The 53,694-nt window shown below is 50.3% G+C and overlaps 1 protein-coding gene across 2 annotated transcripts; it reads right to left on the bottom strand.

Moving 5' to 3' along the window:
* Positions 1-21,134: 21,134 nt before the first annotated feature.
* TGFBI (transforming growth factor beta induced) lies at positions 21,135-53,265 on the bottom strand. Of its 2 annotated transcripts, XM_081035407.1 has the most exons (17): positions 52,952-53,153; positions 47,760-47,858; positions 38,148-38,212; positions 36,999-37,159; positions 36,511-36,675; positions 36,099-36,245; positions 34,012-34,153; positions 31,241-31,453; positions 30,280-30,417; positions 29,540-29,685; positions 28,585-28,721; positions 27,669-27,799; positions 25,210-25,334; positions 23,872-23,974; positions 23,246-23,325; positions 22,258-22,282; positions 21,135-21,782 (listed from the first exon to the last, which is right to left on the bottom strand). In XM_081035407.1, the coding sequence occupies exons 1-17, from the start codon at positions 53,083-53,085 to the stop codon at positions 21,742-21,744; spliced, it is 2,052 nt and encodes a 683-aa protein (XP_080891533.1). In that variant the 5' UTR covers positions 53,086-53,153; the 3' UTR covers positions 21,135-21,741. The 2 variants fall into 2 exon arrangements, with proteins under 2 accessions (XP_080891533.1, XP_080891534.1); XM_081035408.1 differs by lacking the exon at positions 22,258-22,282 and having other exon boundaries at positions 52,952-53,265.
* Positions 53,266-53,694: the final 429 nt, after the last annotated feature.

The following is a 53,694-nucleotide window of genomic DNA, read 5'->3' as shown; positions in this document are numbered from 1 at the left end:
AACTATGTTGATTTTCAAATGTGACACCTGCTTTCCTGGCTGAAACCCCACTTGGTCAGGTTGTATTATCCTCTTATACATTGTAAGATTCTATTTACTAAAATTTCGTTCAGAATGTTTGCATCTATGATCATGAGGGATATTGGTCTGTGGTATTCTTGTAATGAATTTTTCTGGTGTGGTATTAAAGCAATGCTAACCTCTTAAGATGAGTTGACTTCTGCTTGGGTGCAGTCTGTTCTTGCCCTGAGAAAAAGGCCCCCTGGAGGAGCCTCAGGGCCATTCTGTCAGGTGACATAAGTGTTCCAGTTACCTGGAGTATGATCCAGAAGAATTCTGGGTATGCATTTTCCCTTGGCTCCTCGACAATTCCTATTGCACTGTGGAGAGCACTGCAGGGCAGGGCTCCTTAAAACACTAAGCATAGGGCAGGGGTCCCTTTCGCCCAGGACTAAAGCACACCACCTCCAGAAAGCTTTCTGGAATTCTGACTAGCCGTCATCTGGAATCTCTGCCCTCTCTGAATCTAACCTCTCCCCCTCCCAGAAACCTTCTTATGTGATTCAGCCTGGTGAAAACACTCTCTAGTGAGTTTTCAATTTCCGTTTGCCACTGCCTCCTTCCCAACAGCATTTAGGCCCTTATCGTAAAGACCAACAACAAAACAAAGCCTTCCCCAGTCCTGACCACCCTTACACCCTTGCTCCTTCTCTCCTTTCACAGCCCAACTTCCAGAAAGGGCTGGGCACCCTCACTCTGTTTCCACATCTCATTCACCCTTCAACAAACAGGAATCTCGCATGCTCACCACTCCTGCCAAAGTCACCAACCGACTTCTGTTGCCGTCCCTTGGGAGCCCTTCTCTCCTTGACGATTCACAGCCCTTTTGGTGCTGCTGGCTGCCCCTCCATCCTGTTTTCTCTTCTGTTGATTTCTCTAACACCTTGTCCTCCTCCTGCCTGTCTGGCTTTTGCTTCTTCCACAGATGCCAACATATCGGGGCTCCCCTGGAATCTATTCTCTCTTCTCCCTCCTGAGACAGATCACCTTATTCCAGGTGACTCACCGCAGCCCCACCAGCAGCCACACGTACTTGCTCAGGTTGTGCACAGCACGACTCCAGAGGGCACCGTCCACACGGTGAGCGTTCTGAGGGCAATGCCCAGATTGGAATGAGGCACGACCTGGCCATACGTGGCTTCCATGTTTGTACTCCAAACATTCCGTCTGACTCCTACAAAGCAATGGTCTGTTACATCTCCTCGCTGAAAGGCTTTTGAGGGCTGAATTCACCCCTCAAGCATCTTTGGAGGGCCTGGCACACAGCGGATGATCTTTAAAGGTATGCTGAATGGATGGAGCCATGACCCAATCCCAGCCAGTGTCGATTTCTCCCCTGAGAAGGGCCACGAAGCCCTAAGCACGGGGTTGTACATCCTCGGGACTATGTATCCTTTTGGACTAAAGGAAGGACTGTTTGCTAACCCTCCCCTCACCAGACACTCCCATTCTTTGAGCCTGATGCTCGCTGTGCGTTCTACTCTGCCGCTTTCAGGCTCAGTTTGCTTGTCCAGCAAATGGGGTCTACAATGCAGATGGTGGAAAGGATTACCTAAGAAAAGGTATGAAAACCTCCTCTACTTTCTGTCACCTTCCCCCCATCCCCACCCCAGGGCATCAGGATAATACCTCTGGCTAAAGGCTACCCCAGGAAAAAATTTTCTAGAAGGGAGAGAAAATCCTGGAGGGTGTGTCCTGCTTTACCACCGGCTAGCTCTCCATGTGAAGTCTACTCCTGCTTATTCGTGTCATTTGTTTATTCATTCGTCTATTCATAAAACAAATGCTGAATACTTGCTACTGCCAGGTGCTGTGGCAGGCCTTGGGAGACAAGGATTGTACCTAAGACAGGCATGTTCCTGTCCTCGTGACACTGCACTCCGCCAAGCTTGGAAATGTCTGGGCTTATTTAGGTGTATACTTGCTAACGGAGGAAAACCACAGGCTGATGTGACAAAGAGTAAGGTTGGGGGGGGGGCGTTGTGGAAAGGAGAGAAGTGGCCCTTTAGACCATGTTGAAGGCAAGGCCCTCTAAGGGTGGCGTATGAGCTAAGTGTTAAAAAATGAGATGGAAAAATCGGAGATATCTGAGAACTAGTTAGGGAGCTGGAAAGATCATGCTCTAGGAACCAGAGAAGACAACGTGGTTGAACAAAACAGGGGAAGAGGAGAGGATCGCCATGTACCATCAGAAAGGGAGGCAGCCACCAGATCACCTAGCAAATGGAGTCGAGGTGGATTCTGAGAATGAGAGGACTTTTAGGGTTCTGAGCAGGAATGGATGTGATCTGCTTTAGGGTTACAAAGATGGGGGTTTTCTTCACTGTCCAGGGACATTTGCCCACCAGGGGGAGCGCCTGGGACATACCCACTGTGTTCTGGCCTTCCTGTGTTCTGGCCAGTTCTTGCTTCTAAAACCAGACTCCAGGCCCCAAGTCAGGGCTTGATAAGATGAGGGGCTGAGAATGGACAGGCAAGAAATAATTACTTTGATGATTGCTTACTGAGCCTACTATGTGCCTTGCCTGAATGAGGTGCATTATCACAGCATGACTTCCCAAGCATCCAATAGACGCACTTTTGGATGACAACTTGGCAATTCTAATTTTAAGTGTGTATGCTGTGCAGCCCAGCTAGTCCACTTCTGGAAATTTATCCTCAAGAAATACTTGTCCGTTTTCATGAAGAGGCTTGTGCAAAGACGTTCATTGGAGCACTATTTGTAAACTAGTGAAAAAACCAGAAATAACTTTAATGTCCAGTTCTACCAGGGGAATGGCAAAATAAATCATGGTTCATGTACTCTTGGGGAGCTATTATAAATAATGAAGAGACCCCAGACGCCGCTGTGGGAACATCTCCCAGACACACAGCAGAATTTCCCACAATGCTGACGCAGTGCAGTCCCTTCCTATCAAACAAAACACAGCCATCACCAAAATAAAGCTATATGCTCATTGTTTTATTTACTTTCATATGCATGTTTATAGAAAGAAGACTAGAAGGAGGCACAGCAAACTTTTTAAAAATAGCCATTACCTCTGGGAAAGGGTCTGGATTGGTAACTGGGATTAGGTCAAGGGTGGCTTTCATTACCTGCACGGGTTTTAATTTTTACGTGGTTTTTGTTTCATACAAAATGAATATGGAAAAAAAAAACGATTAATGAGAAGCTTTAGGTTGAAGTCACACAGATAAGAAGTGCGGGAGCTCAGATTCAACCCCGGTTAGGAACTATAAAGCACAATTTCTAGTAGGATGCTGTCCTATTCTCCCCAGTCAGTCATGTAGCAAATGTTAATTGAATGCCCACTGTGGCCCAGGCACTGTGCTGGGTACAAGGAAACAGCAAAGAACAAAATGGAAGATCTCTGTCTAGTGTTGACTAGTTGTTTGAAATACTTTAAAGCAAGATAGGCAGGCAGACAGACCCTATGAGTAGCCCTTCCCCTTTCCTGAGAGTTCAAACTTTCGTTCAATCCCTGAATAATCATGTCACTTTTTATAATTCCGAATACCTCTGTTACTTAAAAGGTGAGTCTCAGTTTATCCATCTGCAAAATGGGGCAGCAGCACCAACCTCACAGAATTGTTCTGGCCATTAAATGAGGCAATTACTTGATCGAGAGGTTGGCACTGCTCTGTGAGGTCCCAGCCTCTTTATTAGCAATTGTGTGGGTAAGGTCTCCATGTAGCTCCTGAATCCTCCCAAAGGAACGGGGTATAGACAAGGAGGTGGGGGTGGGGAAAGCAGGAATGATTCACCCTACTTTATCTGTCAGGGAGTTTCTCATAAGTTATGAGACTTTAAAGACTTCTGGCTGCAGGATCCATCCTGGGCCCTGGTGCCCTGATAATCAATCATTCCCTAATTCACTCACCACCCCACCTAAAAGTCATTTGCTGACTGTGTCCCCAGGACGCAGCTCAGGGCCTGACACAGAGGTGAGAAGAGCTGGCCTCAGCCCTGGGCAAGCTCACTGGCTGCTCCTGGGGATGTTATGGAAGGCCTGGGGCTACCCGCATCTGCTCAGGGACGCCCTGAAAAGTTTCTAGGAGGAGCAGCCTCCGCCTCCTGGCTGCCTGACCCTGGCAGGCAATTGATCCGCGATGGGCTCACCTACACTCTCGGCCCTCCCCTCGCTCGGCGTATTCAGGTTCTTTTCTGCTATCAGGGAAACTGGGCTGTCTTCCCTGAAGCCTGGGACAAGCTCTTTGGACACGGAGCAGAGAGTAGGCAGGACCCAGTGACGCAAAAGGCTCGGAGGCGTGGAACAAACGCAGCCCAGCCCCTCCACGTCACTCCACTAGAGTTTAGAGGCTAAGATCGCTCTCAGCTCCCCGGGTCGGCTTTAGCTCAAGCGGTTACTTCGTCATGCAGACTACTAATCCCTCTCCTGGGGTTCGAGACCCGCGGGTGCTTTCTGACCCTTTTGTTCCAAATTCTGCTGTGAGTTCTGTATATCAATTCCCTTGCTTCGAAGGTTTTAAATGTGTCTTCTGTCGCTCTTTTTTTTTTGGCCCAGTTACTTAATTCATTGGGGTTGAGGTCGAATATGTGACAGCAAAAAAAAGAAAGAAGGAAGAAAGAAAAGGCCCGCGGCAGGAGACTCACGGTCAAGGCCACAGCTGCAGGGGTGTGGATTATGAATTTCATTACTAGTGCTGGGACAGAGCCTTCTGAACTTTAGAAACAGTCACTGTCATTTACTATTTTTGCCTTAGAGACTATTTTCTTTGCGTGTACCATGGTCCACAGAACCAACTCAATAGACCACCACTGGTAACACCTCCCCCTCCTTACTCTCCAGCCAGCCCGGATTTTTCTTTCAAGTCCTTGAAAGCCCACCAAGTTCCTCTCCCCTGGCCTGTGGCTACACTTACTCGTGCGGAACATTCCTTAGCATACCTACCTGCCAATCAAAAGGAGATCCCTTTTACCCTCCTTTCCACCTCTTGTTTCCTTCTCAGCGCTTGCATATTTCCACACATTTTATGTGATTTTGTTTAATGTGGGGCTCCACCAGGGCAGGGACCTTCACCCCTCACTGTATCCATGGCATCTAGCATGATATAGGCTAGAGGAGTGCTGTTGGCTGATTTAATGTACACAGACACACACACACAGATTTTTCACATTAAATTCCTGTGAGTGGAGTTTCAGAGTGGAGAACTCGCACTGCCCTAATTCCTTCTTAAAGGGTCGGGCTGGTACGTGGAGGGGGCCTTGGCTGGGAAATCCTGTGGCCCCATATGAGGAGGGGGTGCCTATGCAGTCAGGGGTTGGGGCGCGATCCTGGGGGCGCTCTGGGGCTACACTTCTGACCCTTCCTCTTGGACCTCAAGCGGGTCTGGGACCATGGACCAGCTGTCCAACCTTGCAGTCCACCCGCTTTGGCTCGGGACAAGACACACCGCCTTTGATGACACCATGTTGTCTCGTGCTTCCCGAGTCTTTGCGTGGGCATTGCCCCCACCGCCTGGCTGCACACTGCCCAGCCCATGAACCTCTGCTTAGGCCTGTCCCCCCCACCCCCAACTCCCCCCACCTCCCCCGCAGTCCCTGAGCATACCCTCCCACCCCCACCCTTACCCCACCCCTCCCCTGCCCCTCCCCACCCTGTCAGACATAGTCCCGGTGACCAGAGCCCCGGGGGCACTGGGGGTCCTGGCCTCTCTGGAAGGTGCTCCCCTTAATGAGCAGCTGCAGGCCCCCCGCTGGGAGGCTGGGAGCAACAAACAACCTGCTAGCAAGCGCCTCCGTCTAGGGGAAAACAGTCCTGTCATAGAAAGAAGAGACCCTGACTACCACCCAGACCTTGAACCTTGGCAGGGAGAGAAACTGTGCTCAACAAGAGGGGAACTTGAGTAGACCTAGCTTTGAAGCTGAGATATTAGCAACGATGGGAGTGTGGGGGTGGGGTTAAACTTGACATTTTGGTCAACATTTGGTCATTTTTTAATTTTCCATAAAAAAACACAGATTACTTAATGTAAAACAAAACAAATAATAAACCCTTCCTGCTGCAGTTCGGAGGAGCACTCCCCCACAGGCAGCACCCAGGATCTTGTGAAAACTTCAGATTCCCTGGCTCATCCTCAGACAGCTGGGTCAGGGTCTGGGGGTGGTGCCCCGGAATGTGCATTAGTAAAGAACTCTAGAGTTATTACATACCTTCTCTCCTCAAACTCCTCCCCAGCTGATGGCGCTGCCTTACATTTCATAAAAGGAGTTCATGTAAGCCCAGGAGAAATGTCATCACCGTGCCACCACCAAAGCCAGTGTATGGATCCTAAAGCTCTCTGCTGGCCTTCTCTCCATTTCTCGTGGAGAAGGTGTCCAGCATCCATCACAGCTGGTTCCTGCCCCGACACTGGGTCCTGGATCACTAGCCTCTCCCTCTATTGAATTATTCCCAATCGGCCTACAAACTTGCCTTGATATGATCCATCTGGGAGAAATAAGTGTGAGCTCCCCCTCCAAAAACAAACAAACCAAAACATGCACAAACAAGACCCCCAATACATCTTCCCTCCGGACAACATCCATGTCTTAGCTTTCCATTCTCATCTCAACCCACTCAAAAAGGGGTTTGTCTCTCCACCAGTCACTAGCTTTTACAGAGGTGACCTCAGGCCAAATCCCACGGTCACTTCTCTTTCTTTACCTTATTTCATTGCAGCAACTTTAGCCATACTGTCTTCTCTAAGCGCCCCCCACCCTCACCCCACCCTCTCCTCCTTTCCCTCTCACTCACTGGCCAGTCTTGACTAACCTCCTTGCTGGCTCCTCCTCTCTCAGACCTCCAAGGGTTGGTATGATGATCCCACCGCTATTTTCCCTCTGTGACCAAGACATGAAACTGTCTGTAGGCTGATGATTTCCAAGTGTGTATCTCAAGCCAGATCTTTTCTGACCTTCAATGTCTAATATCTAATTGCCTACCTGAAATTTCTCAGAGCCACTTCAAACTTGATTCAGGAGAACTCTTGGTCCCCTTTGTCATGCAGGGTGTTATGTGGCGTCTCTAATCCCCCTCCCCACATAAGAACACAGGATATGGTGAGGCTAAAAAGGAACACCCACGGAGCCATAGATAGGGGAGTCATACCACTATCCTCTCGCTGGCGGCTGGATTGGAGACACAGGAACCAGGAGCCACATAATCCGCAACCCACCGTCTACTTCTCTCTGTCAACCAACCTCACTTGCTAACTGCAATCCGCTCTTGCTAGCTCAGCCACCATCTTCTTGCTAGGCTCCATTTTCTGCTAGCGTAGCCATGGCAGTTATATTAGTGGCCAATGGCTCACTGGTTACAGCTGACGGCCAACTAGTCACAGCTGATGGTCATCTACTACCGGAGCCAGCACCTTTCCACCTGAGGCCGAGAGCCTGGAAACTGCACTCCTGGCTCCGTCCCCACACCCTTCCATGCACCCAAACCAGTTCCTCCGTTCTCTTTTCCATCAGAAAACGGCAGCACCAGTCACTTAGTTGCTTAAATCAGAAATTTGGATGGTACCTTAGAGTTTCCTCTTTTCCTCACTCCCCCAAATTCAATCTACTAGCAAGTCCTTTGGTTTTACAATAAAGTAAATCCTTAATTTAGTCATTTATCATTGCCACTGCACCATTCACCTTGACAGCACCAGCTGGGCTCCCTGCCCTCTTTTAGAATGAACCCTCCAGTTCATTCTTTACACAGCATGTGATCGTCCTTTTCAATTTTCTATTATAAAAAAGCAAGGAAATGCTTGAAGTTACTGCGGTCGTATTAGGGTACAGGAACTAGCTGGTCCTGAGGGTCATAGGGAGATGACCTGAGTTCAGTTAAACCCCTAAATCTGAATCTCAGGAGGATGGCTGGAGACACACCATCTTTAATGCAAGAGCTTCAGACAGGAAACCGCTGGACAGTGGAAAAGGCATATATTTGGCAGAGGATGAAGTGGAGACAGCGCCCTCCTCTGCTCTGCTTTCCATGGCTATCTGTATGTCTTTTGATTCTGCTTTTGTTTCCCTGAAACACAGTGTCAGCTTCTCTTCTGTGAAAAGCTCATCCCTTAGTTATCAAGAGACCTCCCAGTGGGGTGGGGCTGCAGCCTGAGGCATGTTTGGCTCCTCTTATTGGTGTCCTGGTTTTTATAAGCTTCCATGCAGGGCCAGGCAGTTGGACTTTGACTGTGAGCCTCATGTGACCTCCCTGGAGCCCTGGGGTGGGGAGCTGGAGGGCCTGGCCTGTTCTCCAGGAAAGGCCAAGGGGCCACTTCTGTCCCCTACTGGCCCAGGGCTCCTTGCTCTCTCGTGCTTCTTTAGCCTTCAGCTATAACTGAGGATACCACCATTCCCTAACCCCCTACCCCCATTCCCTTTACAAGGGCCCAGGGGGCTCCAGCTCAAATAGGCACAGCCATTCTGGGCTGTGTCTAGAAGGAGACCATTCAGAAGCCCCTAAAGATCCCTGTTGGGAAACCAGTAGTTCCCAAGGTGCAGGAAAGAATGTGTCTTTGAAAAGGGTACCTGGTGACCTGTGGGGAAGGGGACCCTGGCACCTGTCCTCTAGGGTGGGCATGGGGTTGGTAGAATTGGGGTCTTTTCAGGGTACAGAAGAGGATCCCACCAATCTGAGAGCTGGACCAGTGAGTCCAAGCTTTCCCCTCCATCCTTGTTTTCCTCATCCCCTTTGTGTCTCTGGTGACAAGCACATGGAGTAGGGGCGAATGATGAGATGGTGAATACATGAAAAAGTATAGATGAGGAGAAAGACATTCAGAAGAACCAAAGGGCTCTTCTTTTTCTTCCGCTCTCCTGGGGCTGGCGTGGATGGGTGGTGTGGGGTGGAGGCAGGTGGAGTCAGTGTAGGCTCACCTAGCAGACACATGCTGGCAAATTCTTTGCATCACAAGTGGACATCCCTTTAGGATTTTTAACCAAGTGCCACCAACCACAGTTTTGCAGGAACACAGGCAATAGTAAAACAGCCCTGTTCCCCACATTCATCCCCACCCACAGCCCCACAACTGACTGTGTGACCTGGGGCATGTGATGCTTTTCCTGAGCCTCAGTTTATTCATCTGCAAAATGGGGCTTTATAGATACTATTACCTACCTTATAGGTGAGAAAATATTAATTGTAAAGATACCATTAACTACATCCATTAATTAACCATGCAAATGACATGAAAAAAATTCTGAGATGTTTTAAATTAAAATTACAGCAGCCAGAGAGTAAGAGAAAGAACAGCCTGTTACTCCGTGTTGGCCAGCTGTGACAAAACACTGCTCACACTCCTGTATACCTGTTAGAAGTTAGGATTAATTTCCAGGGGGCTGTTTCTGCGATTATCCAAAAGAGAGAACATCCAGGCGCCATCGAACCCCAGGAGCCTCCGCTTCTGGTTTGCACATGAACTTCCCAGTCAGCAGTCCACAGCTAATCCACAGGGCGACACTTCTGTGCCTAACCAGGCACTTCCCGCTTCTCCTTCTCCCTTCCCCTGTATCTCTAGCTTCTGTAAATCCTTTCAGAATGCCCTACATCTTTCTCCCCCTACTTGATTATAAAAATGCTTGCAAAACTCCGAGATGACAAGTTGTCTTTCCTACCTAGTCATTCTGCTGCTGGTGGTTTAGACTCCAGGCCCCAAGACCATCTTCTTTTTTTTTTGCTTGCAATAGCCTAATAAACCCTTTCTTTTAAAAAGACTTGCAGTCCTGGAAGTTAAAATTTTTTGTTTACCACATACATATGGTAATGAACATACCATTAACTAACACAATGAATGGTATTACCGTTTCTCCCCCCCAGTTCTTAGCAGAGTGTTGGGCCTACAAAAGGCATTCAATACATATTTATTGAAAAAATGAATGAATGATAAGAATGAATGTTCAGAAGGATAATCCCACCCCCTCCTTTCAGGGAGGTGTTAATTTTCCCTGTTGCCCCAGGCCAGGGAAATCCTCACTGCTTTCTAGAAATGGATGTTTAGGCTCCAGAAACAGATGCATTAAACTGAGAAAAAACCCCAACCCAACAAACTTTGTATTGCATCTCCCTGGCAGCTGTTGGTGAACCAATAAATAGACATCTGGAGAGAGAGAGCTGAGCCAGATCTCATTAAAATCACCAAGTCAATGGCTTTCCTTCAAGAATGTTACTTTTTGCATATTTGCATAATGATACCAAGGTGGCTGCCCCTGCCTCAGTCAGGAAACTGGAGGATTCATGCTGGGTTCCAGATGTGGCTGGCAGGACCCTGTCTGCTTCCTGCTCAGCCGACTTCATCTCCTTGGTCTGGAGCCCACAGCAGAGACTGAGAGCCAGACACCCCGTCCCTGCTGGCTCTGTCCAGCGGATGTGGCCCATTCCTCTAAGAGCGGTTCACAAACTGTCCTCCTGTGTGAGAGTCACCTGAGAGGCTTGTGAAAACTGCTGGCTCCATCCCCACCCCGGAGTTTCTAATCCAGTAGGTCTCGGGTGGGGGGCAAATTTTCATTTCTAACAAGTGATGCTGTTGGACCTGGCTGGGACGACACTTTGGGAAACATTAGTCCAGGGCAGTTCTTCCAAATCTGCTGGGACACCTGCCTCTCAAAGTGTGGCCGCAAGATCAGAAGCATTAGTGTCACCTGGAAACTTGTGTGAAATACAGAATCTGAGGCGCCATCTCAGAAGCTTCATTTTAACAAGTTTGAAACTCGCGCGCGCGCGCGCGCGCGCGCGCGCGCGCGCGCGCGCGTGTGTGTGTGTGTGTGTGTGTGTGTGTGTGTGTTGAGGGGGGTAGATAAATATGAGAATCCCTGGGCTTCCCCCTGGCCCAACTGAAACAACTGCACGGGGTAGGGCCTAGAAATCTGCATATGTAACAAGGTCCCTAGGGGGTTCTTAGGCCTGGCAGTGTTAGAGAACCTTTGTTAATATCGTCTGGGGAGGTTTTGAAACTACTGAGGTCTAATTCCATTAAGACCAATTCAAATCAGAATCTCTGGCCCTGAGGTCTATGCTGCGGGAATTTAAAAAGCCCCAGAGGATTGCAACATGCAGGAGAGAACCACTGACCACCGTGTGTGCTGTCGCTGAGGGCGTCAGAGATGGGTCAGAATCCTGGCTCCATCAATTGTTTAACCATGTCTCCTTGCGTCAACTACATGACCTCTCTGAGCCTCAGTTTCCCCCTCTGGAAACCAGAACAATGATAATAAATGAGAATGTGAGTGAAGAACACCTAGCATGAGACTTTCAATAAGGGGCTTTGATTATTGTGACTGGCACCAGAAAATGGGATTGGAAGACCTCCAGGGCCCCCGGGGACCTAATCTCTCTCACCAGTCAGGCCTCTGGCCACCCTTGGCTGCTATAGGACAACAGACGGGCAGACTTTTAAATGCGTTAAAATGCAGAGGTGCAAAGGCCCAGTGAGCCTCACAGGCTCACTTTTTGGGGATCATCCTCTGCCAATCAAATGTAGTCCCAGTGTGTGCTGCAGATGCCAGGGGCAACAGCTAGCCCACCAGGGAGAATGGGCACGTACCCCTGTGGGGGATGGGTGCCTCCACTCCATGGAGTTCCACACCCCCAGCTCTCTGCAGGTCTCCTGTGGGTCTGGGACAGTTTTAGGGGTGGGAATCTCCCCATTTCCTAAAGGGCCTTGACCTACACAGCGGGGACCCACAGGGTCTGGCCTTGAAGCCCAGCCCCAGAGACTCCATCTTGGCCCAAAACTCAGGCTTTCTACGGAGCGAGGGCTATTCAGAGGCCTCTGCAGAAGCTGAGTGAAGGAAATAAACTCATAGGATTATTCCCAAAAATGATTTGTCTAATGTTGAACATAACATTAGAAAAATAACACAAGGACTTTGAAAATTGTTCACTGGTTTAAATGCCTGTACTAGTGTTCCATCTCTGTGTGAAACATTATCACAAACTTAGTGGTTTAGAACAATATCCATTAATCATTTTACAGTTCTGCGAGAACTCTGGGTGGACTCGACTGGGTTCTCTGCTCAGGGTCTCACAGGCTAAACTCACGGCGTCGGGGGCTCCTTCCTGGAGGATCTGGAGAAGAAAGCATTTCCAGGCTCAGTAGGCAGGTGGTTAAATCCACTTCCCTTTGCGTGTAGCGCTGAGGTCCCCATGTCCTTACTGGCTGTTAGGGTGGCTATTCTCTGCTTCTGGAGGCGTCCTCCATTTTCAAACCAGCCATTTTGCATCCAGTTCTTCTCATTATGCAGATCTCTCTGACTTCCTCTTCTACCACCAGCTGGAAAAAAATCTGCTTTCAAAGGGCTGTGTGATTAGATTGGACTCACAGGGATAATCTCCCTTTCGCTATCAAGGGAATAAATTAGGGGGCGAAGGTCATGGAGGCCATGTTAAAATTCAGGCTACCACGGCACCAGCTTTGTTTTTATTTTGAAGCTTATTAATAATTTATTTTAGCACAATCAAGGATGATTACAATATGTTGCGTATGCTCACATTTCCCTCAAAAGCATCTGGGAGGATCTCTAATAATTTGACAATGGTTGTCACCGGTTGTTAGAATATAGGTAACCTTTATTTTTCCTTTCTGCTTCTCTGTATTCTCCAAAGTTTTCGCAAGGAGAAAGTGTTGATTTTGTAAAAAGCAAAATGTTATCTTCAAAGCAAAAGAATCTGACTCGATGAGATGTTGAAAGATACCAAATTAACACCAATTTCAGTGTTGTGGTTCAGGTGGAGCACAGAATGTAGATCAAAGAAACAGAACATGTGGCCTCAAAACACAAGCTGATGTGAATAGGAATAAAACACATCTCCAAGGAGACAGAACAATGTAATGGGGAAGGAAATAATTGTTGAATTCCTGGTGATGGGAGAAAAAGCTGGAGGTGCAATTATGCATTAAGACCCCAAATTCCCATTTTAGAGTAAATCAAATTCAAATTGGATTTAAAAGGTAACAAGAAAATGATAGACACATCAGGAAATAAAACTAAATTCACAATATGATTTTTCTAAAGCTAAAACTACTGTTAGAAAGATGACAAAATTATTTTTAATTATTCACTGGTACACATTTCCTGATTTCCAAAAAAGGAGGAGGCTATTGATAAATACCTTCAAAGATTTACTTTATTTATGGGTTATTTCTCCTGGTTGAATTCTCCCAAGTATGTAAACTATAAACCACAAATAAAAGTGCTTCCACATTATCCAAGCGCCCAGGGGTTTCCACCGGTGTGGATTCTGCCATGTTGAAAATGTTTTGTGTTCTGTGCAAAGGGGGGACCCACACTCCCGATGGCCACTGGGAATCACACCAGGGTACCTTCGCTGAGGTAGACGGCTTGAGCACTGTGTGAAGGCCCTTCCACATCACGCCTGGTTGTGACTTCTCTCTCTCTCTCTTGCTGTCAGGCTGCCACTGTGCCACCAAGAAGCAGCCTCTATGCACTGTTGCAGGCTCTTAGAAACTGCACTGCAGTTTGGTGGCCTACTCATTCTATATTTATTGACGACATATTGTGTGTCTAAGCTAGATGCTTTGGGGGCAGAGGACTTGCTTGCTGCACCCAAGAAGTAGGGCGGTGCTGCCGATTTCAGGTGTGTGAAATATATTTAGAGTAGGACTCAAGGGGAATGGTCAGTTATCATAACCATGTGTTGTAGACGTCTGCGCATTTTCCTGGGGACAGCGTCCCCGGCTTTTATCAGGAGTCCCCGCTTTTCTTAAGAATCCCTGCTCTAGCCTGGAAGTCAATAGGATCTGAAGGAAGTTGTTGCCTCTCAAAGGAGGGCTGGGTTTTAAGGCTGCCTCTGGGCACTGCAGAGTCTCTTCCTCCTTCATTCTCAGGCATGTTCTGAGGAGCTGCCCCTGCATGCTGATGCAGGATGATGGAGGACAGAGGGTTGCTTACACTCTAGCCCCGTTTTCACTCCCCTCCCTCCACCACGGTGTGACTAAGACTTCTCCACCAGGCTGTTACCCTCACCCTCCACTTCTGGGAGCCCAACTGAGAGCTGTCATCAGGGAAAGGTCCCTGCATGTGGATGGTTTCTTTGAACTGAATTATTTAGGAGCTGTTGCCAAGAAGCCATAGGGACTCATTGGCCCCACTGACAGGGCAGAGTGGTTTTCCATCTGTTCACTCAAAAACTCATTTCCACCCAAATGAAGATATTTAATCGGACGGCTTTCCCCTCTATCTCGGCTGTTCCCAAATCTCAGACCATCTTCTTTCTAGTAAAACTGGAGGAAGAGGATCCTGAAAATGGGGGAAAACTCTCTAATCTTGTAACTTCCTCCCCAAAAGCAATAGAGGGTCGAGTCACTTGCTCAAGATGAAGTGACCCCTCTGTGGTGTAATTAAGCAGACCTTTGTTTGTTCTCTGGACCCAGATGTTCTCCTTGACCTGCTGACCCATGGGTGCCCTGTCTCAGTTAGGGCGTCTACTTAGCCAAAGTGGTCAGAAGCAGAACTGGGCAGGCAAGCTTCCCCGGCGATGGTGATACCCGCAGGGCCACCCTCTGCTTTCCTGTAAGAGACCTAAGGGGAGTGCTGGATGCAGGCTTCCCCCAACCCCACATGCATGAGAGCCCCAAGGAGGACACCCCAAGTATCCGGTAAGCCTTTTCTTCCTTTTCACAGGGCAACAGGGGCTTGAGCCCCCCTTCTTGAATAAAGGAACCATTTGTTCTCTGGAAACCAGACTCTGGGGTAATACTTTTTAAATACTTACTGTGTGCCAGTCCCTGTGCAAAGGTGCTGGGACACAGGAGTGAGACTGAACTCCTACCACACAGCAGCTCACCCCTGAGCAGGGGAAGCCGAAAAGGAAGTGGGAAATGACTGCACATAAGTTATTAGGGCTGTGATGATGGACGCACACGGGATGGAGGGAGGGGCTGCTAATCAAGGCATGAAGTGTGAGACCGAACGAGCAGATGATTTCCAGGGTTTACCTACAGGGTTCTCAGTCCTGGAAAACGGCATCCATTCAAACACTCAAACCAGAAAATGTATCCTTCTCACCCCTCTTTCCCTTACTCTCCAGAGGCAGTCCTCTTGCCTCCCCTGAGAATCTCTTGTCAAGGTTACTTGATGACATTCATGTGACCACATCCAATGGGCACACCGATAATTAAACACAGTTGGCGCTTCCTCCTTCCTGAAAGTTTTTCCTATCTTGGATTCCAGGAGTCCACACACTTCTCAGGCCCTGTTGCAGCTTTCTCTTCCTCGGTCTCTAAATGCTGGAGAAGCCCAGGGCTTTGTCCCAGGCACTCTTTACCGACACTTTCTCCCTAGCTGGTCTCACCCAGTCACTGTTTTTGAATAATATCTATATTTGATAACTGCCAAACACCCATCTCAGGCCTGACCTCTCCCCTGAGCAATAGGCTTAAATAGCTAACTGCCTTCTGGACCTCCCACCTGGATGTTAAATTGGCTCCCTCAACTTAAAATAGCCAAAGTAGAACTCTTCGTTTTCTTCTACTGAAAGCTTCTACCCCATTCTTCTGCATTTTAGAAAAAATGGCACCACATTTCAGCCAGCTGTTCAAGGTGAAAGTGCTAGCATCATCCTGAACCCATCTTCCAGTACTTTCTGTTCTACCTCCCAAAATATCCCAAATCCCTCCATGTCCTTTCACCTCAAGTGCCACCATCATCTGGTCCTCCATCATCTTTCACCTAGATGACAGCCTCCCAACTGGTTTCCCAGCTTCCACTTCTATCTTCCACTGCAACCTATGCTCCACAGTGAAGCCAAAGCAATCTTTTTAAAACATGTTGAGGAATTAAGAAAAACAATTACATTTTCAATAGCATCAAAAAGAAAAAAACAGGAACTAACAAAGAGTCTGTGAAAGACTTGTACACTGAAAAGTACAAAATATTGCCGAGAGACATTAAAGAAGACACAAATGAATGGAAAGGCATCCTGTGTTCATGGACTGGAAGACTTAATATCGTTTAGATGGCAACACTACACAAAATGCTACACATGGTTCTCTGGAAACCAGGCTCTGGGGTAACAGTTTTTAAATACTTACTGTGTGGCAGGCCCTATCAAATCCTCAATGATGTAATCCCTATCAATAGCTCAATGATGTTTTTGGCAGAAATAGAAAAATCCATTCTAAAATTCAGATGGAGTTTTAAGGGACCCTGAATAGCCAAAACAATCTTGAAAAAGAAGAGCAAAGTTGAGCAACTCACTCTTCTTGATTTCAAAACTCACTTCAAAGCTACAGTAATCAAAACAGTGTGGTGCTGACATAAAGATCGACATACAGACCCATAGAACAGAGGACCCAGAAATAAACCCTCACATATATGGTTAAATGATTTTTATTGCCAAGATAATTCAATGGGGAATGGACAATCTTTCCAACAAATAATAGATATTTGTTGGGAAAACTAGATATCCACATGTGGAAGAATGTGGTTGGGCCCTTCCTTACACCACACACAAAAATCAACTCGAAATGGACCAAGGACCTAAATGTAAAAGCTAAAACTATAAAGCTTTTAAAAGAAAACATAGGAGGATATCTTCCTGTCATTGGATTTAGCAATGATTTCTTGCATCTGACAACAAAAGCACAGGGAACCAAAGAAAAATAGATAAATTTTAACTTCATCAAAGTTAAAATTTGTTATGCATCAAAGGACCTACCAACAGAATAAAAAGGCAACCCACAGGATGGGAGAAAATATTTGCAAATCATATATCTTATGAAGGATTACTATCCAGGATATAATAAAGAACTCCTAACACTCAACAACAAAAAGACAACCCAATTCAAAAATGGGCAAAGGACTTGAATAGATATCTCTCCAAAGAAGGCATACAAATGTCTGATAAGCACATGAAAAAGTGCTCAACATCACTAGTCATTAGGGAATGAAGATGAAACCAAAACAATGAGAAATCGCTTGACACCCATTAGGATAGCTATTATCAAAACCAGAAAATAGCAAGTGTTGATGAGAGTGTAGAGAAATTGAAGCCCTCGTGCACTGCTGGTGAAAGTATGACATGGTGCAGCCACTGTGGAAAACAGTATGGCAGTTCCTAAAAAAATTAAAAGTAGAATTACCATATGATCCAGCAATCCCACTTCTGGGTATGTACCCAAAAGAATTGAACGCAGAGACTTGAACAGATATTTGTACACCCATGTTCACAGAGGCATTATTCACAATAGCCTGAAGGTGGAAGCAACCCTCTGTCCCTTGGTAGATGAATGGATAAACAAACTGTGGTGAATACACAGTGGAATATTATTCAGCCTTAAAAATAAAGGAACTTATGACATATGCTACAACATGGATGAAACTTGAAGGCATTCTATGTCAAAGAAGCCAGTCACAAAAGGACAAATCCTGTATGATTCCATGTATATGACGTTCATACCTAGAATAGTCAAATTCATAGAGACAGAAAGTGGAACCGTGGTTACCAGGGGCTGGGGTGAGGGAGAATGGAGTTGGTGTTTAAATGGATACAGCTTCAGTTTTGCAAGATGAAAAGAATTATGGCGATTCATTGCACAACACTTTGAATGTACTTAATGTCACTGTACACTTAAAAATGTTTAAAATGATAACTTCATACTATGCATATTTTACCACAATAAAAAAAAATGTGATAATGGCACACCCGACCCCACTTCACTCCCCCAACTAAACACCCCCCTTCCCCAGTGGCTTCTCATTGTCCTAAGGGTAATATCTAAAATTCTTACCACAGCCTACAAAGCCTGGCATTGTCTGGCTCCCAGACGTTTCACCAGAGGAGTTTTTCTACTCTCTCCACTGTAGTCACACAAATCTCCCTAAAACTATCAGTTGCTTCAACGAATATGCACACTGTTCTTTCAGCCCAGGCCCCTCATCCTTCAGGTTTCTGTGTCAGTTCCACCGACGGCCGAGCTGCATGCTATCGGGGACAAAGCAGCCAGCTGGGGTGTAGAGTTCTGTGAGGCCTGCCCCCAATTGGCCTGAGGCCAGAGCTGGAAGATTCCTCTGGGGCAAGCATACTGCCTCCTTTCACCAGGTCCCAGAATCCTCTCCTCACCCAGGAGAGGGTGTGGAGTGCCAGTTATCACTGCTTGAGTCTCTCTCTTGGGTCTCTTAGACCTATAAGTGTGTGTGTGCACTCATATGTGTGCACGTGTGTGTAGGGGGTTGTCCCAGACTCCCAGTGCCCCACCACTTATTATCCAGGCTTTGGCCAAAGCACCCCATGGACTGGATGTTTCGTTCCTCACCAGGCAGGGATGGCCAGAGGCGGCCCCATGTGACTTCTCTGGACAGGGCATTGGGCCCATCCTTCATTCCATGGTCCTCTCTCCTGGCTTTGGAAAATTTCTGAGCACAATATTCCGGGCGGCTCCTCTCAGAGCATGACATTGAATTATGGTTTCAAGCACAGAGGTATTTTCCTCTGCGTGAACATCCTTTTCCCCCTCTCGTCTTACTTGATATCCATGTGGCTGGGTGTCCAAGCCTGTTGTGGGTCCCCCTCCAGCCCCCGGCAGCCTGTAAACAAGTGACGGTCCAGGCTGTGCAAGCTGAGTCCAGGAGGCTAGGGCTTCTCAGGACGGATGGGGTTTTCACGCCCTTCCTTGCTGGCCACCCTGGCACCCATGTCCCACTTGCCCAGGGCTGCCTGGGTTCCTCCATGGACCCTGTGTGGGGGGCCCAAAGGGGCAAAGTGGGTGAGGGTGTGGGGTCTGGAGTCACTTGGGCCTGGTTTGTGTTCTGGCCTCTTCCTAGTCTGTGCCCCGGCAAACTGTTCTACTTCTTTAAGCTTCCATTTCCACCGCAGTAAAATAAAGTCCTGCTCACACACACCCACGTCACAGGACCACTGCCAGGAATGGAGAAGATCATGCGTTTAGGTTCCTAGCCCCGTGCAGTGGCTCCTCCTCTGGGCCCCCAGCTGAGCTGGCCTCTCAGTGGGCCAAGAGGCCAGGTCTAGGCCACCCCTGCCTCCCACGTGGGAAGGCACACCCCAGCTAGAAGGCCATTGGGCCCCAATGCTGAGGGCCTGTGCAGTCCTCTCTAGGACTGGGAGCCCCAGCGACCGCAGAGACAGAGGGGGCCAAGCACAGCCCCTTCCCTTCTCCTGGTTGGTGCACAGCAGGCAGGACTCAGACAAGGCCTCGGGGACCTCCTCTGGCGTGGGCTGCCCTCTGGCCTTCTACGGAGTGGGGCCCAGCAGGCACACACCTCCCTCCAGCAATCACCCACTGGGAAGAGCCAGTGGCTGACACTCAGCACTGGGAGTGTGATTCCAGATGGCAGCACCTAACACTTAGCCTGAGTCTCCAGGAAAAATGGGGTGGTAGTTTAGGACTCCCCCAAAAAAACCTGGACCCTCTTTGGCTGAAAAAGGAAGGCAGGGCAATGGCACGTACAATGACTCTCCAGGGAAAGCTGAAGGAACCCTGTGGAGCCACTGTTGTTGGGGAGGTTGGATGGGGGCAGGGCAGCTGGGTCACAGGAACCCATGGAGGGAGTTGCATTTTTAAGGAATCCTGTGGTGATTTTTATTTTAAAAGAGTTTTAAAAGTTATATTAGTCACCTCTTTGGATTCTGATGCTGTCTTGTCAAGTCCAGGGTGTGCATTTTGGGTGCTTACAGTGAAGCAGCGCGGCAGCACCCCCAGCCTGAGCAAGGCCGTCCCTGGCAGCCTGGGTGTACGACTCCCAGGGCGACTCCCAGGGCGGGAGAGCAGGGCAGAGCTGTGGCTGCGGGAAAGTGACGGACCAGGCGCACACAGCAGGCTCCATCTCACATCTCCTGAGACCCTGCCCTCCAGCCTGACGGCTTACCAGCTTCGCTCATCCATCTCCTCTCATCTCCCCCCACTCTGGGAGCTCCTGGCTGTCCCGGCTCCAGGCCTCCACTGTCTTATATTCATTCCTTCCTTATCTGCAAAGAACCACAGTGCTATCCTTCAGACTCCACGAGGATACGCAGGCGGTAGTGCCATTAGCTGATGAACGATTCCCTTCTATCTGTGGAATGAATGGGTGGCCTTATTGGATGACAGGTAATGTCTCTCTTTCCGCAGGCTGGAAGTGCTGTAAGGGAGGGGCCATATGCTTGGCCACTGCTGTGTTCCCAGCAGCGGGACGACCAGCAGTGGCGCTGCAGACAGCACCACCTTTAGGTCAGTGGGTCCATTAAGTGAAATGAGCTCCGCTTGCTGGAGTGGTCAGCTTTGGCCGAGGGAAGTGTGGGAGAGCAGGTCGATTCTGTTCTGCAGGTGAAGTGGGCTGCCTTTGGAAAAGACACAAAAAAGGCTCTCCGCGGCACTGACCCTGAGCAGGCTTAGCACGATGGGAATAAGGTTACCTCCTACTGTGCCGAGCATTTTATAAGGATCATCCTTTTCATTCTTACGATGGACCTATGTATGACGTACATGTGACACTTATTCCCATTACGAGGAGGAAACAGAGGCACTGAGAGGTTAAGTGAGGGACCCAAGGTCACACAGATAAGGAGCAATGAGGCCATGGCCACACTAACCTCTCAGTGCCAAGGACATTTTAAGGTGGAGAACACAACAGGAGCCGGGGAGGGGATTTGAATGTGAGTCAGCACAGAGGGTATGGCCTGGGAAACCTGGATTTGCTCACTTAACAAATGGTGGTCTCCGGGAGTCAGGCGACTTGGGTTCCAGTCTCAGCAAGGCCATTTTGTGTGTTACCAGTGGTTTTCCCTTTCCTGAGCTTCAGTCTCCTCATTTGTATAACGGGACCCTGTGGGCAGCCACTTCGCAGGGTCACAATAAAGGAAAGAAAGATGGATGCTTCAGGCCGTCAAGAGAAGTAAACACTGAGGATTCCAGGCCCCAAGGAGGGAAACTGAAATGAAGGTAAGTGCTACAAAGACTGAGCTTCAAACCCCATGTGCTGTGGGGATATCCGAGGACCAGACAATCCTCAGGGGTCCCTGCTGAGCTGCTCCCAGGTGCATTTTGGGTATGAAGGAGCATGGCAGCCCCGAGGAACAGAAACCTGCCCCCAATGAACACCTAGGCCAGCACACAGACCCCATCCGTACAGGCATATGTTTCTTCGGTTTTATTATTACAAACACACCACGGCTCTGCCGCACCCGGGCAATCCTGGGCTCTGCATGCTCTACTTACCCTCTCTCCTCTACCTGGACAGGGCCATACACAAGTGTCCAAGCTTTATGTCGGCTCGAGAAACCTTTGACAGAACAGTTCAACTCATAGCTTATAATGACACCATTTCTCCAGCTGTGAAAGAGCTTTACAAAAACTATGCCAGGACGCCCCATGATGTCGGGACTGCTTGATTCGTGTTTTGGGAGCTCCACAAACTTCTGCTCCCTTTTCCAGAGCACTTGGCATCGGCAGGAAATTCCGTGTTTGGGAGAGGTCCTTTCTGGAAGTGACTGTCAGGCAGTGACACCCAGGTCTCTGCATGTAGTGGGTTTACAGCCACGTGTAGGGGGACCCAAAAATTCAAAGTACATCTCTCCCTCCTCCCCCAACCTGCCCAAGGCTCAGATCTCATTATGGTGCAGCCCACATACAGTGAAGTGTGATATTTGGTTTCAAAAACATTCAGTCTCTTTGGCAAACGGAGAGAAATTGGCGAGGAGCTGCAGAAGTGCATTCCTCCTGCGGTTCTTCACACTAGTGCTTCATCCTCTCTAGTAACCGCTGGTAGACAGGGGCTGGAAGAGAGAAGGTGGAAAGGTGAAATACAGCCAGACTTCTCCACATCTGTCTAGGACGCTGTCAGGTTCACGAGCTCGGCGGCCACGCCGACTCCTCCTGCCATACTCTCCTGCACACAGCGGTGCTTTGTGGTTTGTGAAACTCCCTGTCGTACTCAGTGAGGTTCTGAACTGAGATTTTCTACATCTACAAGCTTGGAACCATGTCCTTGCCATGGGCTCCTGCCAAGCCCCTGTGCAATATTCCCAGGCTCCCAAAGCCAAATACTCACATCAACCATAACAGGTTGGTACTCTCACTGTCTCTACCTTATAGAGAAGGACACTGGGGGTTCTGCATCTGACCCCAAAGGCCAGGCTTGCTTTATTACACCAGGATGTTTTTATCTATATACAGCAGATCGTAGATATGGCCTGTTTGGGGTAAGGCCCAAACAAGTCTATGGGGACTTCAAACCCAGATCAGACTTACCTAGTTTCACAGAGCTCTGGGTAGCCTGAAAGAAAACACAAGGTGTCAGGTTTTTCTAGTGAAAGTTACACCTGCACCTGCTCATGGCAGTGGCTTCTCCCATCGCCACCCCTACTCAGAACAAATGTTGGGGGAGGCGAAACTGCAGCCCTAAGTGATATGCAAACCCCTACCAAGTAGAGCTTGAGGTGGAAATGCCTGGGAGACCCCAAAGCCTGGGACTGCACAGGGGGTGGCTCTCAGGAGTAGGAGCTCAGGGCGAAGAACCTTGCAGAGGGTCATTAAGGGGACCTCTGTCTAAACATAAAGTGAAGCATTCCAGCTTCAGGCCTCTCGGTTAAGCACTACCTCCTGCAGCTTCCTTTCTTGAAATGCAAACCTTGTTAGGGGCCCCATATTCCCAAGGCGCTCCACCTGACCAGAAGCAGCAAAGGAACCTGACTGGGCATGGTGGGGAGCAGGAAAAGAAGCTTAGAAAGAGTCAGACGTTCTGAGAAGGGCTGAAGCAAGGAAGGGAGTTTCCATGCACAGAGCTGGTCCTTTATCCACAATACACGCCACCGCCCAGAAGGGCAGCATCACTCAGGAGGGGCCGTGATGGAAAACACGAGTGACTAAAGGCCCAGGCTCAGAGCAGGCCAGGCCACCGTACGGCAAATTCAGGATGGGTTGCCCTCCATGGACAGCGGATTCTGGAACAGCATCTGTTCTCACCAGCAGTGGCTTCCCCATGAACTGAGGCTCAAAGGCCTCATTTTGAAAGCCTGGGCTTTTGCCCACAAAGGAAACAGGTGCTGCTGCCTGGGTTCTTTTCCCTGAACCCCACATAGGCCAGGGCTAAGGATGTCCCAATGGGAGTGGGGAGAAATTTCAAGAGAGCCCTGGGAGAGCAGGCAGGGAAGACAGGGGTCTGGAGAGCCCCTTCCATAGGCCCAAGAAGAGGACCGAAGGCTGCTCAGGCCAGGGGTGAACCTAGCAGGTGTCTTACCCTGGAAAACGCAGACGCCTGCTTGAAGATTTCAAGTGCAGAGTCTGCAAGTTCGTCCCCTCGTTCCTGTGGTCTGTGGGCTGGAGATGAAAGAAAAGGCAGCTTTGATGAACTGCTAGCACGGCATTCAGAAGAGCCATGACTGGGGGGCACTGTTGGGCTCTCTGGCTCACAGTTTCCAATGATTTTTTTTCCTTTATGACTTTCATAAGTCATGGCAGAATTTGGCCCATGGAGAGAGAGCGCAAAGAAAGGTGAATGCACAAGTGAGGAGACAGGCTGGACTCAAGTTCAACTTTGCTGGCGGTAAAGAGAGCTCCTGCGAGGCACGATGCTGCAGGTTCACAGCATCCAGATGCGACAAACAGCTGGGCTGTGTCTGAGTGGGGCTAAGACGGCCAGGCCATTCAGCTAAGGGAGACCCGGCCTCGTGTTCTTGGTAGAGCGCCTCTGAAACCACAGTTCCGAATTCGCTTTCCATCAGCCACCACGAGGCCATCCATGGAGGCTCAGTTCGCATGTTGCACCTTATTCTTCTTTTTGCTTGCAAGAGTTTTTCTAAGGAACACCAACTGCTGTGTGTAGAGAGGGGCCAGCTGCAGAGCTGGGATCCTTCAGGGCCTTACCTGGAGGCTGCAGGACACTGGAGATGGCATAAACCACGCCGTTAGTGGCCATGATGTCAGCTTCAGAGACAGGCTCCTTATTGACACACACTGCATTGTTTTTCTGGGAGAAAAAAAGGGAACAATTGTTGAACGTAGGGCATAGTTACCGCGTTCATGCAGCAAATGTTTACTGAGCTCTTCTAGGTGCCAGACCCGGTGCTAAGTTGGGGATACTCTGATGAAAGGAGCAGTCCCTGCGGACTTGCGGTCTGCTGGATTCATTCTAATCCCTTGTGTAGACTCAGCACGTTGTCATTTACAAGATGCTCTTTGCTGTTACTTCGTCCTCACAGCAGTGTATGGTGAGAGGGCAGATATCATTGCCCCACTTAATAGAAGAGGAAACTGAGACTCAAGGGAGGCCAAGTGCCTCCTTTAAACTAAGCATGTGAGACAGATGGGGACAGAAGCCAGGCCTCCAGCTCTGGGGAAACGGCTCTTTCCACTTGTCCTACTTATGATTTCTCACAGGAAGTGCACCCCGAGTAAATCTATCTCCGGTTCTCCTGAATGATCCACGTATCAGACCCAAGGGGGAAGGAGGAACTGAAGCCTGTGACAGACAGGACCCCACACCCTAATCTAAGAGCTGGGAGATTCTCAACTAACTTGTCAATCAAGTCATCGCATCCCTGCCTCCCGACATGACTTTCCATGCTCCGGAGAGAAGCTGATGAGCACAGAAACGGCTGAAGGTCAGGAGAGAAGAGGGAGCAGAAGCAGAGCCAGCCACGCACTGAAAGAGTGGTTGCTCCACAGGCGGTCAGTGGCCTCGCTGGCACAGCCAGGGCTGGCTGGGCCGGCTGCCTGTTCTCTCTCCTCCAGGTAGGGACCCTCCGAGCCAGCTCCATATGTGGAGCAAGGGGGAGGCTCGCAGACCAAGCACCAGAAGAAAAGCCTCCTGGGATGGTCTGGTTCATGGTGCAGATCAGTGAGCCCTGGATTTGTGTGTGTGTGTGTGGAGGGGGGGCAGGGGACTGGGAATTGATGTCTCAAGACATATAAGCAACCACCCACCATCTCCTTAAGGGAAGGAAGCACCTGACCCAGATGCCAATTAGATATTTTATTCCACTGCAGATCTGTAAATTCTTATTCATGTTTAACCATAATCTCATGTAATTGTCCCAAAGACCATTTTCCATTTTCTTCCTTTCTTTGGACAAAAGGGTCCTCAGAGACTCAAGATGTAGCTTAAAGACTGTGTGTGTGTCTAATGCCATCCCAGGGATGAGTAGTGCCCTGGAACCCTGGGGACAGGGCATAGCCGGCCTTTTCATTTTCAGACGCACTCACCGAGCTGACTTCCAGCTTGTCTCCTTGGAGAGACTTCAGCCTCACCAGGGCTCCGATGCCTCCACTAACCAGGATTTCATCGCCAATGTGGTATTTCAGGAGGTTGGCAAGCTCCTTGGCATTGCCTGCAGGTTTGTGGGAAAGAAAGCAGAGTTCATCCCCAGGTTGGTAACTGGCCTCGTCAAGAAATGCCCAGAGAAGGAGAAGCAAGTGGTCATCCCTGAGATGGAGAACTCCTTGCCAGGCTAATAAATACCCACTGGGCACCCACTGTGTGTTCAGCTGTCTGAATAACAATCAGGGGAACGAGACACATGTCCATGGCCACGAATCTCCCATGTGGTCAGTGGGTGGCTGGGTGAAGCACACGCTCTCTGTGATGCTGACAAGGAGTTAATCCATACTCCTCTGTGAGTGTGACTCATGTTTCCATGAGCTAAATATTTGCTTGGAAAGCCAGGGACCTTTCCAGCATCGGCATCTGGGACATTTCATTATCAGTGTGGCTCCCGATGGCTATAACACAGTGGTGAAATATTTACACATTCTGCTCTCAAATGCATATTCTGAGACGGCTATTTCCTGAAGGGAGAACTTAAAAGAGTCAACAGCTGCACTCTGGAGGAGCTATGGAGCCGATGCGGTCAGGGCTGAGGAGGGATTCCCGCCACAGCACCCCCTCATCACGTCTCAGCATTCCTTCCAGCCCACGTCAGCTGCTCCGCCAACTGCGGAAAGCATCCGATTGCTCATAAAGGTGAACAGGCATTTCCCAAATGAAGTGTGGGAGGCATTTCTCCAAGTTGCCAGCCGCCCTCTCCTCTCCAGCAAGGCGGCCCCTCATAGTCATATCACCAGCCAAATGGCTGAATTTCCCCAGGGCTTATGGATGGCTATTTCCAGCATCATGAAACTGAGAGCGGAGGAAGTTTTAAAGCATTTTGGAGAGTGCACTTGGTTATTGACAAATCCACATTAGTACCCTGGGATGGAGCTACCAGGTACCATGTGGTTTCCAAATATCCATAAGCTGGAGCTGCCAAGAGTTCCCCTCCCGTAGAAACCCTGCCTGGAGGTGCTGAGCCAAGCCCATCCGGGGCCCTGACATGCTGGGGCCTTCTTCTTCAGAGGTCTCTAACACCTGGAATGACCTCTAACACCTGGCCGGCCCTCCTTCCCCCAGGAGTGCTGGGGTCTAATCCTGCCTGGGGGCCTGGAGAAGGGCATATTTGACCAGGTTTGCCCACTCCCCTCTTCTGATCCCACAGAGCTGAAAATGAAACAGAAGCCGAGCAGGCTCAGGTCACCTGGGGAATATTTCTTTCCTGCTGGACAGAGAGAGGGTGGAAAGTTTATGTTCAGAATGAACTTCTCCCCTCTTCTCAGGAACATACGTCAGCATCGTAGACATAGGCATTCATTTAGCAATAAAGAAAATTAAACAGGACACGAGTTCAGCTCACAGCTGCCTGAACTTTCTATTCTGTTCCACAGCGGAAAGGGAAGTATAGTGTACGTGGGCCCCAAGGTTTGGCCAAGGTCCTTCTGTGATGGGTGGAAGTGTCTCTCATGGGCATTCATCAGAACTCAACATCCCAACCCATCCTACCTCCCCACCAGCATGGTTGGTACTGATGGAGGACATGTGCCCAGCACTGTGGGAAACACCTCATTTAATCCTCACAACACACTGAGCAAGGTACTGCTATCACCTTCATTTTTCTAATGGGAAAACTGAAGCTCAGAGAGGTTAAGCAACTTGCTAGAGATCACTCAGCTAGTAAATGCCAGAACCAGGATTTGAACCTGCTGTCAGGGAATCCAGGAGCCCAAGTTCTTGGCTACGAGATTTCCTCTCCAACATCCTCAGCTACATTTCTCAGGGCCATGACTAATTTCTTGGTAAAGCTTTTATCCTAAGGGACACTGGATGCAGGTAAATGGCTTCATCATCACTGTTCTCACAGGTCCTGAGTGGAAGCCATGTCTCAGTGAGGGGCTGGTTGTCATCTACCTTGAACTCCTATCTGCTCTTCTCTGCCCTGTTTGGTGCCTGGGAAGGCTGACTGTTGTGAAATGTACCTTCCAGGATCCCTTGCCCACCCTCCTGTAACCAGATGACAGGGGCCCTGGGAGGCAGGGGGCTGAGGTAGGCGGTGGTGACGGTTCTGACAGCACGTACACAGGGATGTGGTCCTGGCTGTCCTGTGCCCCTCGCCCAGCTCTCCCTCATCCTGTCCCCTCGCCCCCATGGCCTCAGCTGGTAAAGGCTTCCCATGGTTGTTAGTCCCTGGGTGCCATCACCCTTTGCTAGTTCTTTAATTCTGCCCGCACCTCTGCCAATAGTCTCGCCATTAAATTTCTTTCAGGCAAACCTTTTGTAACACGCCAACTGTTTCCTGCTGGAACCCTAACTGTTACTTTAGAAAAGTGGAAAATGTATTTAAGTTGGTCTTTACCCAAGAGTTTGTTCAGTTCTCCCGGTGGCATGGCTTGGAAGGCTTCGTCTGTGGGAGCAAAGACTGTGTAGACCCCTTCCCGGTTGAGTGTCTCCGTCAGCCCTGCAGACTGGATGGCGGCGACCAGCATGCTGTGGGTACACACACAGAAAATGTCACCTGCCTGTGGGGGCTGCCACTTTCCCACATACACCTCACCACTGCAGGCAGGTAGAGCCCGGACCATCAGCATTACCTGCGCTCCCCCCATGCACAAAACGGGATGATTCCAGTCTGTCTCTTTTCTCGATAAACGCTAAGCTCAGTTAAATGACCAGAAGTCAGAGGCCAGAGGGGGGAGGAGGAAGGGACAGGCCAGTGGCATGGCTGACCCAGAGACTGGCTGAGTCACTCTGCGCTGAGGATGTAATTCCGGGGAGGGCAGAGGCTCTCATGCAGGTAGCTGAACTCAGTGAGAGGAAATACTCAACGACACAGCAACCCGTGGTGGGCTGTGAAAAAGTCAGAAATGGAGAGAGCGGGCAAGAAAAGTGACCCAGGGAGCCAAAAAGGAGTGGTAAGGAATCTTCAGGCTCAGTGAGTAGAGATACCGCACAGAGCCAGGGTCACAGACACTCAAAACCAGGTGTCCTTGGCTCACTTGGGACTTTAAAATGAGAGAGTGGTGTCTTCCTTGTCTTTGTATTAAAAGTGCAGTCCCTCCCTGTTCCCCATGGATGAGGATGACACTCCCAGAAGTAACCCTCCCTCTCGGCTTAGGCTTTCCAGGACCCTCATCCTTTCCACATCCCAAGCCTGGAAGGTCAGCCCAGCATGCCACTGACATCCCGAGAGAGGGGAACTGGACAAATAGCTGAGTCCTGAGTCCCAGCATGACCACTTGGCAGAAGCCCCACCCTGGGATGGGGCGAGTTACCTGAAGCGATTGTCCCCCTTCAGGACGTCCATGACAGTCCCCATCGGGGGGGTCAGCACCCGGTCCATGGTGAACAGGGTCCCGTACCTGCCCCTCTTGTCATGGGCGGCAATACAGCTGTTCTCAATGCACAGGCTCTGTGCAAAAGGGGGGCAGAGAGAGGCCAGGTTACCCTCCCAAGCACAAGCCCCCTGGTTTGTGCTGATGGCTTCATCCGCAAACAGCAGTGAATACATACTGGGGTGGGTTTTCAAGACTAAGATAAAATGTGTTTTCTCCAGGAAAGAAAAAAAAAAGGTGTTCCTGAAGGAAAGAAGGGCCATAGGGGACCCAGTAAAGTTACACAGAGGCCCCGTAATGAAAATATCATGTTATATGTGAGGTCCATTGACAAAGATCAAATAAACAGACCGAGCCTATTGACTGAGTGATTGAACAGATGGCAGCCATCTTTGGTCACATGGTGCTAGCAGGTCTCAAGCGAGGGCTATGCCATGCCGTGTTTCCCGCCTGCTTCTCCAGGGTTTGGGTTTGAAGAGAGAAGACACAGGATAATAGAGAAGAGAACCCTTGGACCAAGGAGGGCTTTGCTTCAGTTTGGGGGGGCTTCTCCTCACATAAGTGAAGAAGGATTCAGATCTCCAGCCCTCTGCCCGTTGTTCATTGCTCTGTGTTCAAGGTGGACGGCTGCCTACCCAGCCAGGTCAGACAGGTGAGTGGTTCCTTCCCGAAGGCCTCCAGAAAAGGAGATTCTAATCCTTCTGCAGGATCCCCTTTGGATCCTGGGACATCAGATATACTTCCTAGAAATTCCTTCCTTGTTAGAAACCAGCTCTCAGACAAACTCCTAATTATTGGGGACTTTTTTCTTTTTTCTTTTTTTTTTGACATTAATACAGCTTTCAGTTTTAGAGCTGAGACAAAGAAGGAGCACGTTTTAGGGCCCAGAACTTACATTGCGATAAACAAAAACTCGCAGCTTTTTGCCGCCCAGCGTGTCCAGGGTCTGTCCATGGTACAGGTACTTGGAGGCCAGCTGGTCTTTAATCATGTGATTCATAAGCAAATTCTTCATCCGGGCGTCAATGTGAGGGGTTCCATCTGCAAGAGAAGGTGCGGTCGGTCCAGAGGCATGCTCTGGAAATGAAGAGAAGGAAACACAAAGGCAGCCGGAAGGCCGGCCCTCCTTGGCTTTGGAAATGGAGATTGAAAAATCAAGTGAGGCTGCAATACTCCTTAACATCTGGCATCTTCTGCGAATTAAAAAAAATCACGAAAAGATCCAGATAATCGAGGGGGTTTGGAGTTTTGCCCTAAGAGGGAGGGGAAGGCACAGACACAACTTGGCCCCCTTCTCCACCTTCCCGTGACCATAGCTCAGCTGGATCCTCACTGATCGCCTATGGCCCTGGCTACTGACCCTGCAAATAAAAAGGCAGGAGACTGCTATGCTCTCCAGACAGCGCAGACTCTTAAATTCTGAGGATCAGAGCCCCAAATGCTCTCTTTGCTCTGCCAAACGAACGAGCAGCGCCTCTGAAGTTCCTGGTGAAATCACATCTGCTTTCGCTTGAGGTGGGTGGGAGCACTGACATCCCGCAGGGTGCTATAAATCAGGAGAGGTGCCGTGGAGGTGACAGCGGTGGGGCAGCTGCCCCCAGGGACAAGTCCACAGGGATGCCTCCCCCACCTTACCTTTGAAGACGGAATTCAGGGGGGCCAGGAGCGTTAATCTCTCGTTTCCAGAGAGATGAGTGCTGAGGCCTGCTTGTTTGAAAAGGTCAATGGCGGTGGAAACATCGGACTCTGCAGCCAACTCAAATAGCGTCTTGGCTACAAGGAAGGAGAAAGTGGGTTCAAAAGTTAATAGTGCTGTTTTCATTTATCCTTTGTCCTCCCCAGAGCATGACATCCATCAGCAGGAATGTCACCTTGTGAGCCAACAACCCCTCTAAACACTGCCGGGGCACTGTGGGTCCGTGTCATCAGGGGATGGTTGCCCAGAAAATTCTCAGTGGTCAGGGAAGGGAGGTGAGGCTCAGCTGGGCAGAGGTCAGCCTCTGCCCCAGGCCCTGGTCAGGGCACCATCTAATGCTGGGAAGGAAGGCAGCACTGTGGGTCCTGGCTTCTGAGCAGCAGATAACACCAGTGGCCACACCCATGGAAAGTGCTTTCTTCTGGTTTGGTTTTTCCTAGGGAATTTCTTCACTCATGGTCAGTAGACCTTCCTGGAATTCCAGAATGGGGCTAGGACACAAGCCCAAAACTGTTCAGTCATTTCTCCCAGGGTCACTGACCCTGGGATACTTGGGGACTAGAGAAAACAACAGCTCTCAGGTCAGCAAATGGTCCTCTGTGCCTAACCAGGGCAGGCAGATCTTCTGAAAGGCTTCTGTGATGGAGTCGTTCCCTCCCCAGTCACCTTCAATGGCTCTCCACTGCCTCTGAGATGATGTCTGGACTCCCATGCCTACATCTCAAGATTCTTCAGTCTGGCTGCAACCCACCGACTGCCCAGGCCTCTCCTCAGAGGCCGTAAGCTGGGTGCAGGAAGGGTAGTGGCCCCGAAGATCTCTGAATTCATCCGGCCCTGCCACCATGGACAGCAGAGGGGGCAGTGGGCCTGGCAGACCAAGGCCCCCTGAGGCTGGCCTACCTGAGTCTGGGATGAGCAGCTCGTCGATGAAGTGCATCACACCGTTGGTGGCCAGGATGTCTTTATTGGAGATGATGGGCTTCCCGTTGATGGTGAGCATGTCCCCGCTGCAGCCCACCTCCAGCGTAGTGCCCTGCAGGGTCTCCACAGACAGCCCCCCGACAATGGCCTCGGCACACATGGCCGACTTCAGGATGTGGTTGTTCAGCAGGTCTGGGGGCCGAACAGAACACAGGGCAGTCAGTGCCGCTCGGGCTGACCTCAAGGGCTGGCTGGCACCCTGCCCAAGGCTGTGAGGACTCTGTTCTCTCCAGCGCTGACCTTCAGACGAGGCTGGGGCACCACATAGCCCAGACCCTCTTCTCCTATTGCCTGCTGTCTCTCTAAAGCTAGCCAGGGCTCTGCAGTCAGACTGCCTGAGTTCGAATCCCAGCTCAGCCACTTATCAGCTGTGGTACCTTGGGCAAGTCATTTAGCCTCTTAGAGTCTCAACTTCCTCATCAGTCAAGTGGAAATAAGCACAGCATTCAATACCTAGGGCTGGTGTCAGGATGGCATAAAACTCGGAATGTGAACCACCCAGCACAATGCCCGACAACAGGGTAAACGCCCGACAAACATTAGCGGTTAGCGCAACAGCTGAATTTCAGAGGGAATTCTCTTATTAGTACCTGAACTTTAGGGATAGGGGAAAAACCTCAAACGATTTTACCCTGGGACCTTTTATCCACCAACTTTTATAAAAATGTGAAATGTAGGTAGAAAAGATGGAAACTGGAGCAAATGAGGTTTTGAATTATTTGTGTACTTGATTTTTGTTCGTTTAACCCAAAGGTCTGAGTCATCACGACCTGTTGTAGGGATTGAGGATACTGAGCAGTAAGACATGGTTTGGCCACCCCTTCCACCACACCCCTAAATCATAAATATAATCATTTATTTACTTGTCCTGCTTTGAGGACCAGACAGGCTGGAGACCCCGAGAGAGCTGCATGGAGCAGACAGGGGACTGTGCCCCAGCCCCAGCCAGGCACAGCAGATTCACGGACTGCTGCTCACCAAGGTCACCAAGGCCCTTTGCCTTACATTCTCACCGCAGAGGCGAGTTTCAATTTGTTCTGAGTGTGGGAACCAAAACCACAGAGTCACAGACAGCAGGAAGCTCTGAGGCCCTGCAGAGGTACCTGCTCCTGCAGGAGCGTCCAGGGCCCAGAACGCCCAGCGGGGAGAGGCGGGGAGAAAGGGCAGCACGGCAGCAAAGGGAGTGAAGCCTTGGGGATTTTGCTTCTCTGGAACGGAAACTGAAGGCTAGGGTGAGGTAAGGGTGGCCGGCCGGGCCACCGGTAGGGTGAGCAGGGCCAGGTGAGCACTCTTCAGACAGGGCACACCAGCCCGAGGCTGCTTCTCGTCTGTCTGCCAACCCGCTGGTAACAACACGAGACCGTGGGGTGGACTCATGGCCCGCTGCCTTCCAGCTGCCAGCCAGGCCTCACACAGAGGCCTCTTGCTTTGAGCAAATGTGTTACTGAGTAGGAAAAGGCAGATGTTCAAAAGCGATAAATTAGGGGTGGTTTTTTTCTTCAACTTTATAATAAGGAGGTCTGATCTAAATGATAAAAATGTGCTCTGTACAAAACATGTTTTGGGGGGAACAGAGTTCTAAATGAAAAGCTAAATATGCTGCAATGCATCCACGTCTCACCTTCTCCAGGAAGCTTTCCGGACCCCTCAGGCTGCAGGTGCCCCACTCGTGGCCTCACCCCATGGTGCTGGGACTATCTCTGTCATCATGCTCACCACATCTGGTCCCAAAGACCTGCTTTTAAGTCTGGTGTCCCCTCTAGGCTTAAACATCCTTGAAGGCAAAGGCTGTACCGTGTTCACTTCGTGGCCTGGTTCCCGGCACAGGCCAGACACTTAGAGAGCCCACAACACCTGGACACAGCAGAGCCCCACCTGTGCTCTCAGAAATGTACCCTTCCCCATCCCTGCATGGCTACAAGGAGAAGCCTTTACATTTATAGGTGTTGGAAATGCATCAGGCATCTTATACAGTACATTTCAAACGTAAGTTTACATAGATTCAAAAGAAATGAAGTCATTCCCAGATTACCTTTGGGAGGAATCAGTGTAGCTGCGGTACCCAGCAGACCTGGGGCCTACTCATCCCCTTGCAGGGAACTCAGGAGTCACAGGGCAGCAACTCAGTGGTCCTGGAGCTGAAGGGGGTCGGGCGGGGGGGAGTGTAGAGCCCGGCCTACCCTCCTAATCTCTTCCTTCTCTTGTAGCAATAACCAATGCACCCCCTAACTTAGCAGCTCACTGAGGACGTGAGGAAGGACCAGCAATGAAGGCAAGAGTTGACTATTAGCAGTTTTTAACTGTTATTCTGGATTATCCACAAAGCCCCTGGCCAGACATAGGAAACGTGATGATTCCATTTCAAGGACGCCAGGACATACCATCCCCTCCCCACACTTCCAAGCTGCTGCCCACCTGGCAGCCTTGTTCTGGCTTTGGCCATTTGGACCTTTAACTCTCCCTGAGTCTGGCCAGGGACTACTTTGGACTTGCAGCTCTGCCTCCCACCTCAGCCAAAGCGCGTCCCCAAAGGCTTCTAAATTCCATACACGCCCCTCTGACTAGGATGGCAGGCATGTGTCTATCCTGAGACAAGACGGCAGGTGGTGTGTCTACCTTGGATGAGAGCAGGGCTTGGGCTCAGTACGGCTGCTCCAATGAGGTGGCCGCAGGAGCAGAGGGGTGCTCACCTCTCAGGGCCTCTGGGTCACCCAGGATCCGGTTCAAGGTCTCAGCAGGGATCTTCTCGAAGGCCTCATTGGTGGGGGCCAAGAGCGTGAACTGGCCATCCCCTTCAAGCAGGGTGTTGAGCCCCGATGCAGCTACAGCAGCCTGTGGGGGAGGGGACGGACAGCATGAGTGTTCCCTGAAGGCTCTGGGATTCTCCAGAGGCAAGAGGCAACGGCCTCGCCAATCCTCCCTCAGAGCGCGCCAGGCTTTTGTAGAAGCCCAAGGTGAAAAGACAAGCCTCAGCAAAGCTCACCCCGCAACGTGGCCTGCGCGAGTTTGCCCAGCCTGAGGAAGCTCCAACCACGCTGGCCACCTCTCACTTCCTACGCCTCCTGCCTTCGCACCTCCAGGCCTGGGCCCCTGTCATCCCCTCTGCCCTTCTCCTTTCTTCACTCTTCTGACTCCTAGTCCATCTTTGGGCCCTGACTAAAATGTCATTTCTCTAAGTAGTCAACGTGGCATTGTCCCCACCCCCACCCCCACTGCCCCTACAATGAAAATGAGTCTGTCTGTTACACATACTTGTACAACTTGCTGTCCTTCTCATGTCGTAATTAGTTATTGGTAATAATTACTTGTGTGAGCCCTGTGAGTATAAGGACCATAGAATCTATTCTCTATAGAGCAGCCAGAATGCTGTGAAAGCATCAATGGCTTCCTTCCCACTGCTCTCAGGATGAAGACACACTCCTTGGCCAGGTCGCATGGCCCTGCAGGAGCTGGCTACTCGTTGTCTTCACTCTGGCCCCACTGGCCTCCTGCTTGCTGCTCCTGCCTCTGAGCCTTTCCTCTTATTCATGCCTGCCCTCCCCTCTGCCCGCCATGCCCCTCGTCCTTCAGGCCTCAGCTCAATGTCACCTCTTCCAGAGAGACCTCCCCTGACCACCTGGTCCCTACTGGCTTCCTCTGAGCACCACTCACTGACTTCACAATGCTTAGCACACTCTGTGGCTACCATTTTGTTTCTTGTCTGTCTCCCCAGAAAGAATATACGTGCCACTGGGGACAGAAATCTGTGTGTCTTGCTCACCCCTCTAATCGCGGCATGTACAACAATGCCTGGGAAGTAGCAGGTGCTTAATAATTATGTGTTCATGGAAGGAAAGAGGATGTCAAGGAGGGCCAAAGGGGAAGAAGCCAGTAAGGAATATTTGCCAAACTTAGACAGTAAGAGGAGGTTACTGAGTGGGGATCAACTGTCAGTCAAAAGATGTGTCCCCAATCCCGTGGGAACAGCATTCCCTTGCAAACTCCTGACATGTGAGGAACCCATAGGAAAGCAGGGGAAGAGCTTCGAGAGCAGGTTTCCAGGGCCCTCCAGAGCTACTTCCTGAGGTCACCTCAGTGCCAGCCTGGCCTGGGGGGTGTTTGTCCCTGTGTGTTGGAGATCTCCAGGGGAGGAACCACCCACTCCCACTTGGTATCCTTTGTGGTCAGGAAGTTCTGCTTGAATCACGGCCAAAAACCTGACCGGGTAGCCTGTGTTCACTTCCTCTGAGCAACCGGTGCCAAGAGGAACACCCGCTCGCCACTCTAGTTGTAAGATAATGTCTGCTGGGCAGTGGGGGAGGAAGAGCATTCTGTGGGCCCAGAGCGGTCATAAGCCAGGCCAGAAGTCAAACCCCAGCTCCCGTGTCCACATGGCTGGCCTTTCGGCTGGCCTGGGTTCCCAGGAAACGTGGGGATGGCTGGGGCAGGGGTCCCATGGTGGGAACATGTGGTCAAGAAGATCATGCAGCCTGACAGGCCATTTATTCTAGTCCCACATGTGGGAATCACCACCTGGGAGGAAGTCCCTCCCATTTCTGGAACCTGCACTGCAGGCTCAAAGGACCCCGCAGCCACAAAACATGGAACTTTCCAGACGAGTCAGAAAAGGAAAGGTTTGCAAAGGAGGAAGCAGGCAGAGGGAATTTGCCAGCAGGGGATGATGATGTTTCCTGCACTCCAGCTGAGGGTCTGTTCAGTGGCTTCTCCATGTTCATGGGCATTTAGAGGAAGGTGCTCCCTGTTCCCTAAATGCCCTCCCACAAGGGCAGCCCCTCACCCGAAGGGTCTCGAAGATGTCCTCTATCTCAATGATTTGCTGGATGCTATTGGTGGTCGTGGAGATGACCTTGTCGATGAGGTGCACCACCCCATTGGTCGCATGGTGGTCAGCTTTGAGCAGCCGGGCACAGTTGACGGTCACGATCTGCCCAGAGAAGAAGTGAGGACGAGCGATTAACACATCAGAGGCGTGGTCTGGAAGCCCCAGGCAGGGAGGACACAGCACAGAACGTGGGTTCCATCAGCTGTAGGACTAGAGGGTCTGAGGAGAAGCAGGGGCAAGGGGGTGGGGGCTGACGTACAGCTGACGTCTCCTGCAGGACCAAACCCCAGAGACCAGCCCCACCTGGGGAGTAGGAAGGGGCGCAGCATGGGCACAGGGTGAGGCTCTGTACCAGGGGTTCCCTTACCCCATTGGGATAGTGGTGAATCTGGATGTCCGAATTCTGGTACATGGAGGTGAGGGCCATGCCATGTTTCAGCTCGTCTGTGAGGACACGTCTGTTCACCATGTGGTAGCGAAGGGCGTTGAGCAGCTCAATGTTGACGTTGCTCACCAGGGAGTCCAGCACTTCCTGTGAAGAAGGTCAGCGTGGCAGTGAGGGGCCTGCAGACCCCATGTTTGCTGGCTACCCCGGCAAACATGCTCCCAAAGCCCCAGTGACCCCAGGTGTCCATTCTGCCAAGGAGCTCTCCTCAGGGCGCACCATGGTCTGTTTGTCCAACTGGACAGACGGGGCCCTGGAAGCTCCCTGGCTTTAGCTGAGGGTTAAAGAAACCATTTCCTGAAATAGTGGGAAGACACTAGAGTCTTCACCCTTCTTGCGACTCGCCCACCCCTCTGAGAAGAAAGGCAATTCCTAGTAAGAGTCCCCTGGGCAAAAGGAAGTCATCTCACAGCTGACAAGGAAGCCCAGGCCTCATTGCTGGGGGCGAAGATGGTGAAGCTGCCAGGCCCTTCCATCTCAGGCCTCAGTTTCTCTGTTCGGTCTGTGTACAGCTGAGTGGTGGTTGATCCAACGACTCCCAGCGTCTCGTAGAGGTTTGAGAGTGGCAGGGCTGTAGGGGCAGAGGACAGAGAAGGCATGGGCCTGGGGGCCCAACCCCCCATTCTGCAGAGAGGATGGCACATCTGCGCACGTGTGTCGGAAGGCCCCAAGACCGCCTTCCGCTGGGGAGCCTAACGCCTGCCACACGCTTCTTGAAATAACTTGGTCAAAAAAGCCTCCCTACGTGAACTCAACTGGTTGATAAATTTCAATCATTTTAACGTCAGCAGAGCAAAACTTCATTTAAGCCAGGAACTTGAGTGGAAGGAACCCAGCCCATGCCAACCACATACCCTTGGTGACCTTGGCACCAACCAAATTGCCCCCTTCCTTCTAAGTCTCAGTCTCATATTGTCAACGAATAAAATAGCAAACATTTCACAGTTAAAAAAGAAACCTCCTCTGCACGGCCCCTGGTGGTATGTGGAGCTAAAGGGAAAGTGCTGATGAAATCCACAGGTGCCACGCAGCCTTGGCCCCCTGGGGCCATTCATGGCACCCTTTGTTGCCTGTGGGTAAGCCTGCCTGACCTGTCAGCCTCCTCCTATGGAACTCCAGTGGGCTGAGTTTCGTCAGAGTGAGGGAGGGTGGCTTGGTGCTCCTAGCCCGGCTGGAGATAAAGCCTATCCCATCTGCTCTTGAGCAGGGCTGATCAGAAATGCTGGATGTGCATAGACTCACTCCCAGCCACAGCCAACAGGCTAGGAGGAGCCTGGGCCTGGTGAGAAGAGCACAGGTGGGTCAGAACTGGAGTCGGTGCCAGCACCTTGTCGAGGAGGTCAGCTTGAATAGGAAGGAGCAGTACAGAAAACTCCGTTTCCAGCTTCCGTCCTCTGGCCCTCGCACGGGGCCTAGAGGCCAGAGAGCACATGGGGAGAAATGCCACACAGCCTCATCCCTCGGACCCTCCTTCAGACTCTGCTGCCTTCAACGCGCCTGCTTCTCTCTCCCACCCCTTCCCTCCATCCGCACCAACATGCAAGGCCTGGCGTACTCACCTGCTGGACAGCCTTTCTCTCCTGGGACCTTTTCATACCCAGGACAGCACTCGTAGCTGATGACTCTGCAATGAAACACACACATCTGTAGTATCAGGCAGGGCTTCCCTGCGCCTCACTCGTCACCAGTCCTCTCTGCAGGAAGAATGGCCTCCGTTGACAAGGAAGGGAAAGGATGAGTAAAGTAGCCTGCTCGCGGAGGAGATCATCATTAAGTCATACGTGTGCCTTCCGGGCAAGGAGCCTGCCATCCTTCCTCCGCTTTGTAGAGGGTCCCCAGCGGCTGCCTGTCTATAGCAACCCACCTGGGAACCGTCAGTTGACTGCCGGAGCACGTTCAACAGTGGGATTCGAAATCATACCAAGAATTTCTCTGCAATGTAATTTGTGGGGACCCATGGTTAGCATTCCTGAGAGGCAGCAGGGAGAAGCAGAAAGAGCCCTGGACCTGTTCCAGCTCTGAGTCTGCCCCTGACTACCTGGGACCTCGCCAGCAAGTCTGCCTCCTCTCTGGGCCTGTTTCCTCATCTGTAAAATGTATGTACGTATCGTGCAATGGTCATTGGATTAAATCTCTCATGGCCTTCCAGCTCTCCAGTTTAATAACCAAGAAGGGTAGTGTGTATATGATCAAGTTTTTCTCAGTCTTTACAATCAAACTTTAAAACTTTAAAAATTAAAATAAAAACAAAGCTCCTTTTATCGAGATGCTTTTTTAAAATTTCTTTAAATTAAGAATAAAATTTTAATCAATGAAAATATTCACATGGTTTCAAACTGAATATATACAAAGGACGATATACTAAAGTGATCCCCATCTACCCTGATTCCTCAACCACCCTACCCCCCCCCACCCTCCTTCTAGGAGACAACCAGTATTGCCACTTTGCAAGATTCTTTGTATTTGGAAGAACAAGACTGGCAGTCTACAGTTTTAAACCATGAAATCATTTGGCAGACACTTAAAACTTTCTTGTTCTAACTCAGACCAGTCCATCACGGAACATATTTACCTCCTTCTGGAGGTCTGGAACACTTAGCTTCAGCTAACCCACATTCTGGGGAAGCCCCAAGAATGAGAATTTCACATATCACTGCAAAAGAAGTTCAGTGTGCTAAACGCCTACACCGAAGACTTGCTTCACATCAAATCCCCCGTTTCTGCCTAAGGCCACCTCTGCACTGGCAGTGTGAGCACAACCCCTCCGTGGCAGCCCTGGAACCAGACGCAAAGAGTCATGTCCTGCCCCTTCCTTTCTCATACAGGAAGGAGAGAACCCAGACTTTAATCGCAGTGGGTTTTATCACAGAAGTGCTCACCATGGGCCTCTCATAGGCTGTGCAATGACCTCACCAGAAGAGAGGCAGGCAGATTGGGAAGAACTAGGGCTTGGGAGTGGGGGAGGGTGCTCTCAAGGAGTCCAGACATTCTGCGCTTACTAATTCCATTAGAGTTATCGCAGGGAAGCCCTGGTGAGTCATGAGATGAAGTCTAATCCGTCTCTCATCAAAGGTGGTGTTTTAGAGATGGACTGGCTAGGCTTCTCAGGCTGCCAGGGATCTCCATGTGTCACTTGATCAGAAAGGCTCTCCTCTCCACCCCACAGGAAACGGTTGAGGAGTGACAAACCATGCACATTTGTCTTTGCCCTGCTCTCTTCACCTTCCTGCCTTCCTCATGCCCCTTTTCTCCAGCCCATCTCCCATCCTTCTTTTCTAATATTTCATTCCTACTTATAAGGTTTAATGGGCTGGTAGTCTCAAGACACAACTTAACTGATCCATAATTTTATCTTCAGCAACTAAAGTAAGATCTGATTGATACACAGCCTTTTGAAGGCAGCATGGTGTAATATTAGGTTGGTGCAAAAGTAATTGTGGTTTTTGCAATGATTTTTTAACTTTTTAAACGGCAATTACTTTTGCACCAACCTAGTAGAATAGAATTAGGAGACTTGGCATGTGATCCATCGGTAACCGGCAGGGATCACATGCCAATCCCCTAGGTCTGTTTCCTGATCTACAAAATGAGATGAAGTTAAGCTAGATGATCTTTAAGGTTCCTTCCAATCTCACACTCACAATTCTAGTCAATGGGATTATTTCTAAATTATTTCTTTTAAAGAAAGGGAGTGCCAGCTTCTCCCAGCTAAACCTTAGGGAGAGCGCCGAGCCTTGAGCTCACAGAACCAGGGAACACCTGAGATCCCAGGCTTTCTCTGATAAATACCAGGTTCTGTGGCTAAGATAGGGGATGTGGGATTAGATCAAGTTCCCCAAAGCTTAGTTTCTTTCCAAAAGTGCCTGGGTGACAGTCTATGGAGTTGGAGCACAATTGGAGGGTCTTTTCCTAAAAGCCTTCCTTATTTCTGGGGACCCCTGTGTACATGGTTGCTACAGACTCCATTCCTTGGAGCCCCCAGCCACACTGGCCCCCACCAGTCATGTGACTCACCAGAAGACAACTTTTTTTCCAGGTGTTTACATCTGAGTTCCATCCCAAAAATCCACAAGAAAGTTCAACAGCTCAGGTGGCCTCACCAGGACAAAGAAATCAATTCCCCAAGTGTGAAATGGTTCTTGTGGTCATGTGTGTATGAGGGTGAAGAAGGGGTGAGAATGACACAGGAGAAGCAAGGGCCGAGGGGCTGAGGAGAAGGGACAGATCTAAGCAGAAATTCTCAGCGTGGAGAAGGATATTTAGGATGGAATCTGAAAGCTGTAAGGGCGCTGGGGCACAAAGGGGTTTCTTGAGATTACAGCTGGGTGTGTGTAGGGGGAGATCTAGGGCTCTTCTCGAATTTCATCGAGTCCAGTCCCATTGCCATTGCTCGTGACAATGCACATATTTGGGGGAAAGCAGGCTGACAAATTTGACATTGAGAGGACACAGGTGTTCTCTCCAATGTGATCAGAGCTAACCTTTGTCAGCATTCACTGTGCCTCTCCAGGTGGGCTTTCTGCACCCATGTCACCAGCGGCTGGACGTGGGTGGCACACTACCCCCAGCAGGGGCTCAGTCCCCCAGCTGAAGGTTTTTTCCTGGTTCTCTGCCAGGAAGCTTTCTCCTAATCCTCTCACCTTGCTGCCCCCTCCCTCCCCTGCACTCCTGCCGCCCACAGTGGGCACACTAGCACTTTCTAGGTGTGCAGGTGTAAGTCATGCCTCTCAACCTGAGCTTGGCAGCCCTAAGGGTTGAGATGCTTCCATAGCCAGCAGTTTCCCTGCTTCCAGCTGTCCCAACAATACCAGCTCTCCTCAGAGCCAGCCTGCACGGCCCCAGGGCAACTGAGGGCAGCTGGAAACCGCAGACTGAAAAGATAGTGCATTGAGACAATCTTAACCAAACCTCTCTGGACAAGCAGTCCCTGTTCCCAGACCAGTGTGCCACCCTCCTTGGTCTCTGGCCCTGGGGAGAACACACATGCTGTGGGAAGATGGGGTTGGGGGCAATCACAGCATCGGGGTGGCGAGGTGGGGGGCTGACGCCATTTCTCTAGGATGAACGCAGCAAAGGATTGAGACCATGGTGGAGCCCTCATCTGTGTCTCCACAAGTGCCTGGGCTTCCCTGCACGCAGAGGACCAATCTGTTGGTCTCTGGATCAAATCTCATCAGCACAAGCTGTTCTGAAGGCTACTGGCTCTCCTTGGTCTGACACAGTCCACCTCAGGTCAGAAAAAAGCATCTCTCTAGGGCAATGGGACACCATTTTGTTGTTGTTGTCCCAGCTTCCCTGGTCAGAAGAACAATTTGAGGAAGAAAGTGAGGGAAGATTTAGTAGGGCATTTAATTGGGGGGAAGGTAAAAAGACAGTGTCAATGCAAGTTCTAAGAATAGAGGTGTTCAGGAAGCTCTCCTCCAGTCCCCTCCACATTTTTTACTCATGATTGGATAAAGCAGAAGTATTGGTTTCTCTCCCCAAATCATTTTCCAAGAAGTTAATACAGTAAGTTCAAACAATTACTCTCTCCCAAGTGTGCTTTGTGGTTTTGGCCAGCTGTGGTGACTGTAAATGCGTTAGAGATTAACTAGATCCTGGATGTAGGTGGGGTGAGGAACGGAGCCTGAGCGCCGGTTTCCTGTGACAGAAGGTAAACCATTCAGTGTGTCATGATTTCCAAGTGGAATCGCAGAGCAAACACAGACCAATAACGTCTAGACATTCAATACGCCCCACGCACTGCCTGCCTGGAGTGGTTCGTTTCTCCTGGTCCTGGAAACTCAGTTGAGCTTTCCTGAGCCTCCCAGCAGAAAATCATAATCTTGAGCACCCTGGTGAAGAAGGGTTTGTCTTCACCTACTGTCCACCCTCAACCCCCCCCCCCCCCCACGACCCCACTCATCCAGGCCCAGCTTGCGTAGGGATGAGCCTGACACTTCAGACAATGTAGTTAGATTTTTACATGGCAATCTGTGTGCAGTGTGTGAGGGCATTTGGGGGGCTCCTGGATGCTGTGTCTCCTCAGTTCCCATGCCCTTCATTTCACTAGGGGGGTTGGGGAGTCAGAACGACGTCAGACTGGGGTTGGTGACTCTGGTCACCTGCTGACCCTGAGAAGGCTTCCTCCCTGGGGTCCAAAGCCACAGGTTTGGGGGTTGTAAAGAGAGATCTGGAGCAGATCACCCAGGACCTACAGGGCTGCTCACTACTGGATCACTGACACTAGCTGCTAGGCTTGATTCTCCCTGGGGGCAGCGTGGGAGAGTGGCAGACCCACTTACCAGCGGGTGACTCTGAGCAGGTTGCTGAGGCTTTCGGACACCTAGTTTTCCCCTCTGTAAATGGGGTAAGAATCAGACTAATCTGATAGAGTGATTATGAGAACTGAATGAGTTTACACAAGAAAGTCACTTAACAGATGCTTTATATTTACTAAGTGCTCAGTTGTTGAGCTTATTCTTAACAATCTCCAGGTATAAACTTTAAAATTGAAGTTAGGTTAATAACTTCATTGAAAGCAATGGCCTACATGAGGTCACTGGTCAAATCACATCGTAATAAATAAATCCCCCATAACACATCTATATAACTCAATAGATAGGGCCTGTACTAGTTTCTCATTGTCTCTGTAACAAATTATCACAAATCTAGTAGCGTATAACAACACATATTTATTATCTTACAACTCTGGATTTAGAGTCAGAAATTGGCCTTATGAAGCTAAAATCAAAGGCCACGTTCCTTCGAGAGGCTCTGGGGAAGAACCCATTCCTTCTCTTTTGCAACTTCTAGAGGCTGCCTGCATTTCTTGGCTTGTGGCCGCACCAGTGCAACTTTAGTGTTCATCTCCTTTCTGACTCTGGCCCTCCTGCCTCAATCATACAAGGACCCTTATGATTATATCGAATTTACCCAATAATCCAGGATTATCTCCCCTCAAGATCCTTAATTTGATCATATCTGGCAAAGTCTCTTTTTCCTTGTAAGGGAACATGTTTGCAAGTTCAGGGATTAGGATGTGGAAATTAGGGGGTCATTCTTCTGCCCACCACAGGGCCTTACCCCAGATGCTACATGGATTCATGTAAATACTCAACCCAACAAAATTCCATGTCAGCTAAGCTACCTCCCAGGCGTTTGTTTGCAGAGTGAGACAGAACTGTCAAGAAGCTCTGTCCAAGAGAGATCCTCGGTGAACCCCTGGTGTTGGGTGTATATCAAATCCCAGCTATTTTGAAGCAGATTATCCATGGGTCCCAGCTGGCTGGACAGGGAATATGAAACAGGTCTGGGGACAGCCTGGCTTCCCAAGATGGCTTCTCACCATCCTCTTCTTTTCTCTCTTGGCACCAAGGTTGTGGGATACAGGACAGGGAAGACAAGAATGGCTCCTTGCTGCGATGTCCCTGGCCGCCCTGCCAGAAGGAGACCTACTAGAAATAGCCTCACTGGCTGATGGAAAAGCGCGACCATGCACCAGCTGCTTTGGTAAAAGTCAAACTCCTAAGCTTTACTGCAGTGCCGAAGAAGTATGACTATTTCAGCCCTTGGGCAAAGCAACGCTTGTTACTAGAGAAAGGGGAGTGTCCTACCAGCTCATCTTGGCCCTGGAGAAGGGCTCTTGTGTGTGTGAAATATGTTGCTTGTGAAACAACTTCAAGGCTTTTGGAATGGACAGCTGCCACCTCAACCTCCCAGCTCCTGCTGGCCTCCCGGTGCCATGTTTATAATGTCTGAGCTCCTGCAATGACTGTTACAGCCCCATGATGTCAACTCCGACTTGGCTGTTAAGTAGGCCTCCCTGTCCCCGGGGTTTGCACAAAGGAAGCCTGTTGAGAGGCAGCAAGGCTTCCTGACCACAATTTCCTGCACCATCGCTCAAGCTGCTGCCTGTAAAAATTTTATGGTTACTGATCAGACGGGGCCTGAAATCAGAGTGGGATGCCGTCTCCCTCCCTCGTAACTCTCTTTGTTTGATTAGCTATTGTATTGCTCTGGTGCTCTTTAGGATCTGAAATAAAAGCTAACTTGAGTTTCCAAGTAATAAAATTCACTGAAGTCACTAAATAGAGGCCCACTGGTAACCACTTCCTGTAATAAAATCCATATGTCGGGGCTTGACAAATAGCACCAAACAAATAGCACCAAACACCCCGTCCTTCTCTTTTTGGAAATGCAGAAAAGCTCTTGTCTGAGGACCATGGAGTGTTCCCTGACAGGAGTGCTAAGTGTGGCCAGTCCCCTCCCTCCCCCGTGGAGGTGGTTCCAGGCTCCTGGGTCTCTCTGTGGGACCAGATACTGCAAAGTTTTCACCCCAGGCCCTGTGCTTGGTGTCCCTGTCCACTTTCAAGGGCAAATTATCCCTGATCTTCGGCCCCTTGGTGACCTGTTCTGCCCCATCCCCCATGACACTTTGTTCCCTTTAATCCTAACATTCACTTCTGCTCCAGTCTCTTCCCTGGAGTTTTGCTGAGAAAGTTCCCACTGCCCAGTTGGCCCCCAGCTGAGACGGTCCTCTGTGCTCTCCTACCACCACCACGTTCCCCATTTCCCTGTCTGGTCCTCCCCCAAATAAATGCACCTAGGGACCCCTTTTCACCAGGATGACATGAAGTCCAGCCAGCACATCTCCCTCCCCTTCCCTTCCTGACCACCATGGCACTTAATTCCTGGGGGTCAATAGCAGCTCAGACAGGGTCTCGGCTCTGGGTACACAGTGAACTGCAGGGCTGCTCCGTCTCAGCTCTTTTGGGGACAGTGGCGATGAGCTCAACTGCTTCCCCTTTCCTTCCCTGAGTTCTCTGGGCCTCTTCCAAGCCAACTCCACCTTCCTGACGCTGCACGTGGTGTTCCAGGAAGGGACCCTCTTGTCCTAGATCATGAAGTTTTACATCAACGCATGTTTTTCTGTCTTCATTTCCTCTTTTTGGAAACTGCCCAAAGCAACGGCCACATTGAGGAGTTGAACCTGCCCATCGACCCCTCCGGCTTTGGGAGGCCAGGTCGATGGCTGGGCCCTGGTACTGGGCTGTGCTCGACTCTGCTCCACAGCTCGCCTGCCACACCCACACCCACCCATCTATTCCCTTCCCCAGTGCCTGGGACGCCCTGCACTCACTGGTGTGAGGAGGGCGTCGTCACCATGGCCACTCTCTCAGCGCCCATCTGCTCAGAGGGGATGTCAACGTGCTGCTGTGCTGCCTGTGCCTTGTCCTGGCTCACAGAGGGAGAAGGATGCAGGTAGGGGAGCCAGGAAGCCAAGGCGAATCACCGTCCACAGCACTGTCAACCCGGGAAGTGCCAGGGACCATGGTTAATCAGCTGTTAAGTAGTCAGGCAAATGCCTCAACACAGGGCCACCTTAAATACCATGGCCAACGCCACCCTCTTGCCAGTTTGACATCACAAGTCCGGTGCCATTTTTAGGGGAACTGGGACTAACAAAGAGATTGAGCTTTTTGAAATCCAGGGCTCTGAAAAGTGCAAGAGCTATTTGCTTGTGAGCAGCGCTCTGGTCACCTTCCAAGAAGCAATTATGTGGGGCCTGGCTCGGTGTTTAAGTAATTAACTGTTTATTTGAGTAGACAATATACACACATGGGAAAAATCAGAGGACTCAAAGAATTCTTTTTTTTTCTTTCTTTCTTTTTTTTTTTTTTTTTTAACTTGAGTGCCATGGAAGGCTGTGTGGTTTAGAATTTGCACAATCTCTTTTTGTCCACAGCAGCAAGAATTATCGCTGGGTGTTTGTTCACTGAACCCGAGAGGTGTGTCCTCCTAGCTCATTCAACCCATAGCTTTGAAGCTGGGTTTGGTCAAGTGCAGAGGCAGCTGTCATGGACCTGCCCTCGACAGCTCCCAGGGAGCTGCTAGTCTCTCCCCAGCTCTGCCTTGATCTCTAATTTCCCTTGATTCACACGAGGATTGATAATTGCTTAACACAATCAGGGTCACAAGGCAGAATACTGATTTCCATGTACATTTTAAAGAAAGAGCATTTTCCCTTCCTTCGGCTGGTTATGAAGTTGGAGGAGATGTCTGCTCAAAAGCAATGTCATAAGCAATGCATTTAAAAATGCCTCACACGGGAATGTGTTCAAGATAGTACTCAGAGTCTCTTAATCCTCCTATTATGCAGACAAGAGGAAGGTCAGGCCCTCACAAGTGGCTCAGGAGGTTTCACATAGCACATCTTCCTGTCTGTAGGGGAGAGCCAGCTGTGAGATCTGTTGACAGCTGGCGCCCAAACAGATTAGGTTTCTACAGAATTCTGTTAGAACACGCATGCCACCCTGTTTCCATCAGGCAGCAGACGGTCGGGGTGAAAGGTGCCTTTCTGCATGCTGCCAGGGGCACCAACAAGCCCCACTGGAACCACACAGGTCCACACCCCACCGGCACTCTCGCTCCTGTTTGCGTGGCCTAGATTTGCAAGTTCTAGGGGGAATAATACGAGCAGGTAACATCCACTGAGCACTTACTATGTGCCAGGCACCTTAGTCAGCCTCTTGGGTGCATTAGTTCATTCAATCCTGAAAACAACCCCATAATTAATTAACCCCATTGTTAATCCCATTTTACAGACGAGGTAACTGAGGGTACCAAGGTGAAGCAACTTGCCCAGGTAAGTGGTAGAGCCAGGGTTTGAATTAGGATGTCTGAATTAGGAATTCTTAATATGCTACGCTGCCTTGTAAATGTGGACATTTCTAGGCACTCTCAGTCTTTTGAGGGTGTTCCCCTTAGGATTGCAGAACAGGAATGGCACATAAGCCGCCAGTGGGCTTTCTTTCCTAGAGTCACAGTCTGGTGGCTTCTCCATAACAATAACATCTGTATCATTTAATGAGAATTTAGCACGCGTGCATGTACACAAGTGTCTTGCTTGTAATCTCAAATCAGCCCTGAAAAATGTATCCAAGTCTTGTCAGGAGCCTTAAAAATGCAAAACAAAAACAAAAACAAAATGCAAAATAAAACTGGCCAGCTTACTAACACTGCCACTCCCAAAGCACACGGTTCCAACATGTTTGCACAGGCACCGTCACGGCTCCCTGGGAGCCTGACCTTACAGAGGGCTGGCCCAGGCCTGGGGGGACCCGCAGCTGCCGTACATGGATCCCACACTCCTTGGTGGCTGGTGGTCTCAGAAGGTTATAGGTACTCACGTTGATTTGCCACAGATTTTCCTCTGGTACCACTGCTTGCAGTTGGTGAAGTACTTCTTGTTGGTGCCAATGAGCTTCTGTACAGCACAGACGTTGGGGCTGAAAACAAAAGCAGCCATGTTAACAAGATGGTCAGCATGTCCACCCCATCTCCACGTCCTCCCCACCCTGTGTGTCCTCCTCGGTCATTGGAACTTCCAGATCATTCTAGATATAGAAAAGATACAGTTCTTTAGGTCTTGGTACCAGGGGGTGGCTTGGAGGTAGACACTGGACTTCCTGACCTAGATTGCCAACAGCCCCTGGAAGTTACCCCCCAAATTAAAAACTGTCCAAGTATAGCACACACATAGACATAATTTCTTCATGTAAGTAACCTACTTGGACATGGACGTTTAGTACGTAGAAATGAAAGCACCTTAACATTTTAGATTGCATGTTACAGATTGAGAAAACAAAGTAAGAGTGGTGCGTTTGCTAAGCAACCTAGCTTTGCAAGAAGCCCCCAGCCTTTGTCTGCGTCTCTACCTCACACTGAGCCAAAAGGTCCACAGGCTCTGCCCTGGCATCCCAGGGCACAGCGGTGGCCCTGCTGTGATGGAGGGAGGCTGAGGCCTGGGCTCCACACCTCCCAGGCAGCTCCATCCACAGACAAGCTCTACGTCTCTAGGCCATCTGCCTGGCTCCCAAACACAACCTATCAGAATGCCACTCCGGAAACTAGATGACAAAGCCAACTGCTGTCAGGACCTCAGTAGGAGACACTCTGAAACTCTGAGTCGTTCACAGCTCAAGTCCCACTTTTCCCAGGAAGCTTTCTTCCAGTGCCCGACGTGACATTCATCTGTCCACCTCTGAGCTGGGGTACAGCCCTCGTTTGACCCGTGTACCAGACAGAATCCTGTAACTGACCAACGCGTGCATGTCACCGCTCTTCCACTACCCTCTGAATAACCTTGAGGGCCGGTACGCTGCCTTGTTCTTCCTTGTGTCTTATAGATGGGACCCAGTACTGCGTACGGGGGAAGGAACAGCTTGGAACGCATGTGGATGAACAGAATGAAAATACTGTTCCCAAGACCACCTAGTTCAGAAGGAGCCTCAGGAGCTCTGTGGAAAAGCTGAATGCAAATGCCCCGGGGTTATGCTGAGAAACATTCTTCCTTAGAGATGTGGGGTGCTGTTTTTGTGAATTTTATTCTAGTGCCCCAAGTCCTGACCCAAACTGTGCCCAGTCCACGTGGTAGCAGGACCATCACAAGTAGTCCCTGGGGAAAGGAGGCAGCTGTGGCTGTGTGGTGACAGCTGGGGGGTTGGGGGGGGGGGTGTCTTTCCAAGCAGGAGGCAGGCAGTTCATCTGGCTGATCACAAGTCAGAGGAAAGCAAAGCGAAGAGACAGGGGTCTTTCACACCACCTCTGTGCTCGGAGCCATCATTCTTTCATACCAATCCCTCTGTTACTTTAAAATGCAATCAACAGCCATCATTTGATGTGCACGGTATGTTTCAGGGAGACACTGAAACAGTGACAGCTACACCTGCAGTGACAGCTACACCTGCCATCCCCATCACATCAGCTGCAAGAACTTGGTCAATTCTCAAACACTCAGAGCCAGGTTATGGGGTGACAGAGCACGCTGACCCTTTATTTCTTTGCCCTGTCTCTTCTACCATGTGGCTGCCCCCTCTTGTCCAGTTGGTGGTTCAGTAGGCAAAAGCGGGGGGCCAAGGAGGCACAGTAACTGGAGACTCGATGTAAGAACCTGACGGCCAGAGAAGGCAGGAGAGAAAACCACAGGCTGGCACTTCGATGAGCCCAAGTCCCCTTCGTCCTAGCTGGGGCGGGCCAAATGCCCACAGCTCTCGAGGATCCTAATGGAAGCTTCCTTCTCTGCTTGCTATCTAGAATTTACAGGTTATAGCGGTCCCCACACAACCCCTGGAGAGCTCCTGCTGGCCACGCTCCAGCCCTAGGTGTGCAAGCTTAGAAGTTCTCCCTGACCAGGCAGGAAACAATTACTGTTGAATGCCCCGCAGCTTTCCGAAGGCGTTTGGCGCATCTTCAGGGAGTCTCTTGTGGAAGTGACTCCAACATTCCTCTGCGGAGTGTTTCCACTGCTGCCGACTTTTGAGTCAGGAGCAGAGGCTGGGCTCCCTGTGACCCACTGCCTCTCACAGCGGGGTGAGAAGGGTGGGCTGCGCATATAGGAAATTCATGCCAAAGTTTAATCAAAATGAGCAAACCATTTCTGGGCCTCCTGCCTTACGCACAGCAGCTCTGCTGTTCAACTTGGGTTTGCAAATCAAATGTTTCAGGAAATTCAGTCCAGTTTTGGTTGTTGATATTCGGAAGTGTGACGCATTTTTACTTCTCTTTCAGTATTTTTTTCCTTCCCTATAGCAACACAGATACAGCTGGGAGTGAAGAGATCGTGTCGTAGTCACGACTCTCCCAACAGCTTTCTGTGTTTGGATTAAGTCACTCCATCTCACTAAGCTGCAGTTTCTCCATCTGTAAAATGGGAACATGAACAATAAATGCAAAAGAGGTGATGGATGATAAAGGGCTGCACACCAGCATTGCCCCCTCATCATTTCTTCTTTCACATCTTGGAGTACATTGTAGTTCCTCAAAAGAGCGAAGGGATTTTTCTTCCCTTTTTACCAGTTCTCACTTTGAATGGAGGGCTGGAACTTGAACAAGGTTATCCATTTTGCACAGGGTGCCCCACCCATGTGCAAGGCCAGGCAGCCCCGTGCTATTTTCAGGGGCAGTTAGATCAGAGTAACCACAATTGCGCCTGCAACCGTTTTGTCACAGTCCATCTGCCTGTGATTGTAACTTTCCTGGGCGGGGGTGTGCAAGTATTCTGCCCATGAAAAGATCACCAGGGGGTAAGGGGGAGGGGAGCTCTAGAAGAGGGTAAACGGGGTCTAATATATGGTGATGGAAAGAGAACTGACTCTGGGTGGTGAACACCCAATGTGAGATACAGATAATGTATTACACAATTGTACACCTGAAATCTATGTAACTTAACTAACAATTGTCACCCCAATACACTTTAATTAAAAGTAAAAGATCACTACAGGCCTTTCCAACTGCAGAGCAAAGAGCTCATCTAAAGGATTAGCCTGCAGGAGTATTGTGTGTGTGTGTGTGTGTGTGTGTGTGTGTGTGTAGAGTGGAGAGGAAATTGATCTAATATCTGAAATTCATAATAAAGAGCACTTACATTAAAAAAAACAAAAATCAAAACCCTGTTTTCTGGTTAGGCTCTTCTGTGCTCTGAAGGGAAGGAGGTTTGCTACAGAGATGGTTCTGGGTGGAAACCCATCAACACTTTTGAGGAAGCTCCACTGTGGTATGCACAGACACCATTCAGGGCGACAGTGCTACAGGGCACACTATCGGGGTCTTCTGACATAGTGGCTAAGATACTGAGCGAACAGAAACCTCCCAGGCAAATACATAAAATGCTTAATTTGCAAGAAAGGCAGAGCGGCAAAGGTGAGCTGGGCAGAGACAATGAAAACGCCAGTTGCTCACATTTTAACTATTATGCCTCATAGCCCCCTGTCTTTCTGACCTGCCCTTTCACCCTTTTGTACCAGCTTAAGTCAAAGGTGATTCTCCCACTTCTCTAAAAACCCCAGGACATCCCTAGAGCTCTCCTCTTTCCAGGAGGGTATTGAGTCTGTGGCATGGCCTGGCTTGATTTCACTCTGCAGAGTGGTCAGATAGTCCCCGTAGCCCTGGGCACTTGAAAGGCCAAGTAAGTGCCAAAGGCCATAGTTAGAAGGAAGCAGGATAACTACCCAATCACCGAGCACTCCTGGGGTGGGAGCCAGCCAAGGCTTTGCAAAGTCCTATGAAGTCAACTCTAATGACCCCTAACACTGAGTTTTGATCTGAGTACAGATCTGCCCAGTCACGTGGAGGTCTGGGCACTGCCTGGGTTCGAATGCCAGACCCCATGGCATTTGGGCTGATACCCAACGATTCTATCCACACACAGTTTTACCTCGTGTGGAAAAGGAATTAGCACAACCAGGTAGGCTGAAAGCTGCGGCAAAGCCTGGCTATGTGTGAGCAGGACGGCCTGAGTGGGGATGTAGAAATACTGCCCACCTCTGCCTGGGTTTGCCAAGATCTTTACCAGGTCCAACCCTGTGCCTGTGCATGCCTCCTTTTTTTTTAAAAAACAGACAAACAAACAAACAAAGACCCCCCAAACCCATTTTTTATATTAGTTTCAGGTTTACAAAACAACTTAATGGTTAGACATTTATACCCTTCACCAAATGATAACCCCCCAAGTCTACTACCCCTCTGACATCATACATAGCTGTTATAATACCATTGACTATATTCCCTATGCTGTACTCCACATCCTGTGACTATATAGGTGTGTGTGTATATATATATATATATATATATACACATACATAAGTACACATATTTAATTATCGTTGACATTCAGTGCTAATCAGTGTTTGCCTCCTAAAGCCAACACATCTTCAGTGTCTCAAACAGGTATGTGCAATGATAACGTCCCAACTTCATAAACCCAGCTATGGTTTCGAGAGATCCCAATCCTGGCCCCAGCGTACCCTGCAGGACCGTGGGAAAGTGGTGTGTCCCTCCTGCACTCAGTTTCCCTATCTGTACAATGCGTGTGAGGCCATGGAGTTCTCCTGTTCTTCATCTGGCAGGGGAGGAGATGACACACTGCCTTTCCTGCCCTGGCTGTGCCTGGAGAGAACTGTCTCTCGCCAGGTGGTGGGCGCAGGGCCTGGCCAGGTGAACAGGAGTCTGGGGACCTTGGCTACTGCCAGCTTGTGTGGCCCCAGTGTCACATCTAAAGGCCCTGGACAAGGACTTGACTGGAATATGTGCACTGCTGCCAACTCCCTCTCGCTCCTATCTGCTGTGAGAAGCTGAAGGCTCAGGGTTAGGTGGTCTTATGCTCTTGGCGGGAGCCTGGGGGCGCTGGTCAGCTCTCCCACCCGCTTCCTGTGCAAAGCATCTGCGGCTGCCTTTCCCTCTATCATTCCCCACCTCCCTCCCTCCACCTCATGCTGGGCTTGTCCCTCCAAGCCAGCGCCCCATAGCTGCCTGCTTTCCATTTGCGCTTTGTCCCTGGCGCCCCCAGCCTGTCCCTCGGCCGCCCAGCGGGCAGCCGGCTTACCCGTGCTGCCGGCCCCGGAGCCGGCTGTGCTGCAGCACCAGCTGGTAGGGCGATTTGGCGGGGCCCGCCAGGGTGGCGGCAGGGCCCAGGGCCAGCGCCAGGGCGAGGGGCAGCAGCCGCACGAGGAACGCCATGGAGCGAGAGGACGCGCTGGGCGGAAGGCAGGGGCAGTGCGAGCACCTCCTCGCGGGCCGGGCTAATAAGCGGCAGCGAGGGGCGGGGAGGCCGGGCGGGCAGGCGGAGGGCGGGAGCCCCGCGCTTCGCCCCCTCCCCCCCACTGTCCGCCAGCCCCGGGCTGCGCGGCTCCCCTCACCGTCCTCGCGCGGCCCAGTCCTCTTTCCTCCCCTCCCCGCCCCGCTCCTTGGCACCAAGGCCACAGGTCCTCCGAAAGGAGAGGCTGGGAGCCAGGGGCAGCTGTGCCAAGGCTCTCCCTCCTGGAGCCTGCAGGGCTGATCCCCAAGATACCTCGTTGGTCTTGAGGCTACAGAACAGAGCCCCAAGTGGGGAGAGAGGCAATGCTGATCCCCACAACATGCTCCCCAGCAGATTCCCTCTGCATTCCAGGAGCACCCCTCTCTCCCCTAGGCTTGCTAATTGAAAGATAGATAAGGAGTAAATCTTAGGCTTAACCAAAGTCAAAAAATGTGGGACAGGTTTCGTTAGACTCCAAGCTGCTCCTGGAAACCACAGAGCAGGGCGGCGTCCATTACCCTGGCACTGCCTTTTCTCTCTTTATTAAGTAT

This window comes from Rhinolophus hipposideros, assembly GCF_964194185.1.
Source record: "Rhinolophus hipposideros genome assembly, chromosome: 23".
Taxonomy (NCBI): domain Eukaryota; kingdom Metazoa; phylum Chordata; class Mammalia; order Chiroptera; family Rhinolophidae; genus Rhinolophus; species Rhinolophus hipposideros.
This window is presented reverse-complemented; position numbering and strand designations above follow the sequence as displayed.

What these genes read in the sequence shown, in the direction of transcription:
- TGFBI (XM_081035407.1), bottom strand. Translation starts at nt 53,085, where the DNA reads ATGGCGTTCCTCGTGCGGCTGCTGCCCCTCGCCCTGGCGCTGGCCCTG. An exon ending in TGACCCAGAGGCCCTGAGAG is followed by an intron (nt 31,454 to 34,011) that starts GTGAGCACCCCT and finishes TTCGGCCCCCAG; the next exon opens with ACCTGCTGAACAACCACATC. An exon ending in AGAACTGAACAAACTCTTGG is followed by an intron (nt 25,335 to 27,668) that starts GTAAAGACCAAC and finishes ACAAACCTGCAG; the next exon opens with GCAATGCCAAGGAGCTTGCC.